The following is a 64427-nucleotide window of genomic DNA, read 5'->3' as shown; positions in this document are numbered from 1 at the left end:
GAGGGGAGAAAGGGGCTTGCTCGCCGGATGTCCCAGGAGTGCACAGTGCCCTGCATCCTGCAGCTCCGTCCAGAGATAGAAATGAGGATCAAAATTCAACACCTCCCAGCACCGGCTCTGCTTTTTTTAAAAGGTGTTTCTCAGGTGATGCCTCTTGCATAATCTGTTGACAAGGCTCTAAGCAGATGTATCTGGTTCAAAGCAGACAGAAGAATCAGGGCAGACGTGCTCAAAGACAGAGCTGAGAGCTCACACTTCCCATCACTTGCCCTTTAATTCCAGAGTTAAAACCTGCCACCCAAACTTGCTTTCTTCTTATAAAATGGAGAGAGATCATTTGTTTTGTTTTTGTTTTTATTTTGCTTCCTACAGATGTTTAGAATTGCAGTAGAAGTAGATAGTGGTGACATAACCTTTTTCTTTTCTTTCTCTTTCTTTCTTTCTTTTTTTTTTAGGCAGGGGGACTTACCCATTGGAAAAAACCCTTTACATGTTTATCTTCTTTAATCATTGAAAGCATCCTGAGTTAGGTATTATCACGCCTGAGGTCATGGAGCCAGGAAGCAGAGATTATGTTGTGGGTGATGGTTTGTGTATTTTGAGCTCTTCAAAGTTGAGGAGAAAAGGGCATAAAAGTGATTTATGAACTTTTCTTTATCACCGTCATGTTTCCGTACAAAGTCAGACTTGAGTTTGTCTTTCAGTGTTTTCGTTTCAGTAAGTCAGTGAGCCATTCCTCTGATCGGCCCTGCTCCCCCAGACATGACTCAGCTGCACAGCAGGACCGGAGAGGAGAACCAAGATGCAGCAAGGCATCTCCTAGATATGAGGCTGAGATGAAAACAATGCTGCCTGTGGGTCCAGTTCTACAAGGATCAAGCCATCAGCCACCCCCATCGCCCACCTCCAGGGTCCCGAGGGGAATTCAGGATGGAAGAAAACAAGGAGCTATGGTGCTTTGGATACACTGGCCCTAGACTGTTAAGATGCATATAGGAAAGATCTCAATGACCCAAGATCATTGCACCTGCCCATACACAGAAAAGCACTTGTCATTAACTTGAAACGTCTGTTCTTTGTGATTAGCGGTAATTTTTTATGCTTGACTACATGTCCCGTCCCCCCACCACTGCACAGAAAAAGTACATATAGTTTTTGTTTGTTTTTTAACTCAGACTTTAATTATGTACATAAATAGCAACATGAGAATCAGGAGTTCTTATGCATTATCTCTAGGTGAAAGAATTTCAGATCAAGCCACTGGTAGCAGGGAATCACTCAAAATAGCAAAGAGGCCTAGCTCAGTTTCTCCTGTGCTCGCACACCTCGGAGCTACCTGAGAGGCTGGGCTCCAGTCCTCAATGAGATCCCCCAATAAAACTTAACTCACAGCCTTTATGTTTTGCATTTTTCTATCAGTCAACAAGGCACTGTGCTGGGTGGCTTAAAGGCATCAATTTAATTCTCAGTTTCATCTCTTTCTCATCAAAAAAGTCAGCGAGAGAGATACTATTGTTATCATTTTGGGGATTTTATAGCTGAGGAAACTAAAGCCCAGGGAAGGCAGGGAATTCCGCTCCGATGCCTTGGCCAACAGGCCTGAAACCAGAACCCACATCTTCCATTTTTCTGCCAGTTCCACTGCCTCTCCATTTCCTTTCCTCTCAGGTTCCTGTTACCACCAGCGACCATGAGGAAGGGTGATGCTTCAAATGAGAATCACATTCAACATGGGCTCCTGGCTCCAAGGTTGTGATGCAAGTAGTTAGAAAGACTCAAGGTGCTTACCTGCTCAGCACACTCTTGGTTTTTGAAATGCTGAGATTCTTAGCTGCCACTTTGGCATGGTCAAGGCACAGAGGGGAGGACGTGGGGCAGGGCTGGGGATGGGGTCTGGGACCCCAAGCCCGTGAGGCTGAGTTTACTGAAGTTTGCCATGCTTCCTTGGTGTGGTTTCTGCCGCCACAGTAACTATTCCTACTGACAGGTCACTGTGCCTCCCGGAGCCGGCCCGCCCCTGTTCGCCCCAGGGGCCCCAGGGCCATGTGCCAAAGCCCCAAGGCTAGCAGGAAGCCACCCTGCAGGACTGGATCAGCGCTGGCATCCACATCCTGGCTTCCAATCCTCCAGCCGTGTGACCTCGGACAAGTTCCTCAACTTCTTTGAATTTCAGGGCTTGGTTTGGGTTCTTTGAACAGTAGAGTAAATTGTATCTACTTCAGAGGCTTATTTGGAAGATGACATATGGGGTGTATTCAGGACGGAGCATGCAGGGTATTAAGTGTTCACCTTCCCCAGGGGCCCCAGCTCAGCTCTCCATTTGCCCTGACCTGTGGGAAGGAAGGGAAAGAAGCCTGAGGAATGGGGTGAGGGGGAGAGTGCGAGGGCAGGAACCCGGCAGAGTGGAGGGGAGCTGGGGGTGGGGGTGGCGGGGAAGAAGACACAGCCTGCCTCCCCATCCTCTTTTCCCCTAAACTTCTCCTTTATCCCTGCGAGTGGCTTCCAGGGTCACGGTCAGATGAGAGCCCCACCTTTCCCTTTGCTGGAAGACAAACCCAGCCGGAGCCGCCGCTGCCGGGGAGCGGGGCTGGGGGTGAGCAGCCGGGCCAGGATCAAGGGCTGCAGGGGGCTGACGGGGACAACCTACCCAGGCAGTGCCCAAGGTGGCAGGAAAGGGTTTGTTTGTAGCTTTTAGTCTCTACCACCCACGAGGAAGGACTCTGCACTTTCAGCCTGGACTTTGGTCTGGTGTGCCAGTGGCCTTGTGTCTGGACACCAGACCGGCCTTATCTGCAATGAGTCCTGTCAATGCCCCCCCCAACTGACCCCTGCCCCGGGCACAGAGTGTTCACAGGACAAACAGGCAGCCTGAGATCGATGGGGAAGGAGTGGTGGGCGGGGGCCTCCATCCCCCTGACCATAAACATGCAGGGAAACTGCTGGCCTGGTGTTAACAATAGTGAGGACCAGGAAGGCAAAAATGCACTTTTAGGGAATCACCCACGGAGTCTCTTTGTTTATGTTCATTTGTTTATTCAAACAACATTTTTAATTGAAATATATTTGATATATAACATTGTGTACATGTAAGGTGTACAATGTGTTAATCTGCTACATTTGGGTATAGTAATGTGATTGCCGCTGTAGCCCCAGTGAGCACCTCCGGCGTGTCAGGTAATTATCTTTTTTATGTGCGCATTTAATGGGAGTAATTAAGATCCGGTCTCTTAGCAAGCTTGATGATTCCAGTACAATACTGTTGCCTTTATTCACTGTACTGTGGGTTGGGTCTTCAGGACTTATTCATCTATTCGTTGCAAGTCTGTGCCCTTAAACAGCATCTCTCCCATCCCTGTGCCCTGCAGACCATCATTTTGCTCTTGGTTTTCACAAGGTTGGCCTTTTTAGATTCCGCTGTAAGACTGGTGAGATCATACAGTATCTGTCTTCCTCTGACCTGTCTCACTTAGCATCATGCCATCAGCTTCCATCCATGTCACAAATGGCAGGAATTCCTTCTTTCTTGTGGCAGAATAATATTCCATTGTGTGAATAAACCACCTCTTCTTTATCACAAATAAATTCTGAGCACCTGTTGTCTGCCAGCACCCGGCTGGTTGGGGGCGCCGCTCCCCTGGAAGGCAACAGGACGGATGGTTACAGCCATGTGTCCTGGTGTCAGACGGACTGTTGGAGGTTGGAGATTAGTGTGCAGGTGGTTACTGGGATGCTTTGGGATCAAACCCCAAGGAGAAGGAGGCACAACTGAATAGAGGGAGAAGCTGGGCTGCAGTGCAGGCCCAGCCCAGCCCTCAGCCCACCCACCGGAGCGCTGATGCTGGAAAAGCCCTGCAGGCTTGACTCGGCCTGTCGGGGGAAGGCCAGGCCTTGATACCCAACATTGATCAGTCAGTGGATGTGGGCTGCCCTGGGAAGGGCTGTGCCTTTAGCTGAACCTGCTCTCAGAGGCTGATACAATCTTGAAAGGGCTCTTCTCAGAAAAGCTGTCCACACACAGCACTCCTAACAGACACAGCTGGGCGGCACGTGGTCGTGTTCACTGCCCTGGAGAAATCCGTCCCTGCAGCTCACTGCCTGTGTGACCTTGGGCAAGAGTCTCGGCCTCTCTGGACCAGGGTTTGCCCGTCTGACAAATGGGGGTGATAACTCTACTCACTTTGTAGAGTTAGCAAGAGGACAGAGTGAGTTAGTTCTCGAGGCACTGAAAGCCCCAGGAGGAGCTCAGTATGTGTCACTGTGTTATTATTTTTGGGATAAACAAGGTAAGGTTTGGTCCTGAGGGAACTTGCAGTCAATTGTAGTTTCAGACAATCCTGTGTGATGTGTGCGTGTATGTGTGTGTGTGTGTGTGGGGTGGGGGTACCCAGGGGCCCATATGAGGAGCCCTTCACCCCGTCTTGGGAAGGCTTCCCAAAAAGTAGGGATGTCAAAGCGGAGGCCTGCGGGATAAGCAGGAGCTGCCCAGGCACAGGGGGACGGAAGGGCTTCAGGCAGTGAGATCTGCATGTGCAAAGGCCCAGAGGTGAGAGAAGGCCGGGGGTGGTGGGAAGAAGGCAGCAGCCCTGTCTGTGTCACTGACCTTGGCAAATGAGGAGCTGCCTTCTGCTGTGAGCGTGGCCGGCCCCTCTTGCTCTCCTGATTGCCTGGAGCTGGAACCAGGCCTTGCAGACATCCTGGGCCTTAGAGCCAAGGAGGTTGATATACAGGGGGTGGGGAGCAGCAGTCCCTGCCGGGGAGCCGTGCTGAGGCCCTCCCTGTGACACTTGGGCAGGGGCTGTCCTGCCTGGTTGGGAACTGGGAACCCTCCCCTGCTAACTCAGGAGGGAGGGAGTAGGGACCTGGGTCCTCCCTTCCGCTTGCTCTCAGCCCCTGGAAGTAATCTGGGCTCTGTACGAGGAGTCAGGAAAGCAATGGGCCATGCAGCCTTGAACCAGCCACTTCACCTCCCTGGGCCTGAGCATCCTCTTCTGTAAAATAATGAGGTTGAAGTGGATGGCCCACAAGTCCTTCTTTGCCTGGTGTGCTGAGTCTGAGGAAGTTTCTCGCAGCCTGCTTCTCACAAAATCACGGCTGCCGTTGTTTGATCCTTGCTTAGCTTTTATTTCTTCAAGGGGGCTGTTTCCTGGTCTGCCTTACTCTTGAGATCTTAAAGAGCCCTCAAGGCCACCAACAGAGACCTGCCGCCTCCTCTCAAAGTGCCCCCCACAGAGGAAACAGAGACAATGGGAACCACTTCCCCAGCAGCCTCCGTGCCCTGCCGATGAGAGGCATCCAGGTTGTTTTTCTGGCACCACTGCTGTTCTCCCCAGCCCCCACCACACCCTCTGCCCACGCTCCCTCTAGACCAAGGTTCCCCGGGGTGGAGGGCTGCCAGGATTGGCCAGGAGAGGCCACCCCCTGTCCTTTGCCCATTCCTGTCAGCTGCCTCCCAGTTCCACCCTTGGAATTCTGCTTCTCTCCCATGGTTCAGCTCATGGCCCCCTCCTCTATGAAGCCTTCCCTAATCTCTGTGGCTAGAATGAAGCCATTCTTCTGCACACAGCCACAAGTCGTCCCATTTTATTCTGCTCTCTGTTAGAAATCGTTAACACAGGTGATTCCCCCAAGCCGTCCCCAGCCTCAAGTTTGTATAGAGTCGGTACTGGAGAAGTGTTTGCCATGGAGAGGGGGAAGGAGGGAGAGAATGAAGGAAGAAAAGGACGGGAACAGCACAGATCTCTATAAGGGGGCTTGGTGGCGCATCTGGAGCAAAACTGGTCCCTGTTTATTGTTTTATGGCGACATAAAACAAAAATCAGCACGGGGCCCATGGGCTCCAGCCACCTCAGTTGGATAACCCGGCTGAGGAAGAAGGAAGCAAGCTGTCATTAAGCTTTCCCTGTGGAACTGCTGACAGCACTAGAAAGGTCACTTGAAATGAACCTGTGGCTGCCCTTGGCTGCCTCTCACCCTGAGCTTATGGAAAATGTTCATGAGATGGGGGGAGGGTGAGACCCTGAGTTTCAGTTCAGAGGTCTGGCCCTGCGGCTGCCCCAGGACTGCTCTGGAAGGGAGTGGAGTGTGTTCCATGTGCTGCCTGGCCTGGCTGAGGAGCAGCAGGACACTCAGAGGGAGTTGGGGGTGTGGTGGGGTTATGCGTTTAGGGAGGTGAGGGTTGGGGAGGCATGGAGCTGGTGATGGGGACATCACACAGAGCCTGTGGGCTCTGGCAAAGACATGGCTCTTACTCAGTGACAGTGTTAAAGCAGGCAGATAGCTAGATATGAGCAGAGAAACGGGGGCACAGGTCAAACGGCAGGAAACCATATCCCATGTGAACAACAGGGTCCCTTGGGCAGACAGAGGAAAGCAGGAAGCTTGGGACTGATAAGAGATCACACATTTTGGGGTGACAGGGTCCTAGAGGCAGGCAAAGAAAGATGGGAAAATTAGAGACCTCCAGTATCGCAGTGAAACCTTGTGCTCATTATGCACTCATTACAATAAAATTAGCCTTGCAGATTAGAAGTACCCATCATGAACCGATGCCATAACATTTCTGATCCAGACTAAATAAGGACAAAAACATCTCCTCCCCTCGAGCAGGTGGAGCTGGGATGAAAATCAGGGAATACGACCCCAAACCCTCCTCCTCCCCAATGAATATTTCACCCATGCATTTTTACGCCCTATGTAACTAGCTGGCCAAAGAAACTCAGCACAGCTACTCACCTGAGTCTGCCCACTCCCCCCCTTGAGAGCATCCTATCACAAAATAAATCCTCACTTTACTTCCTTAACCTCTATGTCTTGTCTCTGAATTCTTTCTGCTATGAGACAGGAACCTAATCACTGACCACAGCAGGAGGCACTACTGCTAGCTTTGAACAGATGGAGGTGGGACCTGACTTGTGGGCTGATGGTGTCCTATGAGAAGGGATAGTCATCAGCCCACTTCAAAGTAGAGGAGACTGAAGCAGAGCAGGGGAAGAACTTGCCTGAACCCCTTCTCTTCCCCATGGGCCTCAGCAGTGGAGGTAAGTGAAGCGGGTGAGGGAGGTGGCAGTGGAATCCATTCCACGGTTTGTAAGACCGTCCTAGCTGCACTGGGGACAGTGTGGGCTCAGGTGGACAGGGTCGACGTGAGGGGCTTCTGAGTAGTTCTGCAGAGAGAGCCTGTGGCCAGGGCTGTGGGAGGGAGAGAGCTCCTGAGAGGCCGATTCAGAAAACAGAAGTGGCAGGACACACTGAGGTGGGTGCAGGGATGCAGGAGAGAGCGGAATCAAAGAACTCTCTTGGCTTCTGGCCTGAGCGACAGGAGCGGCACCAGCTGCGGGGAGAAACAGGAGAATGCCAAAAGCCTTTTGAGCCCAAGGCCAAGACTGCTGTTTATTTGTTTAATCGGCACAATGCCTCTCTGCTGGGCCAGAAATACAATATACAAAAACAAGCCTGAGGGTCTTCTGCTGCAGTCCCGGTATTTCCTGCGCAGTGTTGTCATTTTTACCTTGGAGCCTGGGCAGTCCCATGACTGGCCCGTCCCTGACCTTGGCCCCCCGGGGGCAGCCAGGGACTTACTGTGCATTCTGCTTGCGGGTCTCTGCTGGCACCAGGGTCTGCTTAAAGACACGATGTGCCAGGCCCTGGGGGCCAGGGAGGGAGGCCACATGTGCACGCATGGGAGGCAGGGCCGCGTGGAGGAAAGTAACACACATGCCTCAATGAAACTCAGGTGCTACCAGGTGCTTAATATCACATGTCATTTAATGACATAGGCATTCTTATCTCCTTTATTTAAACCAGGAAGCAGAGGCAGAGAGGCCCCACAAGTGCACCAAGCCCTCCGGGACGCTGCTCAGGTCCCGTGAATCCCAACCCCACCTACTTGGTCAGGCTCTACTTCCGGGTGGAGACCGAACCACTTTTTCTGCCCTGGTCCCCTTTCCTCCCCCCCCCCCCCCCACATACCTGACCCTGGAAGTCCAAGTGGTCTTCACAGTAAGTGTCGCCACCCCCAGCACCTGTATTCCCATTGGATTGTATGCAGGTTACCATGTTGGTTTCCCCCAAGCTCAGGGCAGAAGCTACTTTGTGTGACTTCCAAAATAATTGGCTCTCACCAATAGGGGGGTTCTGTGGACTCCCCTCTCCCTGGGGAAAGGTGTGCAGTGCTTTCTACCTGCCTAGTTGCCCTTGTTATGCAATGGATGGATGATTCCCCCGGTGTTGTCTCAGGCGAAGGAGGAGAGGGGAGTACCAGTTGTGGAAAGTAGGGTTTAGGTGGATCAGGATGGGTGGACCTCAGGGCTCTAGGGATGATCTCCCTGGGGGAACCCACCATGCGGGCTTTGGCCTGAACAACTTTGCCAAACCTGACATAACTGTGTGCTGGACCCAGACATACCTGTGTATTTGTTTTAAATCCTCAAGGATTTAAATTCTTGAAAGGGTTTTTGTTTTATTAACATTTATTGTTAATCTTCTGTATATTTTAGTCACAGTAGAGCCCATCAGTAAATTAATGGATGAAGAAGATATGTGGAATATTATTTAGCCATAAAAAGAGGGATATCTTGCCATCTGTGAGAACATGGATGGACCTGGAGGGTATTATGCTAAGTGAAATAAGTCAGACAGAGAAAGACAAATACTGCATGATTTCACTTACATGTGGACTCTAACAAAACAAAACAAAACAAAACAAATGAACAGACATAACAAAACAGAGTTACAGATACAGTGAGCAAACAGATGATTGCCAGGGAAGAGGGGGAAGGAAAGAAATAGGCAAGGGACATTAAGAGGTACAAACTATAGGTTGTAAAATAAGTGAGTTATAGGTATGAAATGAACAGTGTGGGGAAAATAGTCAATAACTGTGTAGCATCTTTGTATTGTTTCAGCAAAGTGTGTTACAGCTCAGTGTTACAGCTCAGTTGTGACAGCATCGTGGATCCAGGAGAGACCAAGCAGCACTCGGAGGGTTGGAGAACTCAGGTTTATTACACCAACAGGCCCAGAGGAGTTAACACTCCAAGCCCTAGACCCCGTCTGGAGGTTTACACAGGTTTTTGTAGGCTGCCAGCCTACACTTTGCAATATCATATGCAAATAAGGTGTAACGAAGTTGACTAATTAGGAACGAGCTTTGTAGAACTGGGCCAATCAGGAGTAATAGAAATGGACCAATCAGGAGTGATAGAAATGGACCAACCATATGCAAATGAGGTGCTACAAATGGACTAATAGAATATTAGAGGTAAGTTCCACTTTCCTAGAAGCAAGTTGTTTCAGAGGCAAAAAGCAAGATAATGCCGCCAGGCCAGGAAACTGGATGGTGCTGGCAGGAGAGCAGTGGCCCTGCCTGGGGGTCCTGCCTGTCTTTTTCATGGGGCTTCCCACCTCAGTATGGTGACATATCATAACTAGACTTATTGAAATATAGAATCACTATTGTGTAACAGGAACTAACATAGTGTTGTAGGTCAATTATACTTCAAAAAAATAAAAAAAAGCAAAAAACCTGTCTCATTATTGGTGTTTTCTATTTAACGAGATGATGTCATCACACCTTCCTTTATTTCTTTAAGCATCTTTTCTTTTAGTTCTTTGAACACATGTTTAATATCTGGTAAGTCTGACATCAGAACCCTTTCAAAGGCAATTTCTGTTGCCCACTTTTTTTTTTCCCTGTGTAGAGGTCACACTTTCCCATTTTTATGGCAAGTCTGAATTTTTGTGTTCAAAACTAGACATTTAAAAATGATACATTTAGCAACTCCCCCTTCTTGGCTTGTTGTTGTTTGCTTGCTTCATAACCAGGCTGGACTATTTCACTGATGTCTGTTTCCCCCATGGTGTGTAGCCTCTGATGTTTCTCCTTAGAAAGTACAGCCGTGGGCCAGGGCATGCGAAAAGAGATGGGGTGGGGTCAGGGTGGAGAGACATTACTAAATCTACTGGCTCCCCGTTCTCATTACTGAAAAAGAGAGACGGAGAGATTTTCAAGCTGTCAGAGGCTCTTGCTCAAATCAAGAAGAGTTTATTTGGTTTTTTATTTGTCAGGAAAAATTCTTTCAGTGGTAGCAGTTGTGGATTTTAGTTATAAAGCAGCGTTCTCCACCCAAAAACATTCTTTCTCCAAAGCTTCTTTGTTAGAAGTTTTAATCTCAAATCATCCGGGATTCCTTCTGTTAATGTTAACAAATGTTTTCACACATTGTTCAGGCAAATTTATTTCCTGCTGTGTTTCACTGGAGATTCCAGGATGGTCTCAGATTGACACTACCCCCATCTCTCTCTCTCTCACTCTCTCTCTCTCTCTCTCTCTCTCTCTCTCTCACACACACACACACACACACACACACACACACACAGTGTTCCTGCTCTGGACTGATAAAGAATTCAGCTCTGTCTTCCCAACCCATGTCCACTAAAACATGCAACTCTGGCTCCTTCTCAGTAAGTGAGCTGTGCTGTTGTGTGAGCTCCAGCGAGGGGATGGATTTTCTATAGTAGGATGCATTGGACGTATTGTTTTAATGAATTAGTTGACAATATCACTGTTATGTTTCATTGTATACTTTGAGGGGAACATGAAAAGAGGAGAGTTCTAAAGAAAGATCTCCTCACATTTCTTCATTCTGTCTTTGACCAAACCCTAGCCAGATTTCTCCTTGGCCTCTGGGCCTCCACCTTGGCCTGAAAAGACTGGAAACATTAACATAGATTCCAACAGCTCAAGGCTGAATACCTAGGCTGGCCCTGGCTCCGCTTAAAGTGCCTGCCTGAGAAACTCAAGGCTGCAAAAAAACTGACCGTTTGTTCCGGCCAATATCTAAAGATAAGGCCTGTCTCCCAGCCTCTGTGGGAGGGCAGAACCTAACTTCGGTAAGCCCCAGTTAGCAGCCCGGAGGGGTTTCCAGAGCCTTACCCTCCTTCCCACTCTGTGCGCTGTTACTTCCTTGGCTCTTCTGAGCCCCACTCACTCCCTGCCCTACTGTCTCCTCCTCTTCTCAAAACACCCAGTCACCTCCTACCAATCGATCGAAGCTGAACTCAGTTCATGATGGACTCTTTTCCTCATTGTAACAGCCGTTACTGATTAAAATCTGTCCATTCAACTAGTGTCCAACTTTGTTTAACCTCTTTAGCAACGCAGGTTCACGTGAGATCATCTAAATGATCCCTTAACTGCTTGGCTTAAGAATGAAAGGGATGTTGAATGATAAGAGGTAAGATTGAAAGGTCAGAAAGTACAAAGCTCAGTCATAAGACAAGTGAGTCCTGCGGGTGTGCTGTGCGGCACGGCGGCTCTAGTTAACAGGACTGTGTTGTATTTTGAAAGCTGCTAAGAGAGTAGATCTTGGAAGTTCTCATCACAAGTAACAACAGCAAAAAAACTAGAACTATGTGAGGTGGTGGATGTTCACTAAACGGACTGTAGTGATCATTTTGCAAATGTATGCACATGTCAAATCATTATGCTTACACAACATTGTAAAATAACTGTAACTCAATAAAAATGTTTAAAAAATCATTATGCTGTACATTTTAAACTTATACAATGTTACAGCCAATTATATCTCAATAAAACTGGGAAAAAGTGGAAGGGAAATTCATATATTGTTGGTGGGAATGTAAAATGGTGTAGCCCTGGTGGAAAACTGTTTAGTAGTTCCCCCAAAATTCAAACATAGAGTTACCGTGTGAGTCCCCAGTTCCACCCCAGCATAGACACAAGTGAGTTGAAAACAAACATTCTCACAAAACTTGTACAGGAATAGTCATAGCAGAATTATTTTATTTTATTAAAGAAATTTAAATTGAAGTATTGTTAATTTATAATATTGTGTTAGTTTCAGGTGTACAGCAAAGTGATTTGGTTATACATATAAATGTATATCTATTCTTTTGATTCTTTTCCATTATAGGTTATTACAAGACACTGAATTCCCTGAGCTATACATAAATCCTTGTTGCTTATCTATTTATAGCTAGTAGTGTGTATCTGTTAATCCCATACTCTTAATTTATCCCTCCCCTCCTCTCCCTTGGTAACTATAAATTTGTTTTCTATGTCTGTGAGTCTGTTTCTGTTTCGTAAATAAGATTATTTGTACTATTTTTTAGGTTCCACATATAAGTGACATCATACACTTGTCTTTCTCTGTCTGACTCTTCATTTAGTACGCCAATCTCAAGGTCCATCCATGCCATAGCAGCATTATTAATAATAGCCCAAAGTGGAAACTGATTAATAGATAAACAAAATGTGGTGCACACAAGCAAGGATGCAGACATACACACAATCACAAGAAGGAATGAAGTGCTAACACACGCTGCAACATGGATGGACCCTGAAAACATTACATTACGTGAAAGACACCAAACACACAAAGCCACATGTTGTATGATCCCATTTATATGAAATGTCCAGTATAGGCAAATCCATGAAGGCAGAAAGCAGATTAGTGGTTTCCAGGGGGATGAGGAGGGAGTTGAAACTGACTCCTTACACATATGGGGTTTCTTTCGGTGGTGACAGAAATGGTCTGGAATGAGACCGAGGTGATGATTGCCCAATGTAGTGAGGTTCCTAACTTCTACCAAAGTGCACACTTTAAAATGATGGACTTTATGTCGTGTGAATTGCATCTGTTTCAAAAACTAACACGGCAATGCTCAGGACTCAAGTATTGCCATTATTTTCCGGTCATACTTAGTAAGATGTTCACGACTTTGGCAGGTAAAATAAATAAGTAACTAGGATAGAATAGAGGTTATTTTGTGACTAACCATAGGTGAGGAGGCACTTTGCATATTTTTTTCTTGGGGGAATAAGGGGAGAAAGGGAGGTTGGAGAGACACCCCAACAGGCATGTACTGCAGAGGGGCTGTGTTTCAGGCAGGACAGTCCAAGCAAGGAGGGTTTCTTCCCTTTCCAGACCTCCATATCCATTACTCCAAGCAGACGACATGCTGCTCAGATAAAAGCAACTCTCCCTATAGCAGCCAAAGAAAACAAACACAGAGAGAAAGCAACTGAAAACTGGGTGAGGAAGCAGGATTCTGCATCCTGGCTGATAACATCCTCAAAATCAAAGCCACAAAGACACGCGGCCCCAGTCATTGGAGGAGGTTGGGGGATACACGGGACCAGGTTTGCCAGAAAAGAGAAGGTCCCTGAACTTCAGGGTCATTGGCCAACACCCTGCAATTTTGCCTTTGACATCAGTGGGATCTCAGTGCCCTTCCTGTAGAGGAAGAGGGCCAGTGAATTCCTTGGAGTATCTATTTATTCACCAAATACAAACAGATTTTGCTGTGCCCAGGATACACAGGTAGACACAGTCCCAGCCGATGGAAGGATGTGAGGAAGCTGGCTGAGACAGACACCTCTCAGCTTCTTTCTCTGGAGCATTCCTTGCTCCCTTCCTCCAGCAGCATAATCTTGGTACCTTGTCTCCGCCCAGGGCTTCTGTCTCTCCACCAAAGGGAACATGTGAGCAAACAACCATGGTGGGGACCTGCCTCTTTCTCGCTGGCTGGGCTCGCTCAGGGCAGACAAGGGATTCTGAGTGTCTCAGGGGTCCAAGGGTAGATACCATGTCCTGTTTCCGACACAGCGTGACTGTGCAGACGGAATAACCTTCTGTCTCTGACCGGCTGCATGGACTGCAGAGGAGTACACGAGTGTCCGGGGTAACAGAAAGTGCAGCTTTGTTTCTCCACCTTCTGTTTCAAAATTCTTGGCTTGCAAGTAGCTCCTGGTCCTGACTCTTCACCGAGTTGGGTCAAAGGAAGTTGTGCTTGGGACTTACTCTCCAGGAAGGAAAGGAGGGCTTCCTTTCCCTGACCCGTGGAACCAGCGCCATGCACTTCCTCCCCGCCCTTCTCTCCTAAACGCTGATCCCAGCGCCCTCTGGTGGAAATCTGGAGCAATTGCCCCGTAGACCCAGGGCAAATCCAAAGGCCCAGAGGAGTGGGGTTGAACTCGGGGAGGGTAGGAGCTGGGGCACCACGTGACTCCAGGGGACAGGCTCCAGTCAGGTCCAGCTGATTATAGACCACTCATTACTAGATATTTTGACTTTTCAAGACAAACTAGAAACGTCTTCATTGGAAAAAAAAACAAAACCAAAACCAACTGTATAAGGCAAAGAGAATAAGCTGTCAGTGAGAGTTTGGGCTTGCAAATCATGAGGAAGCCTTGATTTCTATGGAAAAGATGAAAACCGTTGATAATGTTTAATCCCAACACATAAACAAGGAACAATCTTGAAAATAGAAATATTTTATATAAAATAGGAAAATCATAACTATAAATATATTTGACAAAGAGAAAAAAAGAACAAGCTTATTCATTTGCTTCTGAGGTTCCCCATTTATATTTGCTTGTTATACTGAGTTTTTTTCTTTACTTCTTATATTAACCAGCAGAAACTAGGAGATTTCAGTAAAAATTTTGTGAGGAAAAATACAAAAGAGAAAAAAATTCCTTTCAATAGGTCCCCCCCCAAGCTATTTAGGAAAAAATTAATTATCCTAAAGGTACTATTCACTGGCTTATTACCCTATTATAACAATTATTTTGCTTATATTATAATTATTTGTTTATACATCTTGGACATTGGGAATCTATCCACAGGTGGCTGTATCTCTTTCAAAACACCTTGTAGATTAGAAGCTGACTGGGGCAACTTTGGCTCACCAGGGCCTTGTACACAGCTAGATTCACTGCAAGCAAGATAATTGAAAAATGTATTTTAAAATGCTTTTATTCCTAAATATTTTGAAAAAGTAATAATTTTCATTGTTCAAAATGCAAAAAGTAGAAATGAGTGTACAAGTGAAAAGCTTCCATCTCTCCTGTGTTTCCAGCCACCCAGTTTCCCTTCGGTCGGTAAATGATGTTGCTTATTGTTTATATCCTCTGGCTAAAGACCACATTCCTCTACACACAGGGTAAGTCTTTCTACCACCCGGGGTGGCTTATCTTCCCGGCCCTCTCCCTCCAGCCAGACTTCGTCCTCTGCTTTCCAGACTGTGCTGAGTTTAGCTCCTCAAAACGCTGTGCCCTGGGTCACCCTTTCTTCATTTAGCAAAATATTCCTGAGCAGTCTGGCCTCAGTTTCTGTGTTGGCAGTGGGTGCCTGGTGTCCAGTGGGCTCCAAGCGCCCTCCCTCCTCGCCTCCTCTAATTCTTCTAACCTGGTAACCTAATTGCCTATTTACTCATGTGTATCCTTGTCTCCTGGCCCCTTGAGATCTGAGACTTCTCAGTCATTAAAGACTAACGGCCAGGGTCTAGCACAGCAGGGCTGCAATGAAAGCTGCCTTCCTTCCAACCACAATCGGCCGCTGGTTCTCCAGGACTTGTGATTCCTCAGCTTCTGCAAGTTCTGGGGTTCACGTTTGGCAGGTGAGGCCTAACCTCCCTGGGTGTCCCTACCCCAACTCCCCCAGTTCCCCCAACTCTAATGTAGTCTGGGTGCGTCTCCTCCTTGCAGCCTGAAGGGGGCGCCTGGCTAACACGCAAGTGACCCTGTGAGCTGGTTGTTCGGATTCAGTATCTGTTGGGAAGAAGTGTTGGTCACACTGCTGAACAAGCTTACGACCATGCAGAGATATTTCTTATCGAGAACGGACAGAATAGCCTGATGCCAGCCGGCATAGATTTAGGAAACACAGAATTTAGACTGGTATCTTAGAGATCTGTCTCTATCATTTTACAGTTGAGAAGACAGAGGTACAGAAAGGGCATGTTACCTGTCCAATAATTATTTCTTCTTTGATATCCCACGAATAACGCACACTCACTGTCCACAAAAGAGCTCATCATTTTTCTTCCCAGACCAGCTTCTCCTGAATTCTTTATCTCAGAGACTGGCACCTGTGACCTACCCATATAGCTACACCAGAGAGCTGGGAGTCACCACAAACTCCGTCTCACCCTTAGTCTCAGAGTTCCATCTGTCACCACCTCTTGCTAATTGTCTCCTATTTCTCCTATCCACAGCCAAGAATGGACCTCCATCTCCATTGTTGTTTCTCCCTGATTCAGGATTACTTCCACTTGACCTAGAGGACATTTGCCTCTCAGATAACCACCTCTGGCATTATTCCTTCCCAGAGCAGCCAGAGTGACCTTCTGACACCCAAGTCTGATCATGCCTCTTTGCTGTTTAGAATTCGGAAGTGTCTCCGAATTAAGATGAGACAGGTGCATCTTGATCTGGCCCCGCCCACCTGTCGTGCCTCAATTCCTGCCACCAGCTGCATTCACAGGTACATTCTGATAAAGCCGGATTGCTAGTGGTTGCCCAAGCATGCCACATGCTCTCGTTCCTTCAGTGTCTCCACGTTGCATGTGCTGCTCCTTTGGTCCAGAATCCCCTCCTGAGGCCCCTCCCCGAAGCCCTCCAAGTTTCAGCTCAAAAGCTCCCTCTGTCCTGAGATGCACCTTCACCGAAACTCCCCTCCGACATTTCCTCCCAGTCAGTCTTCCAGGGGCTCTGTAAGCTTCCTGGCAGGGCAGCCTCTTGTAAACTTTAAATCCCCAGGGCCAACCTAGGGCGAATGATCGATAAATGAGTGTTGAAAGGAACAGCTGATTAATCAGCAAGACTCTGCCCCCTGTCTGGGAGCTCATGAGCAGCGAGGAAGACTGACTTCTACGCACTCCGTGCTGACAGCAGACTCGTGGGGCGGGGGAGGGCTCCGACCCTCCCCGAGTGTCCGGAGAGGCGAAGGGGACCGGGTGCAAGTTTACATACACCTTTTCACAACACCACGCTGGAAAAAGAAATCCAAGTCTTGGCCGCTGAGCTTGATGATAATGTGGGCTGGTGGAAAAGGCAGAGTCGCCTGGCTTGGGATTTCAAACAGAGTCTGTTTGGAGGGGAATTTTGACTTTCACTTTCCACAAGGAACAGAGGAAGGGAGCTTGGCTGGTCTCCTCCCACGCCTGGAGGGCAGCAGTCTTCTCCAGAGGGTGACCAATCCGGCTGATGGGAGGTGGCTTCCTGGCCGCCTCCTTAAATGCTCCTAGAATCGTGCTGCAGGTTAAGGGACAATCTTTGAAAAATAAACAAATGACCTCAAACCTTGTCTAAGAAAAATCCACTGTTCACCAGAGTCTGCTTTAATGGACTTGGTAAAGAGAAACAAAGGTGGACTTTAGTTAAAGCAGTACACAGAGTTTCTTCAGTAACTACTGACACGTGGGGGAAAGAACTGAGCTCCAGCCCCAGGAACGCGGAGGTGACTGGGTTCTAAAGGGTGAATGAAGGAAGTGGGGCTCGAGCGCACACTGACAAGGGTTAGGGCAGGAGAAATGGTGCTGGGTCTCCTGTGTCTGCTGGCGGGCAGTTAACTAGGCGACGATTCTGTCGTTCCACAGAAACAGGAACAGGCCCTGTCGTTCTGGATGACTACAGTTCAAAGGAGTGGCTCTCAGGTCCTTGAGAAAGGCACTCGAGCTGTAGGAGGCGCACACACAAGTGGATGGGACAGACGGAGGACTCACGATGCTGAGCCCTTTGGAGAAAGGGCTCTAAGGGAAAAGGGTCAGGGGCCTGTCTTCGGACTTTGGCAGGAACACACAGTGACATCCCCTGGCAGCAGCGAGCTTTTTCCGGCAGGCATTTTAATGGGGGACTGAGGTCACCCTCGGGAAGTGTCCTTACGCGGCAAGAAGCCACACTCGAGTTTGCTCCGAGCGCAGCAGTTTCCACCGAGCAGTTACGGGCTGAAAGTTCTGCAGCTCTGAGAGCGATCTGTAGGAGTTCCTAAACGTTTAATAATCTTCCGTTCGGCGCCTACAATCCACTTTCACTGTTCCGTGCGCTCCAGTCGCGCCAACTAAGTGGGCAGTGCTGGGGGACAAGGAACCGTGGAGAGCGGGGAGCGGGGGACAGATGAGGGGGTTACGGTGCGCCGCAGGGGACCGGAAGGGGAAGTCCAGAAAAAGTGACCACCCGAGAAAGTGGATTGTGAGACCTCGGGTTTGGGGCTTCCCGAGCCCCCTCTCCCGCACCCCCCACCCAGAGGCGTCGAAGCGTCCCCTGCGCTCTCTGTCTCCCTCCGCCCGGTTACTGCGCGGCCCTTGGTGCCGCAGTGAGGCGCTCGCTCCCTCCGCACGGCGGGTCCCGCCGCCTCGGCGCGCGCGGAAAGGGTGTCTGGGCCAGTGGCTGAGCCAACCCTGGCTCCTCCCGCCGGCCCGGAGCCCCGAGCGCCCGGGCGCCCTCCCCGCGCCAGTCGCTGCCCCTTCTGTGCTCAGGGTCGCGCCCGCAATCGCTGGGCCATGGGCGCCGCCGGCTCGTCGGTGCTGGCCCGCCTCGGCCTCCCCGGGCGCCCAAGGCCCGGCTGGCTCGCGGTCGCCGCGCTGGGACTGGCCGCGGTGGCGCTGGGGGCCGTCGTCTGGCGCCGGGCGCGGCCCAGGCGGCGCCGGAGGCTGCAGCAGGTGGGCACCGTGGCGCAGCTCTGCATCTACCCGATCAAGTCCTGCAGTGGGGTGTCTGTGAGCGCGGCGGAGTGCACGGCCCTGGGGCTGCGCAGCGGCCACTTGCGGGACAGGTAGGGCCGAGCCCGTGCGCGGGGACAGCAAGGGGGGATGGGGTGGGGTCGGGGAGCTGGGGCCTGTCCCGGGAAGGAGAATGGAGGTTTGCCACCTGGGTGTCCTAGGCTGCTTCTTGGTTCCTCCTCCTTGGATCCTTTTGCTGGGAAGGTCAGCTTCCTGTCTGGTTCAGATTGGGAAAGGTAGTCAGGACAAGTCTCTGTCCCTGATTATTTCCAAGGCTCCTGCTGGTTCTAAACTTTCTGATTCTGCCTTAGTATGAGCACAATAGTAGAAAAATAAAATGATATTGGCACTAGTAGGCAGACAGGAGCGCTGCTGAAACCAAGTCTTGTTCAAGGATACTGGCTTTGGCCTTGCTGGAACTTGGTCCTCACAGTTTCCGGTCCTGGGGAAGGTGCCTAGGGGATGCAGGAGATGGGGTGGGGGGGACGCTGGCCTACTTTAATACATAGTGAGCAGAGTGAAGTCTTCTGTTGGGGAGAGGAGGTGGCAGGGGGACAGTGAGTGTAATACTTGCCATTAAGGAAATAGTGTCCCCTTCCCTAAGAGGCAGAGTGGTTCCCGTTTAGAAATTTGTGTAAAGTCCCTACCCCCATAGGGCCTGGTACATAGAAATTTCATTCCCCTTCCTCAAAGCAGATGCCCCTGTTGTTTTGTTCACCCCAGAGGTGAGCCCACAGACACATTCTCACTGACAGAGAATTGTGCAGCTGGGTATCGGGAAGGTGCTCTGGACAGGGAAGGATGCTAAACCCTAGAAAGAGTGATCAGGAAGAACGGAGCCTCCTTCTCTGCTTCCTTAGGATAAGGATGCTTCCCTGTCTGGCTGGGATGGTTTAGCTGTGGACCTGTCTAGGGGAAGGGAGGTTTGCATGATGGTCGTTCAGGGAGCCTTCTAGCAGAAGCTGTCTGCTGCCCTGAGTTCACTCCAGGACACGTGTGTTCGCTCTCCTCTGAAGAGTGCTGTCCTCTTAAAGAAGTGTGGACATTGAAAAACTTCAGCTTGTTTTAGAGAACTGTTGTGTGTAGGCATGTAACTCACGAGCCATTTTCTATCCCCCTTCATCCCAGATTTCTGGCTCTGGAGAGTTTTTTTAAGACTTTTTTTTTAATGCTCAGATTATCACAGCAGCTTTATTTGTAATAGCCACAAATATGGAAAGAACGAAAGTGTCCTTCGGTTGAAATGTCCCATTCAACCAAAATGGGTGAATAGTTAAGCCAATATCTCTTTACTGTGGAATATCACTGAGCAATAAAAAAGAAACCAAGTAATAAATAGAACATCACTCAGTGAATAATATAATTTCCTGAGATTGTCATTTCAGACCCACAGAATCATGGCGGTATAGCTCAGGGGCAGAGCATTTGCAGAATCAGACTCATTAAGAGTGAACTCGTGTGTCACATGCGTATGTGTGTGAGAGAGACAGTGAGGGGGGTGGTTGCTTAAATCTCCCCAGGTGATTCTGATGCTATAACTAGAGGGGTAAGAAGAAGAGCATTTTTAGAGCTGATTCAAGCATGAAGTGTTAGAAAAGCCTCCGACTGCTGGGAAGACTTCCCGCACAGGGAAGAGGTTAATTCTCACGATGCACGTCTGGAGAAGATGGACTTGTGCAACGTCCTTCCTCACGTGAAGGTCTGACGTTCTTTCACAGAGAGATTTCCAGTTCTTATCTGTGTTTCCTCTGTTCATTGGAATACCTGTTGCTTTCCTGCTGCTCATTGTCATGACCTGGCAGGGACTCATGCTTCCATGGAAAGAGAATATTTGTCCTTTGCTTTTCTGCTTCTGTGAGCATCTGAAAATAGATGGAACTATGTCAGCTCTGCCTTGTTTTGAACAATAAGTGCTTGGGATGGTAGAGACTGGGCTGAGGCAGGGAAGAGCAAGGGAACACACTTTTATTCCGTTTTTCCTATGCAGCAGTTGCTCAGCTAAATCCTGTCACATACATGATGCTATTTCAGCTTCATAGCAGTCTCATGGGCTCGATATTGTGCCCACTTTGCCAGGAGGGAAACGCTATCAGAAAGGGTGAGTGTCTCACCCAGGATCACAGGATCCTTCTGTGCTGGTGGGGTTTGAACTCAGATCTCTGAGTACAGCACTCATGCCCTTGCTGGGAAACCAGTGTGAGATTTACAGAAGTAAGGGCTGCACAGAGGATCAGGAGACCTCGGGCAAAGTCACTTAACCTGTCTGAGCCTCATTTTATTTTTTTTTTCATTTGCAAAAGAGGTTGAACTTGATGATCTGCAAGACCCTATCTAATCTAGATTTTGCTTATTAAAGGATAATTGAAACCTGAGAGCAAGCTGGAAAGAGCTCTGCTAGATAATATCATTCTCTCAACTTGAGATTTCAATCACAAAACTACGAGCAGTCTAGCATGCAGGGAAAGCCCTCCTTTCTTTATTTCTAGTTTGAACCTGTGTCTTTGGAACTGATCTCAGAAGCTGAGACCTTCCTCTGCAAGTGCTTGGTGCCTTAGATTCCTGGAGCTGTTTTGATCAAAGTCCTTAAATATTTGCAAATGCTTGGCCTGAGCACACTGACCTTTGAGCTCGTTTCAAGTCTGCCCAGCAGAACGCTGGCATTGGCCGTTTGGCACAGATGCTGGGAGGGCATGGCTGCCCTCCTTGACCTTGTAAACCCTCACTCTCCTTAGCAGCCATATGTGACTTGCCCATTGATAAATCCATCCCAACCCTTTACGGAGCCAGTCGTTCTGCACAGACTATGATCTCCTGGAGAAATGAATCCCCTAAGTTCATTATCCCAAGCATCATTCCTTCCTGCCTTCACCCACTAGCTCCGTGCAGTGGGGCCCCATCTTCCCCGCTGCTTTCCCTGCTCAGTCATTCCTGCATCCCAGGCCAGTCAGTCAGTTTAGAAGTGCGACCTCCGGCTGCCTTGGACTCTGCGTCCTGAGCACACAGCTGGTGGTTGCTCAGGGCTCGGCTGTTTTTTTGGAGACTCTGAGCTCTGGGCTCTGCGCTGCTCTTCGCGCTGCGTTCTCATGTTTGGTGTGTGAAATGAAGGTGTCGGCTTTCAGGGTGGCAGACGAAGTTGGGGAAACTTGATCCTGAAACAATTTACACTCCACACATATCCTTTCTTTCAGATTGGGCAGAAAAGAGGTACGTATTCATTCCCCGGGCATCGTTTGTGTGCCAGAGGTGGGAAACATCATCTCTCCTGTTACAGGGTAATGAGAGGCAATGACCATGGCTGGGGATTGTATTTTTTAATTGCTGTCTTCCTCCTAGTACAGTGTTGGGCTGATTGCAAGTTGCCACTTGCCCCTTCACTGGCAAGGTTAGCGCAGAACCCCTAGCCGCCACTTCTGTGACCTCCCAGGGGTTAACCCCCATGTGATTATGCAACAGGCTAGAGCTGCAGGTGGCACTTGAAAGCCAGAGTGAAGGGCTGAAGTTGGGGGGTGGACGGGAGGTGAGAAGTCTCAGCCCAGGGAGGACTGTTAGAAATAACGGCCACCCACGCGGGCTGTGACCCATCTGGACGCGTGTCTGGTCGTGCGCAGCTCTCAGAGCGGGGCGGGCCATGTTGGAAGTTCAGGTGCAGGCTGTGCTGGAGTTAACTAGAACAGGGTCGTCCCAGACTCTGTGCCCAAGGATGAAGCTGGAAATAGGGAACAGTGCTGTAGCAAAGTAGGAAATCCCTGGGTCACAGGTGAGCAGGCTAGAGAACCCTGGGAACCAAAGGCTCCTAGAGAGAGAAGGGTGGGTTCCTTAGGGAGTCGGGGGCCTGCTACTGCCCAGCATCCCCAGCTCCTGGGAAGAGCGTAGTCACAGCAATTCCTAAAACGCACTGTCACCACCACCGCTGCTGTACCCTCGCCCAGTGCACATGCCAGTTAGCAGGGCTCGGGCCGGCCCCTGTCTGCAGGCTTGGTTGCAGGGGAGGGTGGTTTATCCAGCCCCTGGACAGGGATAGGTTGCCTGACTGGGAGGTTCCAGCGGGGAGGTTCCAAGTCAGGTCAGGACAGGGCAGAGACCGGGCTCCCTGCGCTGTGACTCTGGATGTCCTCACCAGGTTATCTCGAACCTTCCATCTGGCTCCAGTCATAGTTGGAAATGTCTCCCTCCTCCCGAAAGGGGCTGCCCTTTTTATCCTGCTGACCTGTGGAAGGCCCCAGCTCTCGGTGGTGGCTCACATGTCAGAGCCCACAGAGTTCCTCACCTTGTTGTGTCTAAAGTAGTGATGTGGAAACTCATTTTCCTTAGAGGCAGAAAACTTTCTTTTTTAGTGCTCAAATCTGCGTGGTGTAACCCCAAGTAGGTGCTCTGCTATAGATAAGAGCCTAACAGAGCTAACGGGTTCAGTCTCCCTTCCTGCTCTTCAGCTCCCCCCCCCCCCCACGCCCCCGTGGATATGACACACAGAGTGTGAACATGAGCCTAGAGCAGTGGGCCCTCCCGGAGGTGAGTGGAGTTCTTATCTAACACATGGTTTGCACGAATCTTTTTTTTCCTCCAGCTTCATTGAGATACAATTGATATATAATGTTGTGTAAGTTTAAGGTGTGCAATGTGATGCCTTGATACACGTATATATTGTGAAATGATTCCCATAATAAGGTTAGTTAACGCATCCTTCCCTTCACATGATTTCCATCTTGTTGCTGTTGTTATGATGAGAGCACTTGAGATTTTCTCTTAGCAACTTTCAAGTACACAATACAGTATTGTTAGCCATAGCTGCCATAGTGTACATTACATCTCTTAGAATTTGGTGCTTTGTACCCGTTGACCACCTTCATCCATGTCCCCCACCCCCTGCCCCTGGCGACCACCAAGCCGCTCTCTGTGTCTAGCAATCTCCCTTTTTGAGATTTCACAATTGAGTGAGATCATATAGCATTTGTCTTTCTCTATGTGATTTATTTCACTTAGCATAAACTGTCAAGTGTCTTCCATGTTGTCATCAATTGCAGGATTTTCTCTTTATGGATGAATAATATTCCATTATATATGTGTATATATATAACATTTTCTTTTTTATTGTGATAACATTGATTTATAACATTATATTAGTTTTAATGTTTGCATGAAGGGAAGAGGCTGTTTAGGGGTTTCCTGATTAGAGTCTGCATACTGCAGCAACTTAAACCAAGGAGAAGCAGGTTTGCATCCTCTGGAGTCACAAAAACTACAAGACTGTTGTCTAGAGCTTCAGTCCACTTGGGCCAGTAGTTTCTGGTCAACCCCATCTTGTCCCACAGCAAAAAGATCTGGAAGACATTTCGCTTCAACCAGAGAAGCGTTTAAGAGGCTCAGGGAAGTTTCTGCCCAAAGCAAATTCCCAAAGTTAGCAACGTAGCTGCTCCAGGGGCAGGGAGGGTTCCTACACCAGCCTCATTTTCTGGATTTTCAGGACTGGGGATTTTCATACATTGGCCAGATCCTGTCTCCTAGCGCTATTTGTGCCAAACAAGCCCCTTTTGGGGACACTAACTTTTGGACCCAAAGAATCCAGCCAGACCTAGATTACTGTCTAGAAAGAAATTGTGCGATCCTGAGTCAGGGCACGAGGAGGGTTTTGATGGAACAGAAAGCTCTAGGGAAGCTGTGGAGAGGGCAGCAGAGGATTTTCTGAGTGTGTCCCTTGTTTGTCTCTTGGCAGGTTTTGGCTGGTGATTAAGGAAGATCAACACATGGTGACAGCCCGGCAGGAGCCTCACCTTGTGCTGGTCTCCATCACTTATGAGGACGATCACTTCATCCTCAGGGCGCCAGGCATGGACCAGCTGGTTTTGCCGAGCAAGCTGCCCTCCTCGAACACGCTCCGTGACTGCAGGTGCTCTGTCTGGGGGCCTCCGGGGACCCGCCACAGAACTCATTTTCTTTTAGGCTCTCCCCTGCCCTCTGCCTTGATGCCCTTTGTACAGTAGGTGATGAGATCGGTAAAGAAAATATTTAAGAGACATCTAGTCTATGCTGGGACCAAGCCAGTGGTCAGGTGTGAGTGGGTGAAGCAGAATGTTGCATTAAGGATACTTGGGATTTGTTTTCATCAGGTGTGGCAAGACATACAGACACGGAAATGACTGTCATGAAGAAAGAAGTCTTCTATATTTACAGATCCCTAGAAACAGGAGGCCATGCCATGTAGGGCCACACGGGGAAGTCCCAGGGTCCGTCAGGAGGCAGAGGGAGCAGGGGGAAATGTGAGCAAGTCTCTGCTCCGGTTTCTGTGTGCTCTGGGGTACAGGGGCTGCCTTAATTGTCTGCTACCTGGCCCTGGGTGATTAGAGTTGGGGGATAGTGGCTGGAGTGTAAAATCACAATGGAGGAGGTGGTTGGGGTGAAGGCTCTGGATTGGCTGGTTTGTGTATAAAAGCCTTGTGTTTTACTATCTCTAGGGGTTGACTAGGTCTGGGAGGGGCAGTCCCTTCAGCATCACCAAATCCCAAGATGTCAAAGCATCAAAAATATAGAAAATAAAAGGACATTATTAAACAACTATAAAGAGGGTACAAAGGGCCAACCTTTAAGGTTTGTCTCTTTTATTCAAGTAGGATGGACTTCAGAATTGCCAGCCCTCCAGCCAGCCAGACGAGGGCATCAGTGGAAATGTTACCACCTGTATCTCAAGGTTGGGTGATAAGGATGCTGGGCCTTTTCAAGGTGACTCTGTAGCCTCTGAGGTCTGAGATTGAGACCAGGGCACTTCCAGCAGGATTCAGATGTAAGAGACTTCACCTCTGGCGAGAGACACACCTCAGGACTGGGCTTCCTTTCAGTCTATGAGACCCTTGCAGGGCCGTCCATTTCCATGGCTCATCAGGGAATCCAAGAGGCTGAGACACTTGTCAGGGGTGCTCTGGGTCCCTTTGTGACCAACGGAGCATTTTCAGCATGTGGATAGTGGTGCTGTGGGAGAGCCTCAGAGCACCCTGGTGCCCTCGTAGCATACTTTTACCAGCAAAGTATCTGAACTTGAGCATCAGGGTGCCACAATTTTGAAAGCCTGAAGCACTAGTTCATTAAATACAATATTTCAGTTAAATTATCTCAACAAGCTTATGAAGTAGATATCAGTAATTCCACTTTACAAATCAGGAAACCAAGACTGAGATCAGTGTTGTTACAGAACAAAACTTGGGTCTGCTCACCCGAGGGGAGCAAGGTCCATCTGCTGACACCAGGCTGTAGTGAAGGAAAGCATAGCATTTTTTTTTTTTGCAAGGTGCCCAACATGGGACCAAGCAAGGAGAATGGAGAGCTCGTGCTCAAAAGACTCAAACTCCCCGATGGCTCTCAGGGCTGATTTCTGAGCATCTCTACCTTGGACTCCCTCAAGTACATCACCTCAGGAGCCTTCAAACTGGGGGAGGCACTCACACGGGGAGATGCAAACACTTCCTGTGGTACTTAAAGTCATGGTCACTTTAAGGGAATCAATTTCCAGATCCTCAAATACCGTAAGTTCTTCCTCCAACAGTGATCCAAACCTCACCTGCAGTGGGCAGGTTCTCCTCTCTACCTCCCCTTTGTACAGGCAAAAAGCTTGCCTTCATATCTTAGGGAGCATTGCCCTTGAAGGGAAAAGCCTAAGAAGCCCGAACAATAAAAACATTGGTGCTGATAAAGGAGGATGTCTCTAATGACAGGGTAAAGTCATTCTACAGGATTGTGGTTCAAAATCTTCGTCTTACACTAAAATGAAGGTGCCTCTAGCCAAATTGTTGCTGATAAATCATTAAAAATACTTTTTTGATGACTGATTCCTAAGTGGCAAAAATCATAGAGGGTTCAAAGAATGAATGAAGTTACTATAACTCCTTCCATTCCATGTTTACGTGAAAAAAGTTTCTTAAGGCTTATTTTTTTAAAAAGGAATAAATTGCTGCTGAGCCTCGTCTTACTTGAGTAATAAGATTCATACACAGATACAGGGAGGCTTTACAGGATTCGTTAAGAGATTAATTTCAAATAAAATTTTCTTTTTTATGCTTAGTAATTATTAAAATGGATGATTCACTTTGTTGTGATTAATTGTACCCTAATAAAAATTGTAATGATAACTCAATCCTGGAATTCAGAAACGAAGAAAATTCAGTTGGTTAAAAGGTGATCCATAAGTATAAAAATATAGCAAGATAACATTATGTTAGAGAAATAGAATGTACACATGAGATCAAGAATAAAAAGTGGAATAGTATAAAAATGCAGACCATTAAAAGAACCTAAATAGACGTTTTTCTAAAGATATGTAGATAACATTAATCATCAGGGAAACGCACATCAAAACCACAATGAGATATCCCCTCCTGCCTGTTAGGATGGCTGTTATGAAAATCACAGTGATTTCAGAGGGTGTGGAGAAAAGGGAACCTTCGTGCGCTGCTGGTGGGAATGTAGATTGGTGCAGTGACTATGGAAAATTTCATGGAGATTCCCCCCAAAATTAAAAATAGAACTACCATTTGATCCAGCAATGCCACTTCTGAGAATATATCTGAAGGAGATGAAAACAAAGCAGTACATCAGAAAGATATGTACACCCCCATGTTCATAGCAGTGTTATTTACAATAGCTAAGATGTGGAAACAACCTAGGCGGCCATCAGTAGATGAGTGGACAAAGAAACTGTGGTGTGCATGTAGACAGTGGGATATTATTCAGCCATAAAAAAGAATGAAATCTTCCTGTTTGTGACAACATGTGTTGTATATCAATTATATCTCAATAAAACTGGAGAAAATTAAAAAAATAATTTTTAAAAATATGGACCATAAAAGAAGCCCTTAATCATTTTTTTTTTTTGTGGATAGGAGTGGCTATCAAACCACCATGGCATTTGGATTCCATTGTATGCTTTTAAAAGCATAATTTTATTTTACTTCAATCTTTATGTATTTATAATATTAATATACAATATGATTTATGTCTTAATTTTATTTTAATTTTAATATTTATAATTCAATGGAAATTTTATCTTCCCCAACAAATTAAACTTATAAAAAAGTTTACATGTCAACTTGCAATTCTGTGAGGGGTAAATGGCTTTTAAAAAATCTTTTGGGGATACTCAAGCAAAAAATCCCTGAAGACTTCTTTTTTATCTAGTGGAATCTGTTTCCACCATGTGGGGCAAGTACTGTATTATTGTCTTCAGTTTATAACTGGAGACAAAGTATCAGAAGAGTTTAATAATTTGCTCAAGGTCACAGGCTAGAGACTGGCAGAGTTCCAATTTGAACCAAGTCTACCGGACTCCAATCTCAGCGTGCATCCACTTTACCATGGTCCTTCTCCCCATCTGAAAGCATCCTAAATCCTTGCTACTCAAAGTGTGGTCCATGGACCAGCAACCTAGACATCCTAGCATTTGGAATGTAGAATCTCAGGCTCCAACACAAACTACTGAATCACAGTCTGCATTTCAACAGGATCTGAGTGAGTTACAAGCGTATTAGGGTTTGACGAGCTCCTCCCTGGAGCATGTTCTGCTCCTTCCCCCTCTGCATCTGCCCAGCTTTTGTCCACAGATCACTTACTGGTCTTCTGGGATAGTCAGGTCCCAGGAGACCAGCTGTTCTTCTTGACCCCATCACTCAGTGTGTTGGTGTAAGAAAGTAACCCTCCTGCTCTCTGTGATCCTTCCAGGGTGTTTGGTCTTGACATCAAGGGTAGGGACTGCGGTGACGAGGCTGCTCAGTGGTTTACCAACTTCTTGAAAACAGAAGCTTTCAGGCTGGTTCAGTTTGAAAGCAACATGAAGGGACGATCATCAAAGAAAATCTTCCCTTTTGTCCAGAATTACCAGGTGAGCTTGCAGAGAGCTGCCCTTCCCTTTTGCCTTCCCTCTTGGCCCACAGAGAGCCTCTCTTGGGGCCCCAGTTAGGAAAGCGCAGTGATGGCCCAGGGGAGTGGTACTGAGGGGGCCACCGGTGGGGCAGGTACCGGGGATGGAGTGGGAAGGGGATGAGAGCCTGCTGGGCTCTCCAGGACGTGTGGAGGACAGACTAAGGGAGAAACTGTGGAGGGAGAAGCCAGGGCTGACTCCCAGGGAGATGGGGACTCAGGAAGAGATGGGCTGGGAGGCGAAAGTGAGGTTTGCTTGGGATTAAATCCAGGTCTCCTAAAATTACAGAAGCAAACTTTCTCCACGCCCTCCCTCCACAGCCAGTGTGGTGTGGTTGTTTCCGGTGCTGAGAAGGCTTCTCCTGTGTCAGCTACAGCCCCCAGACCAAAGCCTTTAATTCTGCAGTGAGATGAGGTTTAAAATGCAGGCATCTCAGGGAGCCTCTTCCCACACTCCCTGAACTACAAGCTCCTTGAATGCTGGGTTTTTAAGAATCTGCTGTATTCACTGCTATTTCCCCACCTAGAACAATGCCTGATACATAGTAGGTGCTTAATAAATGCATGTGAGTGAATGGGTGCTGCCGAAGGAAATCATTCCTAGAGTATAGCTGATTGGCAGCAGACCTTTCCCCTGTCTGATGATGATGTGGGAAGACGCTCACTGCTCGGCACTGGAGGAACAAGAGATGGGGCCAGAGGGTCACGCTGGCCCTGAGCCTTGGCTGCTGCCTTCAGTGTGTGGATGGGGAGCCCCTGCCTGAACTCCACGGGGCAGGAACCGGGCTTCAGTGCTGACTTGGCAGTGTCCAAGCCTGCAGTGTCATCCCTCCTTCTCGAACAACATGCTCCCTTTCGGCACTTGGGAGGTTTTGCTTCTGGACTTCGCTTAGCTTTGCAGTTGGTCTAAGCAGTTCCGCGGGCAGTGAAGCCTGGTGGTGCTATGTCCTCGGCACAGGTGGCCTACCCGGACTGCAGCCCCATCATGGTCCTCTCGGAAGCCTCCCTGGCAGATCTGAATACGAGGCTGGAGAAGAAAGTGAAAATGAGCCAATTCAGGCCAAATATCGTGGTGACAGGCTGCGATGCTTTTGAGGAGGTAAGCGGCTCTCTGCTTTTATGCTGATGCCCAGATGTGCTCCTTTCGCTGGCGCCAAGCCTGGCCCTCCGAACCTGGCAGGTGGGAAGCCTCTCCTTTTCCAGGAATCACCTTAACCTTGTGAAGTGGTTCTCTCATTGCTGCCACCATCACCTCGCTGGCCTAATGGGGGCGCTGTTCACCCTTTAGTGCTCAGACCTCAAAGCAAGCAGTCCAAATTATAGCAAGTCTGGGAGGAGGCTAGAATGTATAATCATAGCCCAGAGGTAACTAAAGGGACATGAAGAGAACAGCCATCTCTCCTTTTCCTGGACCATCCATGAGCGCTCAAAGGTTTGAGACCTCTGGAAGCCCCAGACCCCATAGTGGAGGCCAGGAGGATACAGGAGACCCACCTGTGAACAGGGCCCTGGGGACATTCCATGCTGTGGCCTGAGTTCTTTCCCGGAGGACCCACATGCTCTCCTATGTGCTTGAAACCAGAAATATCTACCGTCCAAAGACTCAGCCCCTTGTAGCCCTAAAAGGACAATTACATCAGAACCCACTTGTGACCTGCGATCTGTACACGAAATACATATAGCCAGGTGTTGCTTTGTACTAAGGAACACCAGCAATCACTAAACACTGGGAGTGGGCTCAACTTTATAAGCTACATTTGCAATGATTACTGCGGCAAAGCAATCTGTGTGAAGCAACTCATTGGTTCGGTGCCTGGCACCCAGTAAACACCCAATATATAACATTTGTTGCTGTTATTTCCAGTGACTGGGTGGGCAGCACCGTCCCAGGAGAACCTCCTGTGAGCAAACAGGGCTGGAGACGCGCTGACCCGGGAGGGATGAGGGGCGAGGGTTCTGAGTGGGCAGGAGAGGAAGGCCATGGGCTCAGGCCATTCTCAGGCCATCAGCTCCTGGGGAAAGAGAGTTGACTTTCTCCCTAGGAGTAAATCCAGATTGGCATGATCCGAGGTGTATGCTATCTGAGGGGACTCATTAAGAAAAGAAAGTAACAAAACCAAAATTAAGTGCAAGGCTTTGAAAGGGTCCGGGGCCTGAGGCTCAAGCTTCATTATCAGAATTCCCGCTTAACTCACCTGTTTCTCCTCTGTTCTGCTTTCCTGTGCTGATGAGCAGAGGATCTTGAGCCGTGAGATGCTTGTTAAACACTGAAGGAAATCAGACTGAACCTTAACAACGCATGTTCCTGGAGACGGATTAGAAATTAGTCCATGAAGCAAAAATCCTTGCGCAGGAGTCCTATAACTGGTCCATTCTTTGCTGAAAACCTTTCTTTTAAGGAATATGATTTTTCTTGATTTGACTCCACTGAAGATATGAATTTTAGTTTAAGCTCTTAACCCAGAGGAATGAGAAAAGATACTGTCATTCCTGGCTAAAGAGTTTTTGCTTTTCCGTAAATTCTTAGTTCGCCAACTAAGAATTTTTGCTCACGTCTAACTTGTTGAACTGAACCTAATGTAAGCCTAGTCGTATTCTGTTAGGCAATTTGAATGGGTGGAGTCTTTTTTTTTCTTCAATTTAAAAAATTTAAGTGACCTTGTACTCCCAAGTCCATTTGCTATTTTAGTCCTGCATTGTGATGGACTTACAGAAATAGTACGTAAGGTAGAATACTCTTGTTTTTCTAGAGGAGCTCTCTGGTTATACACATTTAAAAAAAATCTTTACTATAAAATGATGCTAATGTTGCTGATTTATTCTTCCTTAAATTAAGAAGCCCATGAGTTAAGGGCCTGATACATTAACCTGTCTCCCAGGCACCATCACACAACTATAACCCTTCCAATTAGTGGGACTCTGTTAAATATTAACATAAAATGATAACACGCATGAATATTTCATAGACTAACTAATAATAAAAATATAGCAAACCTAAGCATGGTGCAAAAATTTATTGCAAAATCATAGAGCAATAGAGGGTGCATTATGCAACGTTTACTCTTTGTGACTCAAAGCACTTTGTACTTTTTCCATGTAATTCAGAGTATTAAGCAAATTTTAAAAAGTGGCTTCCATTGGGCCAGCGGGGTGTGTTCGAATTCTGGGAACGTGGAGCCAAGAAATTTTAAAATGATATCATTGACCAAAGTTTCTTATCTCTGTAGTTGACTATTTCGGGGGTCACTGTTTCCCAAACTTTGCTTGCTGTCCTGGTTAGCAGGACTTGGCATTTTGGGGGAACGTTTGGTTTATATCATTCCTCACTCCACATTATGAAAGATCCGAGGAGAAGCTTGCAGGAACCCCTGGGTGTGTGGTCTGTCACTCGGAAAGTGCTTCTCCCAGGAGCTTCTAGAGAGGCAGGAGATTCAGAGGCCAGACACCTGTGGTTTGAACCCCAGCCCCATTGCTCTCCAGCTGTGTGAATCCAGTCCTCCCAGTACTATCCTCTGTAGCTGCTGAAAAACAAAGTTTTTGCAACCCAGCGTTACTTTTCAGCCCCCAGTAACCCAAGCTGGGATGAGTTAGGATGAGTTTATTTGAACACTTAGAAAAGAAGTCTCTGCCCTGGGATTAGAACAGTAATCTCTTCCTGATTTCAGGGATTTCTGAAGCCATGATAATAATAACAACACTATGTAAAACAGTAACAAAAATGACAGTAACAATTACGGCTCACGGTTCCCCAGCGCTTACTGTGTGGCAGCCACTGTGCCAGACCCTTTACTGGCATTATCTTAATCTTCCCAGTTACCCTTTCTAATCTGCGGGTCACAACACATTATCTGGTTACAGTATCAGTTTAGTGGCATTAAAAAAAAAGAACAGAGGGGGAGGGTGTAGCTCAGTGGTAGAGTGTGTGCTTAGCATGCACGAGGTCCTGGCTTCAAACCCCAGTACTGCCATTAAAAATAAATAAGTAAATCTAATTACTGGATTTTCCTGAGTGATGGGGCGATAGGAGCATTTTTGGTTGTTAATAACAAGACCCTTTCAGTCACCCCGTAGTTTATGCTAATGAGGTGAGTGTTGAGATGTGGGAGACAGGTAGGTAGCTTCAGGATGGAGGCTGGCCACCAGAAAGACCAAGCCATGATTACAGGGTTGGAATTTTTCCCCCACCCTAGACCTCCAGGGAGGGGAGGCGCTGGGGATTGAGCTCAAGGATTTAATCGGTGATTTAATCAATCTTGCCTATGTAATGAAACTGCCATAAAACCCCTAAACAATGGAGTTTGGACACATTGAGGTGCCAGGAAGGAGGCACGTTTGGAGAAGGGTGGAAGCCCCCCGCCCTCCTCCCATGCCTGCCCTAGGTATCTCTTCATTCAACTGTTCCTGAATTGTATTCTTTGTAATAAACTGGTAACAGTAGAGCACTTTCCTGAGTTTTATGAGCTCTTCCAACAAAATGTGGTACCCAGGAAGGGGTGATGGGAACATTTGATTTATGCTGGTTGGTCAGAAATATGGGAGACCTAGGACTTGTACTGGCGTCTGAAGTAGGGGCAATCTTGTAGGACTGAGCCCTGAACGCTCTGGGTCCGTGCCAACTCTGGGCAGTTAGTCAGAATTGAGTTAAATTTTTGGATAGCAGTTGGTGTCAGAGAATTACAGAACTGGTTTTGAAAAATACATCATGTATTTGATGTCAGAAAGAATTTGAGAAACTTTCTAGGCTAAAATGATTTTTTAAATGTGTTATAATACTTTTTATTAAAAAAAAGCAAAAAGAAGAAAAAAAATCTATTTAAAAAACAAATAATACTATTTAAATTTGAGGAGCCTTCCAAATACATTGTTATAAATATACACACCTAGGTATTTATACAGATTTTTTTACATAGATGAAATCACCCTATGCACATGTGGTGTATATTATAGGTGTGCTTTTTTCACTCGGACACCTTGAACATTATTCAGTGTGATTAAATGTAGATTCACACCCTCCTGTCCAGTCCCCAAACAGGAATTCCACGTGTATTTAGCCAGCCTCTAGTGGATGGCTTTCTGAGCTTACTGTAATCTTGTACAGTCATTGGTACCAAGCCAGGAAGATTGCTCAGGATTTCTAAACAACAGTTAAATGAAACTTGCTCACTCATTCCCTCAATTTTCCCCAACAGAGCTTAAAACTGCTTCTTACAATTACATGTACGGCACAATATAATGAACTTATGAGTGGCCATGAGAGAGTCAGGAGCAGGGAAAGGGAAGCCCCCATCTTCTGACTGAGACTCAGGAGGAGAAAGGTCTCTGGCGGTGGTAGGTGGGCCCGGCCTGAGGGGTAGGTGCCCAAAGCCTCTGCAGCTGTCGGTCTGATTAGAATTGCTGATCTGATCTGTGCTCTTCAGGGTAACTCCTTCTGTAGCCCAGTGAACACAGAGCACTCAGGGCTTCTGTCTTTCCATCTTACTGTCCGATGTCTTGTCCTTCTATGGTTACCTGATAGCCAAGAGCTCACCTTGGTCTCCATTCTCACCTGCTGTTCTCTTCTCTGTCTCTCTATATAAATATAGATAGATAGATAGATAATAAATATTTATACATGTGTATATAAATATATAAAGATGGTATAGTTATATATTCTCTCTCTATATCCATTCCTTCTCTCCAACTATATATAGCCTTGTATATATGTATATGTGTGTAGACACATGTGTATAATCCTATACCATATGTGTAGAGAGAACCATAACATATATAGAGAAAGATGGGTATATATTGTCTATATGTCTATTCCCTCTCAGTATATGCGTATAACCACGTGTGTGTGTGTGTGTGTGTGTAGCATTATGGCGAGAGAGACTGATCTCCTGTCTTATCTTTAGTTTTTTGCTGGGCACAGGCTCTGACACTCTCCAGGAAAGGCTCCCCATAATCAGACACCCTCCCCTGTGCTGTTCCGTGTGTTCCACAACCACCACCCCAGACCCTTACTTCACATCTTTCTCTGGGTGCTACGTGTGATAGGAAACCATGCAGTCTTCATTTAGTGTTTACAGGATGCCTGCAAACTACTAACAAATTCTCAGGATTATTCCACATCACTGAGCCCATTATGTGTAGTCCTTTCCCCCTTTCTCCCTGCCTTCTTTCTTCCTTTCTCTTTCCACCTCCAAAACTCCAGGGTTCTATTCCCTTCACTCTAAGGGAACATCACAGGGGCCTGAATTTTGCCAGGCTGCAAAGAGGCTTCTCACCAGCAGGGGGAGCAGTAAACTTTTGGGGGTGTTAAGGGAAGATAACCTCCAATGACTAGTACAACATAATGGAAAATTTAATTTCATATATTATTAATTTAATTTACACTTATTTTTTCAATAAACTGAAAATTAATTATTATTTTCCTCCTACAACAAGATTCATAGTTACATTTAAATTTAATTTGTTAGGTTTTTGTTGTTGTTGTTTTTTAATGCAAATAGTGCTTCACACCAAAATGCTGACAATGATCAGATTAGGATGGATGATGTTATTAAATAAGGTGATTAATATTTTAGGGGGTAATTAGACCTGGCATTTGGAGGATTTCCCACAGAATGGGCAATCTGGTATTCTAAACTGGGTACTGCAGTTGTCTAGTAGCGCAGATTAAATAGAGCAGATTAAATGTTTTGTTAAACTAGGAAATCTAACTGAACTTTTCAGACTACCTGCTTTATATCATTGTCATGAGGCAAACTTTCCACAGATACGTGGCTTTGAAATATGGAAGTCATCAGCCCTTGTAAAACGAAATCGAACGGAAAGTACTTGGAGAGCTGGGGGAAGAGCTGGGGCGGGATTCAGCCCCTGCTGCCGGATCGGCTCCCGTGCCTGTGGCCGCAGCGCCCTCGTGTGGCGAAGTGCGTCCAGCCTTTTTAGCCGCTTCCGGGCCCGGGCACCGCAAGACCCATTACTTCGCCCGCGGGAGCTGTGTTTCTGGCCATACCCCGCGGGAGGTCCCATTCCTCCCGGAGGTGAAACAGGCGCTCTGGCTGTCTTGCAGTTTTGCGTTTGAACATTGTTTGTAAAAAGTCCTGGCTGGGATATTAAGATTCCATTTTGCAAGATGGGGCCTTGCGTTTTACAGGGGTTACCTAGAGTTCACCCTTTGACTCGTTGTTTGGAACTTGGAGTTTCTTTCCAAACAGAAGCAGTTTCATAAATGATGATTGGGAACCAGGGCATCCAGAGACCTCTCTACATCAGTCGGGTAGCTGTGGTCATATCCCGCAGGAGATTTCTGGGTTGGGAAGAACCATGGAGGTACTGGAGTTCCTTTTGTGCTTTTTCTGAATCACCCCTACGGGACCCACGGATTGGGGCGGGGGTTAGTGAACCCCGAAAGAGGACCCTAGCCTGATTGGAGCCTGGTCATAAGGGGCAAGGGGAATGTTACCAGTCCCGTCTCCCTGCTCTGCCCTGCTTCTTGCAGGACAGACGTGGTCTTCTCTCCTGCCCCCCAGGGGGAGCAAGCCACCAGGTGAGAGGAATAGATGCCTCATTTCTTCACTTGGAAGCTGATTCTCATCAAATCCCTTAGACCCGTGGTCTCCAAAAACCTCAAAACCTCACTCGGGTTGAGGGCAGAATACAATTTTCAAGGGACTTTTTTTTTTTTTTTTTTTTTTTTGCATCTGATTATAGATACTGTTGGTTTATGGACCCCACCCCCCATCTCCCAATGCCTCCCACCTGTCCCCCTGGGGCCTGGATAAAGGATTGTCCCATGAAATGTAAACTTCTTGGAAGGCTTCCCTGTCAGCAAGAGAGGCCTGTGTAACATACCCTCCTCATGTATATATGCATTTATATGTATGTGTGTATATATGTGAATGCGTGTATATACGTATATATAATGTAATCTCTGTAAGCTCCATATGTGTGTATGTCTGTGTGTGTACAGATAGATAGACAGATATAGTTAAAAGCTGGGTGGTTAAAAAGTCCCCAATCAGAACGGTTTTCAAACCTGGGTGCTGTGACCTTGAGGAAATTTTGTAATCTCTCTCGGCTTCTGTGTCTGTGTGAAATGGGGACCATAAGAGCACCTCCCTCAAAGCTGTGAGGCTCTGTTGAAGCCCTGAGGCAGACATTGGCAGGGCCTCCAGTTCAAGGGTGGGAAAGCAGGGCCTACGGCCGTGGGGGGCCAGGACCGGGCTGCAGGTTGCAGCTCTGGGGAGGGGGAGGTGCTGAAGGGGTGAATCTTATAACTGACTTTCCTCGGGTCATGTCCCACCCACCACGGAGCCATCAGACTGTAATGTGGTTTCCACTGCAGCTTAGCCAAGGGAAAGACGTTCCTCATTATATATTATTAACTTGACCTAGATCTGCTGTGTGGCTCTCATGACAGACTGCCCCTCAGAGAGCGGTTCTTCTTGCTGTTGCTGATGGAGGCAGGCTTCTGAGATGAAGTCAAGAGCTCCATCCTGGACACACCGAAGAGCCGCCTCCCTGGGTCCTTTGGGGAGGCCCTTCACGACATCCAGTTGCTCTGCCCTCTTCCACTGGCTTCCTAGGACCAGCCCAAGAATAAACTGCTATAAAGCCTAATGAAGCCTTAATTCAAAAGATGTGTTTCCTCTTCTAGGACACCTGGGATGAACTCCTCATTGGCAACGTAGAAATGAAAAAGGTGTTGTCTTGTCCCAGGTAAGGATTCTCACGAGACTGGACTACTTGGGCATGGCTCACCCATCGGTTCGTAACTGTCACCTAACCCTTCGTTATTGTGTGACAGGTGCATTATGACCACAGTGGACCCCGATACCGGAGTGATGGACAGGAAGGAGCCGCTGGAAACCCTGAAGAGGTAGAGCATCAACGTGTCTGGTGTATTTTTAATATTATCCCTGTCCTTGAACTACGTGTGTCTGTAGGCGCTTTGTCTGGGCACCTTTCTGCCTTCTGGTTGCTTTGTGGCTGTTGGTTAATGTGAGTACTTGTTGTTTTCTCTGTCTTTTTTTTTCTTTTCCTAGATGGATCTTCTAGTGCTTTTGACAAAATTTTAAGTGTAAAAATCCTATGTTTTAAAATTTTCATCTCTCATCAATTTTTTAATAGCATTTACATGTGTTTGTAAATTAAGACCTCAAATTATTTTACTTTGATGGCAACTCATATTTGTTTATTAGAATCAATGTCAAGGGATATGAGAATAATTGAGACGTAAAATGAAATATTTGAAAAAAGGGAATGGAATGAGTAGTCAGAGTTTGTTTATACAGGAGCTTCTTCTGGCCTGGGGTGTTTTGTTATTTAGAGAATTTTGACTGACTTTGGTTCTCAGTGTAGAATCTGTTTTTTTAAAAATATGTTTTATGGCTTTATTTTTTTAACCTGAGTTTTTGGCAGGGGGGCAGGGGGAGGGAGGTAATTAGGTTTGTTTATTTGTTTATTTTTAGAGGAAGTACTGGGAGTTGAACCCAGGCCTCCTGCATGTTAAGCATGCGCTCCACCACTTGAGCTGTACCCTCCAGCCCTCGCCCCCCAGAAGAGGTTATTTCTTGAAGCCTTCAGATTTACAACTCTATTTTGTTTTTTGATTTTTAAGACACAATGAAGTTATTTTTTTTTCTTTAGACAGGCCTTAAAATTTTTCAACTTCAGTAATAGTCCAGCCCAATTGTTAACTGCATCTCTGTCTTCACTTTTCTTCACCAAACAACCCCAGCTTGGGGCTTATAAACTGGGAGAAGTAGAAAGGATAGAATTCAAGGACATCCAGACTGTAAGAGCATCAGTTTCCATGATTTGAGAAACTGGAGGTACACATGCAAACAGAGTATTTATTTTGAGTAACGCATACAAGTATTTTCCTCTGGCTTTCATACCGAAGCCACAGAAAAGTTGTTTGGACTCTCAGCACATTTCTGGAAAAGCCAGAATTATTTCCAGTTTGACTCATTGCCCACAGACTTCTCTGTCCACATTTCAGAAAAGGCTTGCTGCTTGTTTATAGGTAGCGAGAGAATGAACAATTTTATCCTATTGAATTCTATTGAAAGCACTTAGATTATCTCCTTTGTGTGCCTGAGGGTGAATTTTTGCTTCTTTTAGCTACCGCCTGTGTGATCCTTCTGAGAAAGCAATTTACAAGTCGTCCCCACTTTTTGGAATCTATTATTCGGTGGAAAAAATCGGAAGTCTGAAAGTTGGTGACCCCGTGTACCAGATGATATAGTGACAGATCCACTAGGATGATTACGGTAAAGGACCAGGGTTGCTTCTGGAATGCAGTGCCTTGAAGCCCCTGCAGTATTTTCTTCTGATGAGATGTTTTTACGTTTTGCTGCCTTAACTCTTGGGAGAATGCGTGGTTTGTGTTCTAATCTTTAGAGCTGGAAAATGCCCTTTATTTTTATTCCCCTCGGCTATCGGTGTTCTTCCAGCCTCTTTCACCCCATTTTCCCACCCAGCTACAAAATGTGGATGCAGGAGCCCCAAGACAAGGGCCAGGAGGTGTGGGGTTGTTAGTTTTGATGGGCTCAGTTTTTTCATACGTGAACAAGTGGGAGGATTATTCCAACTACTTTGGGAAAGGGGCTGCGATTCCCAGGAATTGGTCCACCACTCACTTTTTGACCTTTTATGATCAGCCTCGGAAATGTCCTGAGACCAGTGGGAGCACCATTTAGCAGCTATTATATCACAATGTGCATATAATGAAGCTCAGGGTCTACTGGGAGTTGAATCTCCCGCCATGTTGGTGCTCATTGCACTTTAGTGGTTGTGCGCTGCCCCCTTCCCTCCTGTCTCACTTTGGACCTAAGTGCCCTTTCAGCATTTTTTATCACCACTTCCCTGCACAAACCCTGAGCACTTCCCAATGGCTCTTTCCTGCTTCTCTGCTCTGAACACGAGCGCCAGCCCCTCAGAGCCCCACCCAGGGAACTTTGTACCTGGTCTTCCCTGCTGCCCGCCCCCCACGGCACTGAGAGGTCTCCTCTGTTGGGCTTTAAAAATAACAACCTTATTCCTCCACTCTGATTGTGAGCCTACTGTGGTTTCTGCATTCTGGAGGAACTTCTTTATCCAACAGGTTGATTCAAGCCATTAAAAAAACAGCTGTTCATACTTGCACCAGGATTACCTGAGTTGTTTATCCATTTAAAATACAATTATACAAAAGTTTATCTTGTGAACGAAAAATACTGCAAACCATATCAGTAAACAAAGAAGCCATCAAGTCATCAGTGGCTGCTGCCACCCCCAGTGAGGACAGGCCTGCAGCCCAGCCTCTGCAGCCACTCACAATGGTGCCCTCTGAGGGGACTCAGAATAAGAAAGGACAGGATACTGGCCCTAGATAGCTAGGTGCTTGTCAAAGGAATGAATTCAATGAGCCCAAATGTTTGCTCCGTCCCATACATAGAAAGGTGTTTATTTAAATTATTTAACTTGAGATGTCTGGTTTTCTTCAGTTAACAAGTAATCTTTTAATGTTCCAACTACCTGGTCTTTGTTGTAAAACTCCTATACATCCTAGCTCCTCCCCTACCTCTTCAGAGCAGACCCTCAGAGCCATCTGAGAGGCTGTCCTCCCGGCTCAAGTCCTCCTGCCAAATAAAAAACATTACTCTCAGCTTTTAGGCTGTGCATTCATTTCTGTCGACACATCTGAACATCAGAAGAATAGTGCTAGTCACAAAGAACAGACATCTCAAGTTAATGATTTTAGTACTTTTCTATGCATGGAGAGATGCAAGAGTCTGGGCTCATTGAAATTATCCCGCAGATATGCATCTTAACTCTTCAGGGCCAGTATCCAAAGCACAGAATGCTTCCCATTTTTTTTCCTCCATCCTGAATTCCCTCCAGGGCGTACTTTCTGAAGGCAGCTGCCTTGGCTGATGGCTTGATCCTTGTAGAACCGGGATGGCGGGCAACGTCCTTTGTTTACTGAAATGGCAGGCAGCATCCCCTGTCCACATACCATATGATATATGTACACAGATTTATATACGTGTAAATCTATGAACTATGAGATTGTGAATATGTATCTATGAATTATGAACTATGTGTATGGAGCCAGCTGGTACACTCTGGAGTCATAAAACCCCCACTCCTGGCTCGGTGTGCCTGGAGCCGTTGAGACCCTAACCCCCACTCCCCACTGCAGAACCACTCTGATTACCTGCATTTCTGCAGGATAAAAACATCTCTTGAAGCGTGTTTACCCTAACAAAACCCATCGCCCCAGGAGATAGCTGGTCTCATAATACCCCAGGGGACAGGTCTCACATCTTGCCCTTTTCAAAGTCATAAATCCTGTGGTTCAGAGTGGTCCGTGACAGATCTTACAACCAATCAGGTGCCTGTTCACACACTGATCATGCAGCCCCTGCTCCTTGTATGCACAGCCCCCTCCCCCCAATAAAAGGCCCTGCGTGTTGGCCCCAGTGCTCATGCAGGTGTCTTGCCTGTGTGGCCTCCTGTTACCTGTAGCAGCACATCTATTCAAGTTTCCTAAGCTTTTCTCTGTCTCTGATAATTCTTCTATCAACCCACGTCACCGGCCCGCCGTGCTGTGCCGACAACAGTAAGCACTTTTCATAGTCCTCCAACCTATTCAGATGTCATTTTTGATGGCCTCATAACATTCCACTTATAAATACATGACATTTTTTAAACACCATTTTACAGTATTTGACACAAACTATATCTAATTTTGTTTTAATAATATTCTAGTATATACCTTTATATCAGAGCATTTTAAAACTGTGTCTTTCTGTAAGTTAAATTTATAAAAGTGGAATCACTGGCTTGTGGGTGTAGACATGTTTCCCAGCATCTTGACCGATTGCTTTCAAAAGGGTTCTTCCCACCTGTACCCTTACCTGCCACGTGAGAGAGATCTCTCTGGCTCTGGGTCTTTACCAGACATGGGTGTGCAACTCAGCCTTAACAGGCTGCATTTTCCATTAAGGTAATTTGGTGCAGAACATAGCTCTGCATTTTAACCTCAGTAAGTGACTGTTTCGTGCCTGTTTGAATTATTTATGACTGGTAAGAGAAAGAACAAAATAACCAGAGATTCTTAAAATTTTTCCAGGTTTCAGCATCCAGAAGGCATCCAACAGGATTTTAACGACCGTGCCAGCACCACCACCTGCGCAAATCGTTATTACCCAGCCTTTGCCCATCTCCTACCTGGAAATGAATCTCTGTTTTTGACTTTTTTGGAGTTACGGATACTCTGTGTTAATGCAAGGAAAGTATTCAAAGTGATTTGGGAATAAGAAGATATATAGATTTTAGGTAATGAAGACTTTTAAATAAATAAAATTGTCAATACAATTGTTTTGAATGTTACTGTAGCTACTGCACATCTCCAGTCCCCGACATTAATACTGATGAGTAAGGAAAGTTGAAAGAATCAGCTAAAAAGCTGAAACATTTTTTCTGAATGTTTATATTTGATCACAATCATTCTATGTTTTAGGAGAATTGGGAAACAGCCGGTTTCCTGATGTGCCTTTACATGTTAACACACGAATTCTTATTAGTTGGCTTTTTTGCATAGATATTGAGTCTGTTCACTTTTTGCTCCTGTGATTTTTGAACCCACTGGTCTGGAATCAAGTTGGATTTGAAAATGGAAATCATTCTGTAGACTTTGTTTCTGTGTTTAATGCTGCCTCTCTTAAGTCATGTAAAAGTACTTGTGTGTAACTGACAGGTACATCACTTGGAATTCCAAGTCTGATGGAGAATAGGATGTGAAAGAGAATGGAATTTTGAGAGTCCAAGCAGGAGGAAGGGAGCATGAACGTATTTTCCTAGATGTAATTTTTAACATATTTTCTTAGATGCAATTTTTTTGGTAACAAAGGGAAATGAACTATTTTCATATGACCAATCAAGAATTCTTACTGAAGTAATATGTGAATGAATTAACTCATTTATAATGTTGAGGTTTCTTTAATATTAATAAATGTGACTCCGAATTGTGCTTTTTATTTGGTATTTCTAAGTCTGCTTCTGCAGCTTTTCTCATTTTGTATTAAAGCTCCTGTCACTGTTGTTTGGTATTCTTGACCTTTTCTGATAGCCTAGCAGAGATGCAGTCGGACCCCACCAACCGTCCCTCCTGTCTTGGGTAGGGCTAGGGTCATCAAGAATTACACAGACAGCCCGTCTGAGGCGGGACAGCCAAGTGACTGGCTAGAGGCTGCCCAGTGTCCAGTGAGGGGCAGCTGTTCCTTCATTTTCCACTTTCCTGTGCTGGGTTTTGGGACTGAAATTAACCTCCATTCCCAGTACCCTGTGAAGTAAAAGTGTTCATTTAGCTTTATCCCTGGATGGATTTTGGAAATGATGAAATTGAAAAATCATGCTCACTTAAAAAAAATTTTTTTTTAATTTAAGTGTAGTTGATTTACAATGTTAGTTTCAGGTGTACAGCAAAGCGATTGAGATATACACACATACATATACACATACATACATATACATACATATATATTTTTTCTTTCCAGATTCTTTTCCATTATACGAAAAATTGAATATAGTTCCCTGTGCTATACACTAGGTCCTTGCTATTTAATTTCTTTTGCATACAGTATGTGTATCTGTTGATTCCCTTTGGATGGACCTAGAGATGATCATATTAAGTGAAGTAAGACAGACAAAGACAAATATCATGTAATATCACTTATATGTGGAATCTAAAGAAAAATGATTAAAAAATCATGCTCACTTTAAAGTCAACCATTAAAGTTGAGAGACATTTTATTTTCCTTTTAAATTTCTGAGGGCAAATTAGGGAGCGAGATAAACAGACCTGCACAGAATTTAGTGCCCTCGAGCTGTGCTTTCTGCAGAGAGTACAGAGGTCAAGTCCTCATCCAAGCTGTGTTGCCCTTCATTCTGCGCAACTCACCCACCTGCGACCTCAGGTGCACATCACCACCAATCAGCATTTCTTCTGGGAAAGCTAGATTTGCCCAGACCCCTTCCTCCTCCAGTTGATTCCTGGAGATGAACCACAGTGGCTGAAGCAGCACGGAGCCCTGGACCCTGAGCACAATCCTGGGATTTCAGAGGAGTGGGGAGGGAGGTGGTGGGAAGAGAAAATTTAGGACAGATGTACCCTATTTAGGCCTAAATATTTATGGTGAGGAACACTGTCCCAGGACAGATCTTAGCTCAGCACTGGAGGGCCCTGAGGTGTGTTGCCAGCTGGGGAGAGAGAATTTGAGGTCCTTTGGAGACTGTCTCTTCTGTGATGTGAGACACCCTCCATCTGCCTGGGTAATTTGGGGGAGGTCTTGTAACATCCTGGCCCATGTGCTGAGCTGGGCCTGTTGACAACCTGCTTGACCAAACCTTAGGCAGCTTCCTCCGAACACTCCTCAACTGGGCCTCCACCTTGGCTATAGCCTTGCCAGACCTGCAGGACCCAGTTTTAGCAAGAATCCCGCTAAACCCGGTTTTAGAGAGAATTCCCCACCCCTGATGTCTCCTCTGTGTTTCCAGCCACTGACCCCTTCACTGTGCTCTTTGACTATAAATCCCCAGATGTCTTTGCTGTATTCAGAGTTGAACCCTATTGTAACCTCTATTGTAGTAGTTTTATTTTTCTCATTGAAATACAACATTGTATTAGTTTAAGGTGCACAACGTAGTGATTTGATATGTGTATATATAATGAAATGATGATCACAACAGATCTAGTTAACATCCATTACCTTACATAGTTATAACACGTCTGAGATCAGTGCCTTACAAGGATAAGCGACATTTCCTACTGCCCGGAAGAAGCCTCAGGACCTTGTGGCAGTACGCCCCTTCCTAGCCACGGCTCCTGGCAAATGCAGCTTATCTCAGAAGCTTGATGCCTGGAGGAGGCAACCGAGTTCCAAGACCTATTAGAAGGCACTCGCTACTGCGGGCCGCCTCTCTGGGCGGCGGGTGGCGGCCAGACACCCCTGGCCACTGCCGGCTCCTCGCATGCCTCAGCTTGCAGGTCCTGAGGCCCTGGTTTCATGCCTCCACTCTCAGATTCCCACTCGCCCAAAGCTCCTCGCTCCTGCGCGGGCAGATGAGGAGGGTGGCTGAAAGCAGCCGGAGACTCTCCGGAGGCTACGTGGTGTAGACCCTCTCCCCACTATCGCTAAGAGATCTGCCCGCTTCCTGATCGCTAATTTCGAAATTACGTTTCGTCCTGCAAATTTTGAGGAAGGAGGTTTATTTTAGGTTAAACAACTCCCAAATACGTAAATAAATCGGTCACTTGGGGCGATCATGGGGGAGGGTACCTCGCTTTGCAGCAGTGGGGAGGGGCGGCGGAAGTGGCGGAGGCGGTGAGACTAAACCAGGTTGGAGCCGAGCCACCACCTCCCAGCCGCAGCGTCCTAGGGGCCACCCCTCAGGAGAAGGACGCGATGACCTGATCGGCCCGGAAGGGATTCAGGAGCCGCCCTCCCTTTGAACTCGGGGCCAAGGGCCGCACCTCCCCCAGCAGCCCCGGGCGGCAGCCGCGCTCCGGCCAGGCTTTTGCTGGCGCGTCCAGAGTGTGGCCCACCGGAGTCCCAGCCGCGCCCGCGATCGCGGGGCCATGGGCGCCGCCGGCTCGTCTGTGCTGGCCCGCCTCGGCCTCCCCGGGCGCCCAAGGCCCGGCTGGCTCGCGGTCGCCCCGCTGGGACTGGCCGCGGTGGCGCTGGGGGCCGTCGTCTGGCGCCGGGCGCGGCCCAGGCGGCGCCGGAGGCTGCAGCAGGTGGGCACCGTGGCGCAGCTCTGCATCTACCCGATCAAGTCCTGCAGTGGGGTGTCTGTGAGCGCGGCGGAGTGCACGGCCCTGGGGCTGCGCAGCGGCCACCTGCGGGACAGGTAGGGCCGAGCCCGGGCGCGAGAACAGCGCGGGGTGTGCCCTGGACGCGGGCGGGAGCGGGGGAGCATCAGGTCCTTGTCTTACATAGAAAGTGGGAACTGGGGGCCAGGGGCAAGAAAAAAGAGAAAAAGAGGCCATCACCGCCCAACTGCAGACGCAGGAGCCGACCGCCTTCCGGAGGCGGCTGCGTTTCCACCTCCCACCCGCTCTTTCACAGCTTGCGCGGGGTCCACATGTGTGTGCCAGGGAGCGAGCACGCTTCTCAAACTCCGTCTAGCGGAAGCCGCGAGCTTCACGGGATTGGTCCCCGCCATTTATTTTTAGTAACTGTCCCTTAAGAACTTGGGGAAACTTGGAGCCACACGGAGCCCAGCCCTCCAAGAGCGCACCAAGGTGGAGCATGGAATCATAATGACAGCAATTAAAGCTTAAGCTTCTTGCACCTTAAAAAGCGCTACTGCAGGCATTATTTTCCCCAGTTTTCTCACGCACCCTTTTATAGATAAGGAAACTGAGATTCAGAGCCACCCAGCAGTGGACCCAGGGTGTGGTTTCCTTCAGCACACTGGTGCTTTGTAAATTTTGGTTTTATTCTTGTCCTACCCAGGTAGTCACGATCTGTGAATTTCTAGGGTTCAGCGAAGATTGTAAAGGCCCGGAGCAAGCAGCTCTGTCCTCTTCTGGGTCTGGCTTCCCGCCAGCCCTGGGCCTCATTGTAAGGCTGCACTTTAAACTGCCTCCCAGACCATCCTTCGCAGTTTCCACAGGTAACAGGCAGGACTGATGGGGGCTGTAACTTTTACCCCCTCCTGCTCCCCAGACGGAGGGCAATTCATGACAGAATGGAATGGTGAGCTCTTTTTATCATCACATTATCAGAAAATGTGATCAAGAGAAGGAAACAAAAGGCTTGCAGTCCTCTGTGATGACTGACTCAACGTGACAGGTGCCCAGGAGCACAGAGGACAGAACACCAGGAACCGTTTGGGGTGGTCAGGCACCACTTCATAGCTAGAACTGAAAATTTCAATTTTCCAGGCAAGTGGTTTGGGAGAGGAACATTCTGGAGAGTGGGAAAAACACTGGGCTTGGAGGATAGGTATCCTGGCAGAAAGGCTGGTCCACTCTGAGGTATTGACCAAAAGGAATTGAAAACAGGGACTCAAATAAATACTTGCGCACCCATGTTCATGGTGGCATTATTCACCATAGTGAAAAGATCATTGTTCACAAAACCCAAATGTCCTCCACTGCTGAATGGATAAACAATATATGGTATATACACACACTGGAATATTATTCACCCACAAAAAGGAATGAAGTTCCAATACAGGCTACAGCAGAGATAAATCTTGAAAACATCATGTTAAGTGAAATAAGCCAGACACAAAAGGACAAATATTGTATAATTCCAGTTTTATGAAATATCTAGGATAGACAAATTCACAGAAACAGAAAGTGGATTAGAGGTTGCCAAGGGGCTGGGAGGAGGAGGGAATGGGGAGTTACTGCTTAATGGATCGAGTTTCAGTTTGGGGTGATGAAAAGATTCTGAAAATAGATAGCAGTGATGGTTGCACAACATTGTGAATGTACTTAATGCTGCTGAGTTGTGCAATTACAAATGGTTAAAAATAATTTTTTAATGTCCTTTCCCTGTTGTTAGACACTTCGGTTGTTTCCACCATTTGGGGTTGTGAATAATGCCGCTGTGAACATGTGTGAACAAGTACCTGTTTGAGGTCCCTGTTTTCCATTCTCCTGTGTATATACCTGAGACCATGCCATGTATTTTATGTAGTATATATTTTACCACAATGAAAAAATTAAAAAAGAAACGACAGTCTGACATGTGTGAGGGCACAGGAGGTGAGACTGGCTGGGAGGGCAGCTGGATTATGAGGGGCCTTGTCTGCCTCGCTGAAGAGTTAGGATTTTATTTTGAAAGCAGAAACCATGGGGCAGATTTTGCATGAGGGGGTGGGTGACATGATCAGATCTGGGACAGGGCAGAGCTCTGTCTGTGTCCAGGATAAGAGGGGCTGATACGAGAGGATTCCCTCGGAAAAGAGCTTACACCAACTTGATTTTTCTAGCGTAGCCGAAAAGGCAACCAGGATGACCAGCTGGAGGTGATGATCTAAAGTATCCGCTGTATTTTTTCCTTATGTCACGGAGCCCCAGTGCACAAGCTCACTTCTATCATTGTAACCATTCCATTCAGTGGGCATCGAAATGACCAAAATGTCAATGTGTTTAGCTTCCTTGGGAGCTGAAGGGTCACCTATGCAAACATGTGATTCTTTTTCTGGAAACAGTTCTTTCTGTTGTTCTCATTTCTCTGTTTATCTTTGTTCTGGGAAGTACCGCTAGACCCTAAGTCCTGGGCCAAAAAAAAAAAAAATATCGTCTATATTAACAATAGGCCTTTTAACAAATTGCGGAAGTCACAGCTCTGAATATTGAAACATGAATTTTTTTTGAAAGGTGGGGGTGGATTTGGTGAAGTGTAAGGGGCATTGTTTGCTGGTCAACTTGACCCCCTGCTCTGAGAGCAATAGAGCGGTGCCTTGTTTCCATCAGCAGGGGCCCAGTGCCTCCTCATGCTGGGCACCATGCTTCCTTGGACCCTTAGGGTCTTCCTGTGAGATGGATTCCTGTCATCGCCTTAGTGCATGTTTATGAAAATTCCTGGCAGTTGAGATGAGCATGTAAAAGCTTCTTTGATTTCTGAGCCATCCAGAGCTCAAAATGTTTTGCAGATACCACATTGGATGCTTGAGCAATTATTCAACACTTTGATATTAACTGCCAGACTTAGTCTTGCTGTGCTGCTGAGCTGATGTTTAGGACACACACACACACACACACACACACAACTCCCCCACGCCAGGCCTGCAGTGAGGACATCAAAGATGACAGTGCATCACTGAAGAACCCCCAGAGACGGGCTGCCTGCCTGTCGTGATGGTCCATGCAAATCCTGTGTTTTGAAAATGGCAGGTTTTGGATGGTGATCAACAAGGTGGGGAATATGGTTACTGCTCGACAGGAGCCCCGCCTGGTCCTGATTTCCCCGACCTGTGAGGGTGACACCCTGACCCTCAGTGCAGCCTACACCAAGGACCTGCGGCTGCCCATCCAGACACCCATAACCAACGCTGTGCACAAGTGCAGGTAAGGAAAGCCTAGATCTTAATCCTTGCGTGAGAATTTGTTCATGAAGGTCTGGGAAGGTGTGAACTGTGGAGAGACTCCAGAAAAATGCTGTCAATAATTAACCATTGATTGCGTATATACTGTATGTTGGGTCAAGTCCTTAACATCATGACAATCTAAAATTTAGGAATTTGGTATCTGCAAATGATAACCACTATATATAAAAATAGATAAAAAACAAATTTCTTCTGTATAGCACAGGGAGGAACTATATTTGATATCTTGTAATAACCTTTAATGAAAAAGAATATGAAAATGGATATATGTATATATATATGTATGACTGGGACATTATGCTGTATAGCAGAAATTGACACATTGTAACTGACCATACTTCAATTAAAAAATAAATTAATTTAAAAAAGGGAAACATCCTAAACATTGAAGCCAAAAATAAATAAAAAATAAAAGGTGGGAATGGCAGAGGGAAATAGCTCAGTCGTAGAGCACATGCTTAGCATGCAAGAGGTCCTGGGTTCAATCCCCAGTACCTACACTAATTAAAAATTTAAAAAAAGAAAAGAAAAGAAGATAGGAAAGGAAGCAGCTTCAGAAATGTGTATTGATGTTGGGCTGAGAAACATAAAAGTCTGATGCAGAAAACTATAGGAACAAAAGCATATTACAGCATTGACAACCAGAGAAAAATAACCAAAGGAGAAAGGACACAGATGGGGTGGGAGGAAGTGGGGAGACGGTCCTGGCAGAAGTGAGGTTACATCGATATATCTGTCACCTTGGAATTATCTCTATGTTGCTTGGAAAGACCGAGAACCTTCTAAATCTGAGTCATGGGAGGAGTCACAAATGGCTATGTGACCTATGGTATTTAGTTCTAATGAAAGGAAGTTCCAAAATAGAAAAGAACACCTACAACTGGACGAATGACCTGACCTGCAGATACCCAGGGGTCCGCATCATAATAGGGGTGGAGATTCAGCCAGGAGGCTGCTCTGAACAGAGGCTGTTTCCCCAACATCAGAAGGACAGCAAGGGAGCAATTATTACAGGAAAACTAGCTCTGCTTTTAAGAAGTCATGTCTAGAAATGATCTTTTATCTTATTCTGGGAAAATTAAAATACAGTCTAATTATACTCTGGTCACAGTTGTCACATTTTGAATTAAAATGCAACGCAAATGCTAAATTAGTCCACGAAGAAAATAACATCACATCAAAAAATAGAGTTTAGCTGAAAGATGTCTAAATACCCCCAAAAGTTCATAAAATGCAAAAACCAATATAATTTCTATAATATCAGAGTTTTAAACATAGTGATATGTTTTTATTTTAATTTGGTGGTTTTTTGATTGTAAAAGTAATACATATTCATTGTTAAGAAAATGGAAAATATTGAAAAATAGGAAGACAACAAAAACCATCTGTGATAGTTCTAATTCATATTTTGACATATTTTCTTCCAGTCTCGATGGCTAATACTTTCAAAACCAAATTGGAACAGTGCAGGAAAACAGAGTCTTCAGTACTGTTTATATACTTAGGTGGATATATTGCGTTTTTTTTCAGATTGCTAAAAAAAAATCTTCAAAAAATAGCATTTTTGTGTTGGCATTGTATTTCATTCCATGGGTGTCCCTAATGCATTTTAACACATCCCCATGATTAAACATTTGGATTGATTTCAGTTTTTCCAGGTATGAAGAAGAATGTGATGAATAACTTGGCATGAATCTTTATTCATACGTCGTATTATTTCCTTAGGGAAAAGACTTGAGCAGTGGTTTTGCTAGTAACAAGAGTTTGGGGCCCATAGACTTTTGATGTACGCTACTAAATCATTTTGTAGAATGGTTATTCCAGCTGTATACCCACCAGCAGTTTATAAGCATGGCTGTCTTATTGCATTCTGACCACTGTGTTCAAAAACATTTTGTCAATTTTGTGGGGGAAAAGGTAATTTCTTATTGATTTAATTTGTATTTTTGATTGTCTGAGGCAAAACTTTTTTTTCTCCCTTTGGACATACTTTATTTATTTATTTTCCCTTTTTTACTGAAGTGTATTTAATTTACAATGTTGTGTTCGTTTCTGGTGTATCATAGTGATTCAGTTATTATATATATATATATGTGTGTGTATATATATATATCTATCTTCTTTTTCATATTCTTTTTCACTACAGGTTACTATAAGCCATTGAATATAGTTCCCTGTGCTATACAGTAGGACCTTGTTGTTTATCTATTCTATACATAATAGTTTGTATCTCCCCATCCCAAAGTCCCAGTTTATCCCTCCTTTTGAATATGCCTGTTGCAATTTGTATTTCATATTTCTCCAAATCCTGGTTCCTGTTTGTCTGCCATGGTTAGATATTTACCCATACTTTCTTGTGGTTAAATTTTTTTTTTCATTTAATAATTTGTTCCCTTGAAATTATGTGGAAAGTTTTTTCATGGTCTCACACAGGCTTTTGGTCCATGCCCAAAAGACTACACAAGAGCATGTTTGGAAATTGCAAAATAAGAAGGCTTAGACATGCCAGAGTAGTTTGCAGACCCTTAGGGTAAAGATACCAAGGCCCCTTTGGACTCAGGTGTCCTTTAACAACCCAGGTCATTCTCTTGGGAAGGACCTGTAACTTCAGCCCGCAGGTTCCTAAAGACTTCTGGTGAGTTTGGGGGACCCCAGGGTCACCTTCAAAAGATCATGATCATAGTCAGTACTTTTGTTCTACAGCTGAGGTTGTTACTTGATTTTCTCACAAGCCGTGCCAGCTACTAATGGGAAACAGAGAAGTAGGACTTTTTTGTGGGTTTTTCAGGCAAACAGTCTCAAACTGTACCTATATCATCTTTGTCAAAGGTTTTAGGAACATTTGGATTTTTTGTTTGCTTGGATTTTGGGGACAGTGTGTTAATGGAATGCTGGGCCCAGAGACACAGCTGAGGCTGCTCAAACCCAGGAGAAATAATAACTTCTTATTTAATATAAAGAGCAATTAAATTAAATAGGACTGACATCAGCATCATGGAAGAATAAGATGCCCCTGGTTTGTGTCCTTCCCCTCAGCAACAATTTGGCATCCGTCCCTGGACAAAAGTGCCTTCGTGGGAGCTGTGGGACCCAGCACCAGACCCAAGGGACCTGGGAGGAGTCTCGCCTACCTGTGCATTGGCTAATAGGCATACAGACCTCGGTCCCAGCCCTGGGCCCAGCAGTGGCCTGTGAACTGGCTCCAGACCCTCTGGGCTGCAGTCTGGGGGCCCCTGCAAAACACTATCTTAGACAATCACCCACGGACAAGAGAGCCTTTGTGGTAATCCAGGTTTCTAGCACAGAAGTTCCAGCACTCGGTTAGAGAAAAAAAAAAAAAAACAAAAACAAAAACAAAAGACCCAACAACAACAAAAAACCCAAAAACAAGTTTGAATGCAATGGAGAGGGAAAGAAAAACAGTTTGATTTATCCACCCCCGTCATCCCTCCCCGAAGGCAGCACAGCTTAGGGCCAAGCGAGATACCGCTGCCAATGATTTCTTCCACAGAGGAAGCAGAGAGTGTGTAAGTGAACATCCGGCTTCTTCAGCTGTGTGGGACATTATTTCTCTCTCACCGCATCCAGAGGACTGAGTCATGAGCTGCATGATGGAGGGGTGGGGAGAGGCTGGGAAAGCAGCAGACAGCACTCTCAGAGAGCATTAAAGGGATGCGGACCCTGCTAACTGCACTGCGGACTCCATCAAGACGCCTGCCCTTGAGTTGCTGGGATCACGTCACCAGTGGATTCCACTGACAACAAAAAAATGTCGCCCCCCCATCGGGTTCCACAAGAACAAGGTCACTAGCCACTGTAGTCACTGACCTTCAACACACCCTGAAAGGAGTTCAGGGCGGAGATCAGGAATGAGGCCCTCTGTGCTCTGCGAAAAACTGGCAGAACAGGCTTTTATGTATCTGTACTTTCAGGAAAAAATTTTATGAACCCAATTTCTTGCATCTTCTCATACCTAGAAAAGCAGTAAAATCATTAACAGAGACACCTGCTCCTCATGACTAGCAGCAACTTTCTAAGATGTGTTCTTGATTGCACATACCCCCCTTCACCAAAATCATATCCATACTGATCTTGCCTGTCTCCCCTCTTCTGAGCAGTTCCTCAGAGCTATCTGAGAGGCTGTCTCCTGGGCTACAGTCCCTCAGCAAGGCCCCAAATAAAACTGAACTCACAGCTCTCATGTTGTGAGTCTTTTTTCAGTTGACACCCCCAACTGGCCCCACAGGTACCCCCAGCTCTCAGCACAACTCACCCATAACACCCCCCTCTCCCCGGCTGGCTCCCAGTGTGCCCTCCTGATGGAAAGCTTTGGCAGACAGCTAGTGAGCACATGCAGTAAGATAAGCCTGAATCTGCAGGCCAAGGAAGGAGCACAGACTTGAGCTTTTGTGTTAATTTTGAAGGAAAAAAAGGGAGATTGACAGTGCTTGGCCTGATGGGTTGCAGGACTGAAAGAAGGCGTACAAGCTTAAGAATTCTGCAATAAGAGAACAAGAACCATGGAGTAGGTGTATCCGTAGAAGGCTTGATAAAGCCTCAGAATCCATAGCAGGGCTGATACAAGATATTTCTTTCCGGAGGGCAGCTGGTAAAGGCTGGAGGAGGTGACTGCTACTTCAAATGCAAAGCCAGCACCACAAAACTCCAAGAAGCGTGAAAAATCAATAAAACGGTATCACCAAAGAATCATAATAATCTTCCACTAACCTATACCAAAGACATAAATTGTGCTCTTGGATTAGAAGAATTAACATTGTTAAAATGTCTATACTACCCAAAGCGATCTACAGATTCAATGCAATCTCTGTCAAAATTCAAGTGGTAATTCTATTTTTAGCTTTTTTGAGGAAACTCCATACTGCAGACACTGTGGAAAACAGTATGGAGGGTTGTCAAAAAAGTTAAAAATAGAACTACCATACGATCCAGCAATCCCACTTCTGGGTGTATATTCAAAGGAAATGAAATCAGGATCTCAAAGGGATATCTACACTCCCATGTTCATTGCAGCATTATTCACAATAACTGACAACCTGAGTGCTGACCTATGGATGAATAAAGATATATATATATATAAAACAATGAAATATTTAGCTATGAGAAAAAAGCAAAAAGAAAATCCTACCATTTGCAAAAGCAAAGAGGACCTTGAGGGTGTTACGCTAAGTGAAGTAAGTCAGACAGAGAAAGAAATTCTGTATGAGATCACTTATATGTTCTAAAACTGCTGAACTCATAGAAACGGAGAATAGAACAGTGGTTTCCAGTCCTGGAGGCTGAGGAAATGGAGAGATGTTTGTCAAAGAAAACAAACTTCTGGTTAAAAGATGAATAAATTCTGGGCACCTAATGTCCAGCATGGTTATTATAGTTAACAATACTATATTACATAATTGACAGTCATCATCAGGAAAAAAAATATATATTTTTTAGGAAAAATATATTTTTCCTCTGTTTTGTGTCTATAGGAGATGATGGATGTTCACTAAACTTACTGTGCTAATCATTTGATGATGTAAGTCAAGTCATTATGCTTTATACTTTAAGCTTATACAGTGCTGTATATCAGTTACATTGCAATGAAACTGGAAGGAAAAAGAAAGTTGCTGAGAGAGTATACCTTAAATGTCACCACAGAAAAGAAATGTTAATTATATGAGGTGAATGGGGTGTTAACTAACAGTACTGTGGTAGACAGTTAGCAATCTATAAGGGTGTCAAATCAGCACGTTGTATGCCTTAAACTTACACAATGTTGTATGTCAATTATATGAAATAAAGCTGGGAAAATTATATGGAAATATATTAAGTATATATTTTTATAAAAATATAAAAAATCATTAATATATTTTATAATATAAAATACTTACTATTAAAGAATAGGTGTTTTTGTTTAATTACATATTTGATTTATGGAGTAACTATACAAAGATAACTTGAAATAACTGAAAAAAAGAGTAATTACTGGTATCTACTGAGCAGATATAAAACCGAAGAATTGTTTTTGGGACTTCGTATAGATTATCCCTAATCCTTACAAGAGGGTTGTGATTTTATCCCCATTATATAGATGAGGAAACTGAGGCATAGGAAAAAAAAGTAACTCCTAGGTCACTGAGCTAGTCATTTGTGGAAACAAGATGCTCATCCAAGCAGATCTCCTTGACTCTCCTCTTTCCCAAACTTCAGACATTTGCATAACATGACTATGATGTGGGTCGAATTATAAACCACCTCTACTCTTATTTACTTAATGTTTTTCTTTAAATTCATTCAACTTTTAAAAAACCTTGAATATGTTTATTTTCAAAGGAAATCTTGTATGGTTACCTATATAATTTGGTGGGACTAGAAGGTAACTGAAATAAATATACTACAAATAAAATGTTACCTAATTCCAGCTAGAAGCTATTGCCTAAAGAGGTCTCTGTACCTGAGGTCTGTTCTTTTCTTTTTTTTAAAAAAAAGAGGTTATTATCAGGTATTGCTAGAAGTTAAAGACAGTTAACACTAAGCTGAAAAGAATCACTTTCTTTCCATATAATTCACCATTATTTCCTGGTACACCCAGGCACCACCTACAGTAATCTCGAATACCCACAGTGGTAGTGGTCTTACATGTGGGAAACACTGGCCAATACTAAGTGTTTCTTGTTTTCGTCTTTGAAATACATGTAATTCCCAAACAGTTCTGCCCAGTGTATATCAGGGAGGAGGAGGCTTCAAATCGGACAGAGTTAGTCCCAGCAATCAATTATTATTTATAAGTTTTAGATATTACAGTATATTTTCACGTACATTGCTGCACTGGTTTTATTATTAATATACTGGCAAAGTAGACCCAGCTCTGTTAATAAAGATTTCTGGTTGAACCAGATTTTACAGTAATTATAATTTTACTTTATCCTAATATGTTAGGTTTCTTCTGGAGAACTCACTAACTTTTCAAATACATGATCTCATTTTATCCTGCCTGTATTCCTTCCAGGCAGGGAGGTACAGTTATATATCAGTCTGTTTTATAAAATAGATAAGCACTAAGAATATACTGCATAGCATATACAGTATCTTGTAATAACTTGTAATATGCACGTTGTATAGTACAGTGTACAACTTGTAGTATACAAGGTACCCAGTATCTTGTCATGCCTTATAATGGAGTATAATCTGCAAGAATACTGAATCACTATGCTGTACACCTGAAATTAACATAATATTGTAAAGCAACTATATTTCAATTAAAAAAAAATGGGGAAAACAAGGCTTGAAACCGTGTCTTCATTTGGGCTTCCACAGTGGCCCGGAGGCAGGGCCAGGCTAAAATGATGTCTTTTGATAACAAAGGAATTCCAGCGGCATCAGAGCCTGGTGCAGCCTTTCTGATAAGCAAAGGATACGTAGGGTGTCCAGATTTTCAAAGCCATGTCTGTTCTTTGCTCCTGTCACCCCCTGGCAGAGTGCATGGCCTGGAGATCGAGGGCAGGGACTGTGGCGAGGCCGCAGCCCAGTGGATCACAAGCTTCCTGAAGACGCAGCCCTACCGCCTGGTGCACTTCGAGCCCCACATGCGACCAAGAAATTCTTACCAAATAGAGGACGTGTTCCTGCCCACCGATCAGGTCAGACCAGCACCCCTTGGCTTTGGCCTTTGGTGCATCCTATAGAAGGCCAGCTTCCTTGGGAGCAGAGATCAGGGCATTGTGTCTGCTGAGCTCAGTTCTGTCACTTTGCCATTGCTTTTGTTGCAAGCAAAAGGCAAAAAATAGAGCCCTTCCCTTGGGAGCACCCTCTGTGTTTCTTGATCTGGGGACTCTTGCACTTTTTTCCCAGGAGCATCTTCCTTCCGATTTATGTAAGCCTCCTGGTGCGAGTAAGGCTTCAAAACTGCTCTAGGCCAGTACATCTCCTACTCCATCTGTAACTGCATGCGGAGTCTAGCCCTTTAATACTGCGACGGCAACTGTGTGTCAGATCACAGGTGGGCAAACAGGCGTGGGTATGGAGATCCATGGAGATTTAAAATGACAAGACTGGCCCTTCAAAGATTAAGGTTGTAAGAATTCACCATGAAAGTATCACATAGAGTGCTATGTAATATCATTACTGTGGCCATGGTGAACATTGGTTTGCATAAAAAATTAACATCCATGGAATCAGTGAGTATTCTGTAGCACATGTAACCCAGTCATCAAACCCATCCACCTTATTAAGCATGGGAGAATTTGGAGGATGAGAAAGGGGCAGCTCTGGGATTCTGAGGCCACATTCTCTTCTCTCCATCATGTAATTCCTGTTATGTGCAAGGCTACTGAAGGCTTCTGAATCACTATAGTCACTTTTTCTATAAAAAGAACTAGAGAAATACTTAGATTGTGGTGGGAGGTGGAGTGGGGGGGAGGACGGTTGCAGGAACTAGACCCCAGTGACCTCTGAGACACAACTTTGTCCACGGCATGTTGTAACAGTTCATGTTTTCCCATCAGATCGTGTACGCGGATGCCTGCCCATTCTTGATTCTTTCTGAGGCATCCTTGGCGGATCTCAACTCCCGGCTAGAGAAGAAAGTTAAAGCCACTAACTTCAGGCCCAATATCCTAATTTCAGGGTGTGGTGTCTATGCAGAGGTAAACGCTATGCCTTCTTGCCCTTTTTCTCGGGTTTACCTTTTTTTTTTTTTTTTTTTAAGGTATGAGAGTCTTTGATGTTGGATTAGATTATACCAAAGGATGCATTACTTCTTGGTCCTATATTCCACCACAATTCAGTTTTTCAATTTCTTGAGCACCTGATCAGTACAGACTTTTGTGCAGAGGATACAAATTTAGATGGGGCAGAGACACAGGGGTCCGGGGGCATTGCAGGGTCTGAGACTTCTAAGGAGATTCCAAGGAGGCAGGTTAGTTTTTGAGCCAAGTTCTCTCAGCACAGAATACATGATCTATGTGAGCCATGGAGCAGATTCAGGGTGTGCTCCGGTCATGTGGGAGGCAGGTGTGCCAGGTGCAGTGGGCAGAACAGACCATCCCAGAAGCTGAGGACCTGCACAGAGGCTTCTAGAAAGCGAACCCCCTCCTCATCTCAGAACCTGCCTCTCATGGTTGTGGTCCTTCCCCGAGTCCCTTCACACCCATCATCCCCACTCCTCTTCCTCACTTCTCAAAACCCCCACGCAGGGCCACATTGGGGAAACCTTGCTGCCCTCCTCCCTTGCCCTGCCTCATTCAGAGACCTTTTCCTGTCATCGCCCTGCCCCTTGGACCTATCGGTACTACTTCTGGAACTTTCTCTCCCTGGCTGCACTGCCTTTGCTCCTTTACTGTTTGCCTTTGTACTCCTCACTCAGGTAGGGGCTTCCAAAACTTCTGGCCTTGACCGTCTCTCTCCCTACCTTCCCTCGCTGATGGTGCCCTGTCCCGCAGCTGCGCCATCTGTCACCTCCTGTAGGTCCTTCCCAGGTGTCCAACCGTGGACTCCCCCTGGAGAGCTGGGCTCACATTTCTGACTATCTGCTGGGCATTTCCACCCGTTCTGTTGACTTAGCAAACTTGTACTTAGATACTCCACACCCCATGCCCTACATCTCCTTCTCTTGACTTCATAGCTTCTGTCCTGGGCACCATATTCCTTCTATCACCCTGGCTTAGAGCTTACAAGCCACCCCTGACTCTTTCCTCTCCCATGTTTCTCCCATCCCCAACCACATCTGCTCCCTTTCTGTTCTCAGCCATCAACTAGATCACCTTTATTATCTCAAGTCTGGGCCACTGAGTGGTCCTGGATGTTGCCACAGCCATCCTCCCAGAGCACCGGAGTGACCTCTTCTACCTTAAAAGTTTGTGACAGTCAATGTTACTTCCTTGCTCAAAAGCCTTCCATGGCTCTCCAGTTCTCAAAAGTCCCAAACTACCCACTCTACCATTCTGGTCCCTCCATAATCTTGTTACAGTGTGCCCTTCCAGTAAAAGCTCCAAAGCTGCAAACTGGACTGAGAATCTAACATGTATTCTCCTATCTCCCGGTCATCCCAAGTCTCACCCCTTCCCCACTTAGAAACCCCTGGAACTTCTTTAAAAGCCCAGATGAAAAGCCACCTATCCTAGAAGTCTGCTCTCATCGCCAGACCCGGAAGAGCTCCCTCTCTTCTCCAAAGCCACTCTGTGCTGTGCCTGTGCCTCTGCATACCCGGCTTTTCCTGTTTCAATTTTTTTATCACCTGGAGGTAATGTGCTCTGTAGGAAGACTTTCATGGGCTCAGTATTTAACATGGTGCTGGGCTCACAGTGTGCACTCAACATGTAATACTTTTCTCCTTTTCCTCTGGTTTGCCAAATAGATACTTTTCTGATGCTGGAATTTTAAACTTATTTTTCTGTGAATCAATTCCCAACAGGTTTTATTGCACATAAAAGGGGCTCTGTAAGTATTTCTTTAATTTATAATAAATTAACTTCCTAGTCAGAACCCTCATTTCTTTCCCTTTGAATCTTTTATGTTTTTGTTTTTGTTTTTGTTTTTGTTTTGTAAGCACGGTGCTTCCTAGTGGAGAAATGTACACAAAACAGGCTGGGTTGCTCTAATCCGAGGTGCTCAGCTTTTTAGACTGGAGAAACATGCAGTTAAAAAAAAAAAAAGAAATCCCCAAAACCAACCAACAAAACCAGTCCGCAATACACATATCAAGAATAATACTATCAGAGTTAAAACTTTGGGTCTGGAACTCTGTCTCTGGCTTGTGATCATCAAAGGACTGGGCAGGTTGCTTTTAACTCTTGGATTCCTGTCTTCGGGCTGCAGGCAGCCTGCTTTTCTCTCTGAGCGTGAGAAGGTCAGGACTACAGTCAGATGTGCTTCCTCATTATTTCCCGGAGTCCTCATCACCCTTCTTTTGTGCCTCTCAGAATCTCCACCCTAGAAGACTCAGTTCAGATCTCACCTTTTCCATGAAACCTCCCCTGACCAGAGCAGCCTGACAATGTCTTCCTCTAAACCACCAGCATGATTCTTGCCTGCACGGTTAAACCGGCACACGGGGTGGTGCTGTCTTATAATGCTTTTTCTCAGTTTTCCTGGAATTAAAAAAAAAAAAAAAAAAAAAAAAGAATATTGACCATTCACTTTTCATGTGTGTATTGTTCTCTCTCCCCTGCTGGATTTGAGGGGCACAGTCGATTGATTTGATTTGCCCCGAAAATTTGGCACCGATATGACACAGGCAGTAGACAAATGCCTGAGAATTTCGGGGGCAGTTGTGCTTTGTGATTCCACCCCAGGAGAGATGCAGAGAGAAGTAACGCTACCTGACCTGCGCTGCTTGTGTTCATATCCGGCAGGGGGAGACAGGAGATAACAGAGGCAATGCAGGTGTGCACTAAGGGCTCTGACACAACCTAGTGTCCAGAGTAACCCTCCTCCCGTACCCCCTCCTCGCTTTCACCCACCTCTTCCGGCAGTCCCCGCCCTTGCCTTCCTCACCTCCGCCAGTCAAGCAGAGGCTTCCTGAAGGAGATGAGTTTCCAACCCAGTTTTACAAGTAAGAGCAGACGGAGCATTTCATTTCATGGGAGTGAACTGACTTTCAAGGCAGAGGGAGGGAAACAGGGAGGCGTGTGGCTTCTCGGAACGGACGCGACGTCCGCCATCTTTGATGAAAGTGACTTCATTAGCTGTCAGGTCATAGGTGGGTCAGGGCCACGGCTCGGAGGTGCTCACGTGAACTGGGTCCTTCGTCCCCAGGATTCGTGGGATGAGCTGCTCATCGGCGACGTGGAACTGAAAAGGGTGATGGCTTGCTCCAGGTGAGGCGCATGCGCAGCTGCCCGGGAGCGGGCGGGAGGGGAGCGTCTGTTTTGTCCTGTGTATGATGCCCTGTGTGTGTGTGTGTGTGTGTCCAGGTGCATTTTAACCACAGTGGATCCGGACACGGGCATCATGAGCAGGAAGGAGCCGCTGGAGACCCTGAAGAGGTAGGACTAGGCGATTTAATATCTCAGAGGAAGCAGAGAGAACGTCACGCTTATATATGCTTGTAGGGGAAGGGAGTCCTAGTGACTGGGTAATTTGGGAAACATTCCTGGGTGTTTTGGTTCCCAGAATGCCTGCTTTTACAACTAATTTTATTTTTCACTTAGAATTCATGGTCTGAACACGCCAATTAACAACAACAACAACACATGGTTTAGATATTTTGGCAAACTTTATTATGGGCTGAGTGGTATCACAAATTCCTTAGGTATGATAAGGGCATTGTGATGACATAAGAAATGCCCATATATTTTGGAGAAGCATGTTGAAATGTATAGGAGTGAAGTGATGTGACATCCGGGGATGTACTGTATATTATTTTAGCAAAAGGACCCACGGAAAAATATGTCAAAATCTTGATAAATAGATCTTGGGTGATAGATGGGGATTCATTGCACTATTTTTTTATTTTTACTTTTATGTTTACTTAAAAATTTCATCAAATTTTTTTTTTAATGAAAGACAATGACAGGCAATAAGTTTAAATTGCTTAGAACGATATTTATGATAACATTAATTCTAAAAAGCTGATTTCAAGATAGCATATATAGTATTGACTTTTTCGGTCTTTATTTACTTGGTTTTACTTTTAAAAATGCATAAATATGCCTGAGTGGCTAAAAGGCTGTAAGGCTGTAAACCAAAACGTTAATGGAGGTTCTCCCTTGGTAATGGAATTATGGGGGAAATATACCTTCTGATATGTAGTCTCTAAACTTTCTATAATCAACCTGCATTACTACTGCTAAAGCAGTAACTCAGGACCCACGCACTTCTATGTTATCTGCCAAATCTGGAGCCGGGATATTGTTGAAACCCTGAACATGATCTAGTGATGCTTGTCTTTGCTGGTCCCTTTGGTGTTGAATGCAGGATGACAGGTGGAGTGTCAGGTGTCATCTCTGCAGACCCAAGACCCTGGGCTTTGACCCTGACATGTGTCCTTGGGTGCCACTTGTAGAGAGGGATAGTGGGGAGGATGGTGACTCTGCTTTGGGCAAACCCTGGAAGACTTGGGGAAGGAACGCAGTGGAAATTTGGCCATCTGGGATCAAAGCCATCACAAAAGAGCACATGGAGAGGAGGTTATGCTTGGCTTGTGTGATCAGACTCCCTCCCCTAGGATGGGAGTCTGCTTCCTTCCATCTCTCACCAAGCTCATGGCCCTCTTTGAACCGACAGTCTAGACTCCTTTGGTCAGCACCAACCCCTCTCTGCCAATCCTGCTGTCCTAGAAGCTACTGTCTGGCCCCCTCCCTGTGCAAGCTGAAGCCCTGGGGCAGAGCACTCTGCCCCAGACAGCACATTGCCCCGAGGCATGAGGCCAGCACCTGTGGTCCATGGAGACCAGCATCCTGCATCAGGGCCAGGCTACCGAAGGTAGGCAGCTGGCATTCACCGGGCCAGGCCACATGGCAGAGAGTGACGTTAGGGGTGGGGTCACAGACAAGGTAGACTGGCGGGAGGTTGGGAGGGGAGGTACAGAGAGGAATTCTTGACGTGAAGAGCAAATGGCTACTTTCCATCTGGGTCCCCACCAGTGGGTGTGGATTTGCAGGAACATTCCAAGAGGGGGCTACAGACTAGCCTGAGGCAAATTTCATCATTTTGAGGGATATTGTATATTTTTCAAAGCTCAAAATGACATTAATTAACTGTTCTGTAAAAAGTTAAAACAATGGAGCACCAAAGATTTGTACATTTTACTCCGTGTAAATTTTATCCCCCCTAAAAGGTAAAGAAATTTTAACCCTGGGGAATGATATGCCAGCTGAACTGTTTGGAGATGAAGTTTACTCAAGTCTGCAACTTACTTGGAATTGTAAAAAAAATTACAATGGATTGATGGATGGATAAATATGTGATACAGGAAAGAGAGTCACATGTTATGTATAGGGTCCAAATGCTTGGTCAATGGATGTTCTCTGTAAAATTATTTGAACTTCTTTGCCTGTTTGAGGATGGTCATCGTAAAAGGTTGAGGAAGAGTTACTAGATGTGCTGGGACGCTTGTGAGGGGAGTGGTTTAGAGACGTGGCAATGATAGACTAGCTATTCCTCCAAATGCTCATTCACTTGTGGTCAGAACAAGCTGGCGATTGGTCTTCCCACTTTCCTGTGGCTGCAGATGAGCCACCTGGGGGAGGAAGGCAGGGTGGGCTGGGGAAAGCTGCCCGCTGTGGGCGTCAGGAACCCTGGCTCTGCTGCATATGACCTTCATGATCAGCAGGTCCCCCTCCGGCTCAGACCTTGGGTCTTCTTCGCTATGAAGTTGGTGGGTTGGGCCAGGCCTGGATGATTCTGTGTGCAGACCAGCCACGTGATTTGGGGAATTGACTGGCATCCTTTTTTATACATCTTGTTTTCTCTCTCTCCTCCCAACACATTGTTTGGTGTCTGGCACCCTTCCCTCTGGATTTAGAAAGTGCCTGTGTTTGGGCTGGACCTCGGAATCTTCAGTGCTTACTGCTCCCCCCCCCAAGTGGGAGCTCATGTTTATAGAAGGAGGATAATTGACCCCAGCGAAGAGTGAGGGCAGGCTAGTGGGGTCACCGGGAGCCAGCACAGCTCTCCTGATCTCCTGCAGGCTTTCTGTAGCCCAGACATCCCACCCTAATTGCTCCTAATACCCCAGGAGACAGGCCAGCCAGCCTAGGTGTCTTCTCCTGTGTCTTACTGAGATTTAAATTGCCATAGATACAGTAATTTATATTCTTCCTGGGACATAATGACCATAAATCAGGAAGAGGAAGGCCTGACATAAATTGGGAAGAGGAAGGCCTGACATAAATCATGGAAGCGAAGCAAAGTGGTGTCCAGAGCATCCCCTCGGCTCTCCTGCAGGACGCTGGGAGCCGCACTGCCTTCCCTCTTCCTGGGTCCTTGTGGCGCTCCAGGGCTGTGCTGCTACGGGAATGCCAGTTTTCAGCGGGCGACCTCTCTGCTGGCCTCACCTACGGTGATCTGTCACTCACAGGCAGAATCAGGGTGGCCAAGCAAGGAGAGAGAAGAAGTACATCCCTGCCCTGCTGAATGTCTGTGGGCCATAGGTCCAGGGGAGCCTTTGTCTGAAATACTCACGGCGGTGGGCAGCTTGGTTGAGGTTGGTCTGCTGGCAGGAAAATCTGGAGAGTGGATTACTCTTTTCTTAGGGGAGAGTGACTTCCACGGAGCCCCACAGGAGTGATGGGGGTCTATCATTGTAGCTTTCAAGGGAAAGAAAAAAATCTCATTTGTTCTGCAGATGCAAAAATGTTGTTAAATACAGGAATACTTGGACAATAAGGACATTTGCCACGATCTGCTTGTGTCAGGCTGTGCTGGGCTGAGCTAAAGACAGACGGACTTAGTGGGAGTGATACAGTCACCCCCCACCCCATCTGGCTCTGTCACCCCCCAGTAATGACACTGGCAAGTCAGTTTCTTGATGCTTCCATTTCTTTATTTAACTGAGCAAATAATACGTCTCCTGGTTCACTCTCCCAGTTGATCAGAATAAAGCAATAAATATGATTTTCTTTCTTTCTTTTTATTTAGCAATTCTTTTTTGTTTGTTGTTTTAGGGGTGGAGTAATCAGGTTTATATATTAGGTAATTAGGTTTATTTTTTAATGGAGTTACTGGGAATGGAACCCAGGACCTCCTGAGTGCTAAGCATGCACTCTACCACTGAGCTATACCCTCCCCACCCCGATGTTTAAATAGCTGATAAAAACACACAATGACCGTGTAGGCTCTGGCTATTAGTAGTCTCAGTTTATCAACCTGACACCTTCTGAGAGAAGGAAAACCTTGGAGACACTTCTTTCCATTTTCGGAGGCTTCATTAAAAGCAGCCCAGCGCAAACCTGCCCAGCCTTTGG

General features: G+C 46.1%; 2 protein-coding genes across 6 annotated transcripts in view; both read left to right on the top strand.

Moving 5' to 3' along the window:
* Positions 1 to 18267: 18267 nt before the first annotated feature.
* Positions 18268 to 42422, top strand: MTARC2 (mitochondrial amidoxime reducing component 2). The gene is made up of 8 exons (XM_064477279.1): positions 18268 to 18578; positions 24236 to 24409; positions 28225 to 28384; positions 29381 to 29521; positions 37064 to 37125; positions 37214 to 37285; positions 38533 to 38681; positions 41528 to 42422. The coding sequence occupies exons 1-7, from the start codon at positions 18307 to 18309 to the stop codon at positions 38654 to 38656; spliced, it is 1005 nt and encodes a 334-aa protein (XP_064333349.1). The 5' UTR covers positions 18268 to 18306; the 3' UTR covers positions 38657 to 38681; positions 41528 to 42422.
* A 2377-nt stretch (positions 42423 to 44799) lies between these two features.
* MTARC1 (mitochondrial amidoxime reducing component 1) overlaps positions 44800 to 64427 on the top strand; it is a 23213-nt gene continuing 3585 nt past the window's right edge. Inside the window, exons 1-8 of one of the 5 annotated variants that reach the window (XR_004132138.2) lie at positions 44800 to 45306; positions 48311 to 48484; positions 56000 to 56162; positions 57027 to 57167; positions 58934 to 58959; positions 59994 to 60073; positions 60277 to 60338; positions 60435 to 60506. Coding sequence is in view for 1 of the 5 variants with exons in the window: in XM_010992925.3 (XP_010991227.2) it covers positions 45035 to 45306; positions 48311 to 48484; positions 56000 to 56162; positions 57027 to 57167; positions 60277 to 60338; positions 60435 to 60506 (884 nt within the window). In the remaining 4 variants the exon portion in view is untranslated. Of the gene's footprint in view, positions 45307 to 48310; positions 48485 to 55999; positions 56163 to 57026; positions 57168 to 58933; positions 58960 to 59873; positions 60074 to 60276; positions 60342 to 60434; positions 60507 to 64427 lie in introns of those variants that run through there. The other 4 variants (XR_010377173.1, XR_004132137.2, XR_004132140.2 and 1 more) reach the window with 4 other exon arrangements.

This window comes from Camelus dromedarius, chromosome 21 (genome assembly GCF_036321535.1).
Source record: "Camelus dromedarius isolate mCamDro1 chromosome 21, mCamDro1.pat, whole genome shotgun sequence".
NCBI classification, from domain to species: Eukaryota; Metazoa; Chordata; class Mammalia; order Artiodactyla; family Camelidae; genus Camelus; species Camelus dromedarius.
Note: the sequence above shows the minus strand (reverse complement) of the source record. Positions and strands in the feature narration are given on the sequence as shown.

What these genes read in the sequence shown, in the direction of transcription:
- MTARC2 (XM_064477279.1), top strand. Translation starts at nt 18,307, where the DNA reads ATGGGCGCCGCCGGCTCGTCGGTGCTGGCCCGCCTCGGCCTCCCCGGG. An exon ending in CTTTTGTCCAGAATTACCAG is followed by an intron (nt 28,385 to 29,380) that starts GTGAGCTTGCAG and finishes TCCTCGGCACAG; the next exon opens with GTGGCCTACCCGGACTGCAG. An exon ending in CCGCTGGAAACCCTGAAGAG is followed by an intron (nt 37,286 to 38,532) that starts GTAGAGCATCAA and finishes TGCTTCTTTTAG; the next exon opens with CTACCGCCTGTGTGATCCTT.